Source organism: Ascaphus truei, chromosome 11 (assembly GCF_040206685.1).
Source record: "Ascaphus truei isolate aAscTru1 chromosome 11, aAscTru1.hap1, whole genome shotgun sequence".
NCBI lineage: Eukaryota > Metazoa > Chordata > Amphibia > Anura > Ascaphidae > Ascaphus > Ascaphus truei.
The window spans coordinates 8,226,831-8,298,919 of record NC_134493.1 but is presented as its reverse complement, the minus strand read 5'-3'; the positions used below and the strand labels follow the sequence as shown (position 1 = coordinate 8,298,919).

The 72,089-nt window shown below is 43.8% G+C and overlaps 1 protein-coding gene across 2 annotated transcripts; it reads right to left on the bottom strand.

Moving 5' to 3' along the window:
• Nucleotides 1-20,967: 20,967 nt before the first annotated feature.
• Nucleotides 20,968-47,984, bottom strand: LOC142463026 (olfactory receptor 1G1-like). 2 transcript variants are annotated; one of them, XM_075565234.1, is made up of 2 exons: nt 47,838-47,984; nt 20,968-24,681 (listed from the first exon to the last, which is right to left on the bottom strand). In XM_075565234.1, exons 1-2 carry the CDS (start codon nt 47,845-47,847, stop codon nt 23,693-23,695), a joined length of 999 nt encoding a protein of 332 aa, XP_075421349.1. In that variant the 5' UTR covers nt 47,848-47,984; the 3' UTR covers nt 20,968-23,692. The 2 variants fall into 2 exon arrangements, with proteins under 2 accessions (XP_075421349.1, XP_075421348.1); XM_075565233.1 differs by lacking the exon at nt 47,838-47,984 and adding an exon at nt 31,596-36,893.
• Nucleotides 47,985-72,089: the final 24,105 nt, after the last annotated feature.

Genomic DNA, 72,089 nt, shown 5'->3' with positions numbered 1-72,089 from the left:
GTGTGTCTCCGTTTCCTCCTTGATCGTCTGGTTCTCTGCGGCTTCTTGATCCTACTGCTAAAAAAGAAGAGGAAGATGGATCCAGGGGTTTAGAGTTGCTCCTAGTAGATGTAATGGAGGATCTGCTATCACTCCTGGATCTCCCCTGATTGTCCCTTATGTGATCTGATGACCCCTCAAATGAAACCGAATGTGACCTGGGATCATGGTCAGAAAAATCTGAGTCCACGCTAGATGCCTCTAGTGGTTTATTTTTGAGGATTGATTTGTTTGGCGTTTTTCTAGAACCCCCTTTATTAAAGGATCTGGAGTCCCTGGATGTGTTATTACCCCCTTTATCTTGGTATTGGGGTTTTTGCCAACAGTACACCTGACCTTTGGCGTAGTCCATGCGGTCTCTTTCAAACTTAGACTGCTTCTTGTCACTTATAGTGTCTTCAATGGACTTTATATTGGACAAGAGAGTTTTATCATTTTTAATGAACTGCTCCATTTTGGCAAAGGGCTTCAAATTGGTTCTCAAGGTGTTAATTTCTATCATCAGCAGTTCTTTTTCTTTAGTTTTTTGTTGAATTATTAATTTCATAAGTGTGACTGAACAGATATTTAAAGCATTGGTCCAATCTAGTTCAAACTGTTTATTTTGAAAGCCAAATGTAGGGGTTTTTTTTGATGTGTAAACACCGTGGGATCCTGTTACTCAAAATGTAGTTTTCTAATGATGTTATTTCCCACCAAAGTTTTATGTTTTGGACCAGCAACCGTTCAAGTTTGACAAAGTAGTGAGTTAGATCTGATGGCACCTCACAGATGACTTCCTTATTTTCATCAAATAAATGAGCGGCCTTCTTAAGCCTTTTTGTGTTGTCCCCACAAACATCAACATAAGTATCCACATCTGTGAGATCTGTATCCGTGTCAATTTCTTCCATTGTGAAAAAAAGGTTTTTTTTTTCCTAAATCAACTGTATGCAATGCTTTCCTTTATGTTAAAAAACTTTAATCCAAGAAAATATACAAAACTGTTTAAAAGATGCGTTTGGCTGAAAATAAAGCTGCCAAAAAAAGACTATACATATGCAGGAAAAATTGCCATATTCAATGCTTCATAAAGTCAATTAGAGCAGCCATCCTCTTTCAGATATAATATATCGTTTGTAAGCTTTTCCTGTACCATCCCCGGTGAGCCTCCCAGTATAATATATGTGTAAACAAGAGATAGGGGAATGGACCCCTCGGGATACCGTGGCTACCAAAACCGTGGTGGTTCTAATTATGTAAGTCCATGGCAGCAAGAGGTGGACATCCTTTGAGTTGTAAAGACATTAGGCAACCAAGATATAGCCGTGCAGACTAAGACAGGGCGGGGGGCTTTGGACCGGGGGAAATACCCGCGGGCACGTCCAGGGAAATGCCCGAAAATAAGTCCCTTTAACCGGTTGCATGATGAAGCCACTGTACAAATTCATGGGTGAAGGGTGGGTATTGGCCCAGTGTGGCTTAACCCCTTAATCACCTTTGCGGTTATTATCTGTTAAGGTGTTTAAGGGGTTAATTGATATCTGAATGTACTTGCAATGTATTGGCTTTGTATTTGCTATGTATGTTGTGGGCAAGACAAGGATGTTGCTGGCTACGGACACTTCGTATTGATGAGGTCAGTAGTACTTTATTTATTTGTATATGCTAGTTAAAGTTTTTAATAATGGGCAATTAATCTATTATCCATATCTGGGTAATAGTTATTTTGCACATTATTGTACTGTAGGTGTTGGGGGGGAGGGTGTATGTATTGAATGTATAGGCCAGGTTTATTTTTTTTACATTCAGGGTTGGTTCCGTGGTTCTGCGTGGGACCTCTGGAGACCACCTGTGGTATCTTCGGGTATCCCAAGGGTATCAGGCTGGTGGTTCCACGGGTGACACATGCGGGGATGACGATGTGTGGTCCCACTTCTGTGGGTGCACCGCCGACCCGTAGTCTGTGGGGATGACGATGTGTGGTCCCACTTCTGTGGGGGCATCGCGGACCCGTAAGTGAGCACCCGTGAGCTCCCCAGACCAGACCCCCGAGGGAACCACCCGAGGCCCCACAGACACCTGTGGGTCTGACCCGGGGCTCCCAGACATCCTTGGGCCTACCGTTGGGACCCAATTGTGGCCCACGGTGACCCAAGGAGACCACCTGGGGGCCATGGTGCTGGCGGGATCCACCAGCAGGCCTCCAGAACCTGTGTAAAAAGGGCTGCTGGTAAACTGTAGGTCTGTCCAGGTATCCCGCCAGCCCACCGGGGACACGCGTGGGGCTGCGTTATGAACCCTGTATGTAAAAGGATAAATCTTGTATTTAAGGGGGGCACAGGGGGTGGGTAATGTATTTAATAAATATAATGCTGTTTATTGTGGGTCACTGTGCTGTTTTTATTGTGGGTACTGGGGGTGGAGGTGGGGTGTTTCCCCATCGGTATGTGGGTAGGCCTCCCTTGTGGGTACTGGATGGTTAGGCCTCACGGGTGGGGGGGGGGGGGGGTTAGTGTGGGAGGGTATGTAGGCATCCCGAGTGGTGGGTGAGGGTGGGTTAACCCCTTAATGACTGTAGCGTTTAATAACCGCTATGGTGATTGAGGGGTTAGGGGACATTACTTTGTATGTTTTAATTTTTGTCTCTTTTTTTGCAGCAGCGGAGGGGCCATGTGCAGGTGGGTAGTGGGTAGTGGGTGTGGGTGTGGTTATTTACACGGGATCTCCCTCCCCACATTTACATACAGTACACTGCCCCTCCCCACATTTACATTCAGTACACTGCTCCTCCCCACATTTACATTCAGTACACTGCACTCACAGAAAACACAGGCCAGGCAGATTTAACTGACACATATATAGGGGGAGGGGGGCTTACACAGATTTTTCAAAGCAGGGAAGTTTAGCAGACACAATAGGGAGGGGGGTTTACATAGATTACAGTGAAGGCATGGAAGCTTCACACACAATAGGGGGGGGGGGGGTTACATAGATTACAGTGAAGGCAGGGAAGCTTCACACACAATAGGGGGAGGGGTTTTTACATAGATTACAGTGAAGGCAGGGAAGTTTAAAACACAAAATAGGGGGAGGTTTTTTTTACATAGATTACAGTGAAGGCAGGGAGGTTTAAAACACACATTAAAAAAATGTATGTAATGTATTTATTGTTTATTCTGCCTTAAACCTTCATTGCCTTATCGCCTATACGCTATGGTAATGAAGCAGCATTTCTGTATTTTTAATAATATTGTGCAGGAGCAGGGGGTTCCCTGAGCATTAATTTCTGGCTCAGGGAACCCCCTGCTCAATGTACAATATTATTAAAATACACAACTACTGCTGCATTACCATAGCACATAGCCGCTAAGGTAAAGAACGATTCTTTATTGATGTGTGTGTTTTATTCATACTGTAGATGTGCAGAGGGTCTCCGGAGCAGAACCGCTGTGGTTTCAGGTCCGGGGACCCCCTTCTCCCCGAGATACAGGCCCCTTTAGGGGGTGCCGGTATCCCTCTGCTTGGTTTAACAGGCCGCGGTCACGTGATCGGGGTTTAACGCAGAGGGATACCGGCACCTCATAAAGGGGTCTGTATCTCAGGGGGCAGGGGGTCCCCGGTCCTGAAACCAACGCGGTTCAGCTCCCAAGACCCCCTGCACATCTACACTAGCAATAAAAATGTATTTCAAATGTATTTATTTGTATTTATTTATTTATTTATGTATTGCGGGGATGCTGTGTGTGATTCTTTTTTATTGTGGGTAGTGGGGGTGGGTAAAGGGGGTATTAGCCCCAACGGTGGTTGTTTTGGGCTTGCGGGGGGGTCGCGGGAGTGGTTAACCCCTTCATGACCGTAGCGGTATTAACTGCTACGGTCGTGAAGGGGTTAAGTGCACCCGCAACCCCCCCCCCCCCGCAAGTCCTAAACTCACACCAAGGGCCAAATACCCCCTTCACCCACCCCCGCTACCCACAATAAAGCGGGCACGGTGGGTTAACTCCTTCATTGCCTTAGCGGCTATACGCTATGGTAATGAAGCAGCATTTCTGTATTTTTAATAATATTGAGCAGGAGCAGGGGGCCCCCTGAGTTTAGATTTCTGGCTCAGGGAACCCCCTGCTCACTGTACAATATTATTAAAAATACAGAAATGCTGCTTCTTTACCATAGCGCATAGCCGCTAAGGTAAAGAACGAGTGTTTATTTATATATGTGTTTTATTTATACTGTACATGTGCAGAGGGTCTCCGGAGCAGAAACCTTTTGGTTTCAGGTCCGGGGACCCCCTGCTCCCCGAGATACAGGCCCCTTTTGGGGGAGCCGGTATCCCTCTGCTTGGTTTAACATCCCGCGATCACGTGATCGGGACCTTTAAACGCAGAGGGATACCGGCACCTCATAAAGGGGTCTGTATTTCGGGAAGCAGGGGGTCCCCGGACCTGAAACCAGTGCGGTTCAGATCCCGAGACCCCCTGCACATCTACACTATAAATAAAAATGTATTTAAAATAATTTTTAATGTGCCGATGTTTGCGCAGAGAGAGAGCAGCGGATCTCTCTCTGCTGCAAACACATCTCGCCCCCGCCGGCCCATAGTATCATTTATGTGCATATACAGTACTGTACAGTATGTGTATGTTAGAGGTTATAGGGGTTGTTGTTATGCAGTATATATATACAGTATATATACTGCATTACAATTCATGAATTTATGCCATCTGGTGGACACGCGAAGCATTGCAGCCTATTAAATCCTGATCATTATCATTTAACAGATCAGCCGCCCGTCAGCCAGGCATGAACCGTGGCTGGGAAGGCAAACGCAACGCGCCTTGTCAGAGGTGAGGAGCGGCGCATTCCAGGTATCTGCCAGGTACAAACTGGTTATTTGCTCGAATAAAGTGTGTCGCAGCAGTATTGCTGGTGAACTCAAGCCGAAATCGAATAAGAATTTCTGCCTCAGTCAGCCTCTCCAAATATGTTTGTTCACGGTATAACCATTGGCGGGGCACCACCTCTCTCCTCTCTCTCCTCCTCTGGCCTCTCCCTCTCATTTCTCCTCTCTTCTGTCCCTCCCCTCTCTTCTCACTCCTCTCTCCCTCTCCTCTAGCCTCTCTCTCTCCCCCTCAGCATAATGTGTCTAAACTCTCTCTCAATCTCTGCATCCACCATCTCCACCACAAAGTAAGTGTGACATTTGCTTAGTTTAAGTAGGTATGTAAAGAAGCCACCTGACTTGAAATAATGACAGGTGTTAATAAAACAAATTTATTAGAAACAATATGCTCCATGTGTGTTTAGAACCAATGAATTTGAGTTGTGAAGGATGCAATAATCGTTATAACCTAATCTTTATTGAAGACCTCACGTACCTATCCGTAAACATTGGTTAGACATTGAAAATCAGATGTTTCTAATGCCATGATTGGTCACGTAGACAACAATAACACATTTGTATGGCAATTAGCGGTTAGTGATACTGTAATTGTAAGACAATCTTCGAAGCATTTTGCCCTGAAATTGACCACCCTCAAAAAAATCTAACAATTTAAACTGTTACAAAGAGTGAAGGATTGAATGAAAGGGCATCCCAATAATCGTATTGACCATAGGAATACAGCAATTGTTGATCAATGACAGAAGAAAATTTTTATTGAATAGGTTACCCATAATTGTTCAATGTTTTAATATATGTCACCTCTGTCACAAAGACTAGCTTTATAGGTAAAGGCTGCAGAACACGCTGCCGTTTTTATTTAAAGAAAAGTATTTATTTTCATTCAATATGTGCATCAATAAAATCAACACACTGACAAGTGATTACGTAAACTGCAGATCTATCTGTTGTCCTGAAATCGTTCACTTTGGTCTGTGTTACAGTATATAAATAAAGCTGCAGTTCAAGCAATATCCTACATGTGTGTTATTTGTAATAAAAAATTTCGGTACAATGAGAAAATACTGGTTGCATTAAACAAAATAAATTAACTTTTTAAACACATTTTAAATGTTTTCTGAGGAAGAAACCCACTATTTGGAGTTTCGAAATGCGTAGGAGGTCTTTTGGCATCACAGAGACACCGTAGCTGAGAAGCACAAGCTGGTGACGTCACAGGAGGAGCGGATCGGCCGAATTCGGGGAGAAAGCAGCAAGCAGGCAGCAGCTAGCAGACTACCGAACAAAGAAGGGGATCCTCTTCTGTTCACTGATGTATCTTCACCTACAGCTTGCGGTTTAACCTGTGGACAAGACCATTTAAAAAACGCTTATGTCCTAGTCACTTTTGGTGAGTACACTACCGACACACTTTATTAAAGTGTGGCCGGTACCGCAAGCCGGGAGATTTCCCGGCTTGCTAGTGGCCGCCCCTCGGCGTGCCGCGCGTCATAGACGCGCGGTCACGCGTCTTCGGGAGCGTGCGCCCCCTGCACGCGCGTCCAGGGGCTCCCCGAGGGAGCCCTGGTGTCCCGCGATCGCGGGACAGCGGCAGGGGGTTCCGGGGGACCCGGCGGACCCGGCAGCGGTAGGGAGAGCGCCCCGATCGGAGGGCGCTCTTCCGCTGCTTCGGCGCGCGCCAGGCTACTGCTGCGGCCAAGAACGGGCAAATGCTCGAATAAACTTGGCCGCAGCAGTAGATTTCCAGTTTTACACCCAAGAGGAGCAAAGTTCAAGTCATCTGGTTCTAAAGGCACAAATAGTACTTTTTTAGTATAATTCATTGCATTTTTTTTTTTTTTTTTATAACTTCAAGTTTATTGGAATATTTTCAATATAAATAGCATCGCAATACAAATAACACGAACATTCACAGTATTACAGTCATGTACGATACTGCTACATTCTCCTTCTGGAGCCACAAGCGTTCATGCGTTGCACATGATATCTCTAAAACCAGTTGGGATATTTATGTAGGTTAAACTTGGGGGAACAACACACAAAAAAAAAGTAAATTAAGGCGGGGGAGGGTGGGAAGGAAGGAAGGAAGGGGAGGGGGGGGCGCGGGCACGCTGCACTGCCACTTTCCCATAGGTGGCTGGTAGATTTACTATACACCGTTTGTTTGCCGACTTCTAGGGCCGCCCAAAGTGTTCACATGGTGTGTCCTCAACTAGGTCTCGTAGTCCGTTCCGCTTACTTTGTACGAGAATGCACTTGGAATAATTACTGCCATATCGTGGCTACCTCAACCCCCGGGATGTCTGTCTGTTCCAGCCAAGGCGTCCAGACTTTTAGATATTTTTCGCCAGTGTCATTGACCAGACTCGTCAATTTCTCCATCTGGCATATGTACCATAATCGATTCTGAATTTTTGGGATATTTGGGATCTCTGGTTGTTTCCACATAGCTGCGATCTCGCACCTCGTTGCTGTTGCAAAATGTGCAACTAGTTTATTACCTGATTTTGAAAGACCCTTCCATGGTCTGTTCAATAGGAACAGCCACGGATCAGGGGGAATTGTGAGGTCAAAAATCCTCTGGATCCAATGTCTAATTTCATCCCACAGGTGTGAGATCCGTGGGCAAAACCACAGCATGTGCAACAGGTCCGCCGATTCTCCGCACTGTTTGGGACACAGCGGGGAGTATCCTGTGACAAACCTTGATAATTTTAATGGGGTGAGGTACCACCTCATCAATACTTTATATGCATTCTCCTTCAAAGTAGTGCATATGGAGCTCTTGGCAGTAGCCTCTATTATAGCAGTCCAGTCGTCCTCCTCCAATTCCTCCCCTAATATCTGTTTCCCATCTAAGTTGGTACCTCAGTTTTTGTCGTTGCTGTGAGCTCCCAGAACCGACCACTTCTCTATAGATCTGCGATGTAAGTCCCTGTGTGTCTGTTTTCGCCAGACAGAGCTTTTCGAATGTGGTTAATGGTGGGAAAGGGGAGTTTTTGGCGAAGAACGCTCGTATCTGGAGGTAGCGAAAAAATTCGGAATGTGGGATGTTTTTTTCAGATCTAATTTGTTCGAATGATTTAACTCTGTTCGGTATACCCTCCAGATCTCTTAACCTAAGATATCCATATTTTTTCCAGGGCCCTGCGGCATTTGCCACTAGTCCCGGTGCAAAGTTAGGGTTGCCCCACAAGGGGGCCATCATAGAGCGCCTTGTGGTCAGGGTATGTTTATATTTTGTGGTCTCCCATACCGACAGTGAGTTGGCCACCGATGAGAGCGGTCGTTCAGCCCATTTAATAGCTGTTTTGGGTAACCATAGCAAATTCTCTATCTCTAGTGGGGCACAAGCCCTCTTTTCCAGATCCACCCATCTTTTCAGATCGGGGTTGGTCTGCCATTGTGTGAGTTGACACAATTGCGCCGCTTTGTAGTAAGAGACCAGGCAAGGCACCGCTAGGCCTCCTGTCCGCGTGGTTTTTTTCATAATTGTCTTATTTACTCTCGGTTTTTTCCCTCCCCAGATAAATTCGGAGATATCAGACTGAAGTGAGAGTATATCCTTCAGTCTAAGTGGCACTGGTAGAGTCTGAAACAAATATAGGATACGGGGGAGGAGATTCATCTTGACACTATGTATCCTTCCTATCCAGGAGATCTTGTAGGGCGTCCATTTTTTTAAATCTGCTTTTAGTGTCTTGATTAGTTTGGGGTAATTAGCATCATAGACGCCCCTGTAATCTTTAGTGATGTAGACCCCTAGATATTTAATATGTTTTGGTTGCCAATTGAAATTAAAGTTCAGACTCAGTAGTTTTTCAGTTTCCTTTGGGAGGCTGATATTCAGGGCCTCTGATTTGGTTTGATTTATTTTGAATCCTGATATTCTATTAAATTTATCCAACAGGTCAAATAGGTTCGGCAGGGAGGTTAGAGGCCTGGAGATTAGCAGCAGAATATCGTCTGCGTACAGGGCAATCTTATGTGATTGTGAATGCACCGTAATCCCTGAAATATCCGGGTTGTTACGGATTTGCGCAGCTAAAGGTTCCATACATAGGGTGAATAACAGGGGGGATAACGGGCACCCCTGACGTGTGCCGCTTTTAATTTGAAATAAATTAGAGGGGAAACCCTGATGTATGACCTTGGCTGCGGGGCCCGAGTATAGCGACATTATCGCCCCACTCACCCTTTCCCCAAAGCCGAATGCCCCAAGCGTCTGTTTTAAGTAGGGCCAGTCAATCCTGTCAAACGCTTTTTCCGCATCCAGACTCAACATCATAACGCTTAATTTCTGATTAGTGGCTATTTCTAGCAGATCAATGATTCGTCGGGTGTTGTCCGCAGCTTGTCTACCCATTATAAAGCCGACTTGATCTGGATGTATGAGTCTGGGCAGGGTAAGACTTAATCTATTGGCCAGTAGTTTGGCGTATATTTTAACATCTGTGTTAATTAGGGAAATTTGTCTATAACTTTTACAGTCCTGCGGATCTTTCCCAGGTTTATAGATAACTGAGATTGACGCCTGGAGCATCTGCTCCGGGAACGGGGCTCCTGCTAATACAGCATTATACATTCGGAGCAGCCATGGGGCTAGGTTCTCTGTGAACGCCTTATAATACTGCCCCGAAAACCCATCTGGCCCCGGGGCCTTTGAGGGTTTAAGGTCCGTGATGACCTGGGTAAGTTCTTCTAATGTGAAATCAGCCTCCAACCCCTCCCTGTCCTGCTCGCTCAGCCCTGTTAGGTTGGACCGTGCTAGAAAATCTTCCGTGGCCCTTGCCGTTTTGGAGTTATGTGCCACTTTCTCTCCATTATATAAATTTTCGTAGAATGATTTAAATTCCTCGACTATGCTTTTTGGGTTGGATGTGGAGGATCCGTCCTTCAGACGCACCGCCTGTATGTTATAATTAGGCTGTCTAGTGTTTAGTTTGCGCGCTAGCATGGTATCCGGCCTGTTCGCCTTTTCGTAAAATTTCCTCCATGACCAACTCAGAGACTTATCAGCCTGGGAGACCAATAGTAGGTTTAGTTCGATTTTGATGTTCTTTAACTCCAATAGGACCCTCTGATCTTGCGTCAGTTTGTGTCTTGATGTGAGGGAATTTAATTTGGATTGGAGGGCTGCTATCTTGTTATTACGCTCTCTCTTTCTAAGGGCGGCAATACCAATTAAAGTGCCCCTTATGGTTGCCTTATGGGCCTCCCAGAGGGTGAGGTCGGAGCTCACCGAACCATAATTAGTCGTGAAGAATTGATCTATCTCCTCTCCGACTGAGTCGCATATAGCTGGGATCTTAAGGAGTGACTCATTTAATTTCCAATTTGCACCGGGTCTATCAGGGCGAATTTGGTTGCACCTCAGCTCTATAGGCACATGGTCTGACCATGAAATATCATGGATCAAAGCCTGGGCGACCAAGGGAACCAGTCTACTAGAAATGAAGAAGTAGTCGATTCTGCTATAGACGTCGTGGGGGTGGGAGTAAAAAGTATAGTTTTTTTCTGTGGGGTGAAGTTCCCTCCAGATATCTACTAGCTGGGCTTTCTTGAGACCTGATTTTAGGGTGTCAATCACTTTCTTACGACCGTTTCTAGCGATTCCCGATCTATCTAGCTTGGGGTTCAAAGTAAGGTTGAAGTCTCCCGCTAGGATTATCTGACCTTTGGCTACCTGCGTCAGTTTCTGAAAAAAATCCTTGATAAATTTGTGTCCTTGCTCACCCGGGGCATACACCGAGGCTATTGTCAGTGACTGTTCTTGTATTGAACCCACTACTATTAAGTATCTGCCTTCATTGTCTCTCCTAATCGTGTCCAGTGTGAATGGAACCCTGTTGTGGAAGATAACTCCGACCCCTCTTTTTTTTTCTGCAGCGGACGCCCAATAGAATTGTGTGAATTGTCTATCTTGGAATTTGCTTACACTGTTACGGCTAAAATGTGTTTCCTGTATTAGGAGGATGTCAGCCTGTTTTGCCTTAAAATCTGTAAAGGCGACTTTTCTTTTCGTAGGGTTGTTAAATCCCTTTACGTTTATAGATATAAAATTCAGCGCCATATCGTTAGGTTGGTGTCTGGGATCTGCGTAGAGATGTTATGGTTCTGAGGCGGTCCAAATCTGGGCCTCCTATTATCGTGAGTGTGACCTGTGATAGGTATGTGCCCCTGGGTTGGCCTTGCCCTGCTCTGATGGTAGGCCCGCAGCCCCAAGGATAGGGAAGGGGGGGAGGAGAGGGGGAAGGAGAGGGGGAAGAACTGGGTAAATAAAAAGAAAAAGGGAAGAGCCTTGTCTGGGCTGATCCAGAGTCGGCTCTTATGCCCTGTTTGTCGGACCGCCGACTGGCACCCGTCAATCGGGAGTGCCAGTCTTTGTGGGCATGTCCTCTGTAGGGCGTGTTGGCTCCCATGGACTACCTCCATGAGATACCTTGTGAGGCGCCGACGAAGACCAAAGGTGTCTCGCACCGACATTGAACTTTGTGTGTGTATTGCGGCATCACATAACATTCTTTATTACAACTTCAAAAAGTAAAACAATAACTATAGACTTAGCGTAATTCAGCTTCGGCTCCACGGACGCATCCGGCGCTCGGGGGCCTCCCCGGACCGACGTCTCCCCACTCCCGAAGTTAATGCCTCTGTGGGATTCTGCGTTGGGGGCTTACGTATCCTCGCTTGCCCCATCCGTAGATCTCATGCGGAGTGGGGGCCTGTGTCTCGGTCACGGAGCGGTACACCGAGATGGGACCCCATCGAGGGTGCCCCCGAGCACCCCGATACCCCGCCAGCCGACCGCCGTGAGCGATTCCTGACCCTAAAGTAGACAAAGTGCATTAATCAATAGTCATCATGTAGAGTCAAAGTCATTAAGGTTGAACGAACAAACCTGGGTCAAACATGAACCCAACAATAACCTTTCTCTCTTGATCCTGTAATGTCTCCTATATGCAACATCCCTTCAAGATGTATATGTGTCAGCCTGGCCTTGGCAGGAGCACCCCTATGGTGGAACTTCTTTCTCTCCCTTAACTGCTCTCCTCTCAGCCTAGGGCGTATTGCTCAACTCCCCCTGCTTACTGTTAGTACAACCTGTGGGGGGGGGGGGTGGAGGGAGGGGGGTGGAGAGGGGGTGTGGGGGGGGGGGGACAGGGAGGGGGGTGGAGGGGTTAGGGGCAAAAGGTAGGATGGTGTAGAGGAGGGGAAATGATGTGGGGGTGGTGGTGAGGGGAGAGGGAGGGGAGGATAGTGGGAGGGGAAGGGATAAATGGGGGGAGGTTAAGGGGGGGGGAGGGGGGTGGCGGGGAGAGCAGATAGGGGGGGGGAGAGGAAGGAGAAGGGGGGGAAGGCGGGGGGGAGGGGGGCAGACAGGCGGGGGGGGGGAAGGCGGGGGGAGGAGGCCATGGGTAAGATGAGATAACGAGGGAGAGGCGGCAAGAGGAGGGGGGGGGCCGTGAGGGGGGGAGCGGCATGGGTGAGCATTTCCAAACCCTTCTGATGCGTCGCCAATGCAGGGCTGCCCCCTACTCTGAGGCTCGCCCCGGGTTCTCAGGGGAGCTAGCCCCTCACAGCCGCCGCCCCCCGCCTCAGCATCCAGTCCCGTTTCCCCCCCCCTCCCCTCAGGCTCAGTGTCCCTCTCTCCGCATCCGATACCCTCTGACCCGGAAGTCTCCTCAATGGGCGGAAGTGCCCGAGCGCCAGGGAGTCTTGATGATGACCTCGCGGTGTGTGCCGGTCTGGAGCTCCTCTCTCCTCCTGTTCGCGCCTTTATCCTGCTTTCCCACTCTCATCTTCACTGCCTGTCGGAGAATAAGGGATCCGGCGTCTCCCAGCTGCAGTACTCGGAGAAGACCACCAGGGGGGGACATCGCAGGAGTACCCATGGCCGGCCATTTTGACACGAGGGAGGGAGACATGAATCAGGTCCCTTTAAGAGCTCTACCAGTCCGGCGGAGCTGTGTAGAACTCGTGGTTTCACGGGGTTTCCTCCAGCGCAGCTCCCACTCTGTTCCGGGACGTCGACGGGGTCGGATCAGCCTCGGATTCCAGGTGAGGTGGATGAGAGGGGCCAGGGCTGGGGGGGCTTTGCTGTAGTCCCAGCTTCTTGAGGAAGCTGTTGCCGTCCTCGGCCCTCCGTAGGGTATTCGCCACACCGTTCTTCACCACTAGCAGGGCAAAGGGAAACAGCCATCTGTACCTGACCCCCCCGTCCTGCAGGGTTTTAGTTACTGGTCCCAGGCTACGTCGTCTTAGGAGGATAGCCGGGGATAGATCCTGAAAGATCTGAAGCTTGACACCCTCATACTCCATGGACCTGGCCTCCCTGGCCATCCGGCAAACTGCATCTTTTATTTTATAAAAATGAAAGCGTACTATGATATCCCGAGGGGGGGCTCCTGCCTGTGGTATTGAACGGAGGGCTCTATGGCACCTATCAAGGTGCAAGTCCTGGGCAGATTTATCAGGCAGTATATGCTCCAGCCACTGCTGAACAAATTCCTCAGCGTCTGTTACTGTCTCAGGCACCCCACGGATACGGACATTATTTCGTCTGTCCCGATTTTCGGTGTCCTCTTGTTTGTCTGAGAGGTCACGGATCTTATCCTGTAACTGGGCTACTGTTTTGTTTGTCTGTTGGATGGCCCTCGTGTTAGCGTCCATTTTGGTCTCTAGGGACCCGGTCCTCTCCCCCAGTCCATCGAGGTCCCTCCGCAGATTCCACAGCTCTCTGTTGAAGAACTGTTTCATCTCTGCGCAGAGCTCCCTGAAGTCTTTTCTAGTTACTGGTTCGTTGTCATTCGCTCTTGCAGCCGGCCTGGCTACCTCAGCCTCTGCCGCCATCCCTGCTGTAGGGGGATCAGGGCTGTCTCCTGCTGCAGGGTTTTTTTATTGAAATAAGTCGTGACCGAGGGGTCTTTCTGCTTTGCTTTTCCCCGTGCCGGCATCACCAGGTATTCCCCTACTTGAATTCACTGGACTGATTCGTGGGGGGTCACTTTGATTGCCGCTTTTAATAGATTATTGTGCCGATACGAGCAGAGCTAGAAACCTAAGCTTCCATCTACTCTGGCTTCGCGCATGCGCCTCATTCAATTCATTGCATTTTTAAGTGTTATCATTGCATTTTTAAGTGTTATCATTGCATTTTATTGTATTTTTATTTGTAATAAATTTTGCTTCCTTATATGTCCTAGTTGTCCCTGGATAATGCACTATTGCAGTGTGTATGCTTGTTTTTTCTCTTTTCTCTGAGGGAATCCGTCCATAAAGGAACTTTTGTCTACAACTACATCCAAACCATTCCTCAGCGCCACAGGAAGTGACTTTCCACCACTTCTAATGTACAAAGCATTATTTATTCTCTATAGAAACAATAAAAAAAACTTCCATTCCTTTCTGAATGTGGCTAAATAAACAGGTAGGGGAGGAAATGAACAAGAAGGGGAAGGCGTTTAGATTCTTTAAGTTAGAAGGGACGGAGACATTGTTTTAGAATTATAAGGAATGTAACAAAAATTGCAAATGAGCAATCAAATTAGCAAAAATGAATAATGAAAAAAAGATTGCAATAGAAAGTAAGGTCAATCATAAAAAGTTCTTTAAGTTCCTTTTGACGGACGCTCACAGAAGTACACAATTGGAGACTTTTGTAAGGTGAAATTATAACAAGGCTTTATTGTGCCTTTTCCTTAACATCAGGAAACCATCCAAACAAGGGGGAAACAAAGCTTCTATTCACTTGTGAGTATTTCTAGTGAAATACTATACAGTTCACAACTCCCTTAGATAAGCATGTCTCCCCGCCCCAAACACATAGCATGAAATGCACCGATATAAAAAGTCTTGTAATAAAAGTCTTATCTGTTAGCTGCTGTAGAGTAAGCTTCTCTGCTCTCCTGGAACCGCACCCGTTTGTGCACAGAAAATGTCAGCATCCAGGTTTAGAAGTCTTATTTGTCAGCTCCAGAGATCTGTGTTCTCTTGGTCAGTCTCTCCTGGGAGACTCAAGAACCTCTGCTCTGTCTCCAAAGTTCAGCTCACACGTGAGCTAAGGAGTCCTTTTTTCCTGTCCCAAAAGGACAGGCTTTTGTAAGCAATCAGGCAGGTGATGTTTGTTAATTGACTACTAGCAATTAACCACCACACTGCTGGATTAGAGGCACAATACCTGAACAGGGATAACTCCCCTGTTACATACCTTAATAACAAAAAATGAGAAAAGAAAATATAGGACCCTTTCAGTGTGAGATGGGTAGGCCGATTATTGGAGATAAGGAAAAAGCAGAGGTATTAAACAAATTCTTTGCCTCTGTGTTTATCAGGGAAGAATAAAATGCAATAGTAGTGCCACAGGATGAAGCCACAACCTCCATATTAATGAACAATTGGTTAACTGAGGAAGAAGTTCATAAGCGACTTGAAAAAATTAAAGTTAATAAGGCACCTGGCCCTGATGGTATACATCCAAGAGTTCTCAAGGAATTAAGCTCAGTAATATCCAAACCATTATATTTAATATTGATGGACTCAATTTCCACAGGCTCAGTACCACAAGATTGGCGTAAAGCAGATGTGGTGCCTATATTTAAAAAGGGAGCTAGATCACAACCGGGAATTACAGACCTGTAAGCCTGACTTCAATAGTGGGTAAACTACTTGAAGGTTTAATATAGGATAATATTCAGGAATACCTAATGGAAAACAAAATTATTAGTAATAGTCAGCATGGATTTATGAAGGATAGATCATGCCAAACTAACCTTATTTGTTTCTTTGAGGAGGGAAGTAGGAATTTAGACCAGGGTAATGCAGTTGATGTGGTCTACTTAGATTTTGCAAAGGCTTTTGATACGGTTTCCCACAAGAGGTTGGTGTACAAAATAAAGAAAATTGGTCTCAGTAATAATATAGCCACCTGGATTGAAAACTGGTTAAAGGACAGACAACAGAGGGTTGTCATAAATGGAACTTTTTCAGGATGGGCTAAAGTCGTGAGTGGAGTACCTCAAGGATCGGTACTGGGACACCTGCTTTTTAACTTGTTTATTAATGACTTTGAGGTTGGCATCGTGAGCAAAGTGGCCATCTTTGCTGATGATACTAAATTGTGTAAGGTAATAGAATCAGAGAAGGATGTAATTTCTCTTCAGAAGTATTTGGAGAGACTGGAAACGTGGACAGGTAAATGGCAGATGAAGTTTAATACAGATAAATGTAAGGTTATGCATTTGGGATGCAAGAATAAAAAGGCGAATTACAAATTAAATGGGGATATATTGGGGAAATCCTTGATGGAGAAGGATTTAGGAGTGCTTGTAGATAGCAGGCTTAGCAATAGTGCCCAAAGTCATGCAGTAGCTGCAAAGGCAAACAAGATCTTGCATCAAATGGGCAATGGATGGAAGGGAAGTAAACATAATTATGCCCCTTTACAAAGCTGGACAATCTAACTTATGAGGAGAGACTAGCTAAATTAGATTTATTTACATTAGAAAAGGAGGCGTCTAAGAGGGGATATGATAACTATATACACATATATTCGGGGACAATACAAGGAGCTTTCAAAAGAACTATTCATCCCAAGGGCAGTACTAAGGACTCAGGGGAATCCCTTAAGGTTGGAGGAAAGGAGATTTCACCAGCAACAAATGAAAGGGTTCTTTACAGTAAGGGCAGTTAAAGTGTGGAATTCATTACTCATGGAGACTGTGATGGCAGATACAATAGTTTTGTAAAAAAAAAGCTTGGACATCTTTTAAGATAGGAAAGGTATACAGGGATATACCAAATAAGTATACATGGGAAGGATGTTGATCCAGGGATTAATCCGATTGCCAATTCTTGGAGTCAGGAATTAATTTATTTTTCCCCTTATGAGTAAGTAAGTATAGATATATGATAAAGTATCTGTTGTCTAATTTAGCATAGGTTGAACTTGATGGACGTACGTAATTTTTCAACCTCATCCACTATGTAACTATGATAGGCTCTGGCTCTTGAGCCCTGCCCTCTCTGTAGCTAGGGGTCTCCCAGACATCCTTGGGCCTACTGTACAGTGGGGACCCAATTGTGGCCCACGGTGACCCAAGGAGACCACCTGGGGGCCATGGTGCTGGCTGGACCCACCAGCAGGCCTCCAGAACCTGTTTAAAAAGGGCTGCTGGTACCCTGTAGGTCTGTCAGGTGCCCCGCCAGCCCATCGGGGAATCGCGTGGGGCTGCGTTATGAACCCTGTTTGTAAAAGGATAAATCTTGTATTTATGGGGGGGCACAGGGGGTGGGTAATGTATTTAATAAATATAATGATGTTTATTGTGTGTCACTATTGTTTTATTGTGGGTACTGGGGGTGGGGGGGTCCCCAACGGTATGTGGTTAGGCCTCCCTTGTGGGTGAGGGGGGTTAGGCCTCACGGGGCGAGGGGTTAGTGTGGGAGGATATGTAGGCGTCCCGAGGGGTGGGTGAGGGTGGGTTAACCCCTTAATGATTGTAGCGGTTAATAACCGCTATGGTGATTAAGGGGTTAGGGGACATTACTTTGGATGTTTTAATTTTTGTGTCTGTTTTGCAGAAGCGGAGGGGCCATGGCCAGGATGGGGGGGGGTAACGGTATGTGGGTAGTGGGTGAGGGTGGTTAGACATCACAGTATGCACATTGGGTCCCCCCCCTCCCCACATTTACATAAACTGCACTCACAGCAACACAGGCAGGGAGATTTAACAGGCACATTAGGGGGAGGGGGCTTTAAACAGATTACACTCAAGGCAGGGAGATTTAACAGAAACATTAGGGGGGAGGGGGCTTTATTTGTAGTACAGTATGGTTTTGATAACCCTTCTACATTTATTTGTATATTGGTTCATCATGTGTGTGTATATACTGTATATACACTACCGACACACTTTATTAAAGTGTGGCCGGTACCGCAAGCCGGGAGATTTCCCGGCTTGCTAGTGGCCGCCCCTCCCCCGAGGGAGCCCTGGTGTCCCGCGATCGCGGGACGACGGCAGGGGGTTCCGGGGGACCCGGCGGACCCGGCAGCGGTAGGGAGAGCGCCCCGATCGGAGGGCGCTCTTCCGCTGCTTCGGCGCGCGCCCGTCACCCTCGGGCGCGCGCCAGGCTACTGCTGCGGCCAAGAACGGGCAAATGCTCGAATAAACTTGGCCGCAGCAGTATATATATATATATATATATATTTATATATATATATATATATATATATATATATATAGAGAGAGAGAGAGAGAGAGAGAGAGAGAGAGAGAGAGAGAGAGAGAGAGAGAGAGAGAGAGAGAGAGAGAGAGAGAGAGAGAGAGATTGTTGTTATATATATATATATATCCCCTGATGAAATCCGCAGAGTCGGAAGAAACGCGTAGGGATATCTGGCAGTGAGCCTACGGTGACAGGGCAGCTCCCAGCACCAGCGTGAGGAGGCAAGGACTTGCCTGAAGATTTTTTTCCGGTTCCAAGTGTGAGAAGAAAGGCTAAATGGCGGCTGCATGTGGAGATTGAGTGCTCACAAACACTAAGGATTACTCCCCTGGAGACAGCAGCTGACAGCAACATCCTTTTTGGAGCCAATACTGACACTCACACACAAAGAAGAGACCGAGGAGTCCTCAGTTGGTGCATGGGCAGGTCCCATAACATGCTTTATTTTATCAGACAAATTGTAAGTGTGCATTTGTCTTGTCCATGAGATATTAAAACTTTGTTCATCTGATTTTACACAAGGATCGGGCGCTTCTTTTCTCTTTTTCTCTCTCTCTATATATATATATATATATATATATAAAATCAAAAAATAAATAGATGATACCGTTCTGTGGCTAACGAAATGCTTTTATTTGTGCGAGCTTTCGTAGGTATATATATATATCTACAAAAACACAGAAAAAACAGGCGCACTCATAGCGTAAAATTGTATAACAATAAATTTATGGAATAAGGAATAAAAATACACACTCACAAACAGAGCTGAATAAAATGCATTTTTGAGTACAACTCAGCCCGTTCAGACGCAGGAACCCAAAAAGGAGGACTTCGGTGTGATGTCCGCGGTGTGTCTTGCCACAATAGCCCCTCTATGTCCCAGCAGGGACCGAAAGCCACGAGGGACGCCGCCTTTCCCTTGCTCCTGCGCTACACAGAGCATACACTGAATCAAATCTCGCGTGAGCTCGATGATGTCAGCGAGGTTTCAGCCGGAGAGAGTTCACAGTGTAAACAGGAACTTGAATGTCTGAATAGCTGGTAGCAAAATGCTAGCAACGCAGCAAAAGTGCAATATATGCAGATGAGTGTCAGTATAAAATATACAAACTGGACAGTAGGCTCCACAGCAATCTCTACGCGTTTCGTCTCGAACGAGACTTTAATTCCTGATACGGTCGTGAAGGGGTTAAGTGCACCCCGCTACCCCCCCGCCAGCCCAAAACAACCGCCGTTGGGGCTAATACCCCCTTCACCCACCCCCGCTACCCACAATAAAAAAAATTCACACACAGCAGCAGCACAATAAATAAATAAATCTAAATAAATAAATAAATACATGAATAGAAATAAATACATTTAAAATATATTTTTATTCATAGTGTAGATGTGTAGGGGGTCTCCGGAGATGAACCGCTTTGGTTTTAGGTCTGGGGACCCCCTGCTTCCCGAGATACAGGCCCCTTTAAGGGGTGCCGGTATCCCTCTGCTTGGTTTACATGCCGCGGTCATGTGATTGGGACCTTTAAATGCAGAGGGATACCGGCACCTCATAAAGGGGCTTGTATCTTGGAAGCAGGGGGTCCCCGGACCTGAAACCAACGCGGTTCAGCTCCGGAGACCCCCTGCACATCTACACTATGAATAAAAATGTATTTTAAATGTATTTATTTATATTCATGTATTTATTTATTTATTTCGATTTATTTATTTTTTGGGCGGCTGCTGTGTGTGAATTTTTTTTATTGTGGGTAGCGGGGGTGGGTGAAGGGGGTATTAGCCCCAACGATGGTTGTTTAGGGCTTGCGGGGGGGGGGTAGCGGGAGGGGTTAACCCCTTCATGACCATAGCGGTATTAACTGCTACGGCCGTGAAGGGGTTAAGTGCACCCGCAACCCCCCGCAAGTCCTAAACTCACACCAAGGGCCAAATACCCCCTTCACCCAACCCCCGCTACCCACAATAAAGCGGGCACGGTGGGTTAACCCCTTCATTGCCTTAGCGGCTATCAACTATGGTAATGAAGCAGCATTTCTGTATTTTTAATAATATTGTGCAGGAGCAGGGGGTCCCCTGAGTTTTGATTTGTGGCTCATGGAACCCCCTGCTCACTGTACAATATTATTAAAAATACAGTCATGCTGCATCGTTACCATAGCACATAGCCGCAAAGGTAAGGAATGAGTGTTTATTTATATATGTTTTTTATTCATACTGTAGATGTGGTTTTAGGTCCGGGGACCCCCTGCTTCCTGAGATACACGCCCCTTAGGGGGTGCCGGTATCCCTCTGCTTTGTTTACATGCCGCGGTAACGTGATCGGGACCTTTACATGTAGAGGGATCAGCTCCGGAGACCCCCTGCACATCTACACTATGAATAAAAATGTATTTTAAATAATTTTTAATGTGCCGATGTTTGCGCAGAGAGAGCAGCGGTTCTCTCTCTGCTGCAAACACATCTCGCCAGGGGACAGCCTATAGTATCATTGATGTGCATATACAGTACTGTATGTGTATGTTAGGGGTTATAGGGGTTGTTGTTATACAGTATATACTGTATATATACAGTATATACTGCATTACAATTCATGAATTTCTCGGCTTCAAAGACAACAGCTCGCAAACGCCCCCATGCGTTTTTACACGGCATTGCAGTATTGCAGCCAGCGGGAATAAAATGCTTAAATCACTGCCACGAAAATAACGCAATACACCCCGGGAGAATACGACACAAAACCTCACATCACCGGGATATTCTGAAATTAGTGGAATTAGCCAAGTAAGAATAGAGTTGGTCGCCACTGTAGATCTCTGGTTACATGGTTCTGGTGCGTATCTGCTTGCAACAGGGGGCCCTGAGTCTTCCGCGATGTCATGGGGAATAACAGGACAGGCTTCTGGGGCTGTGCCCGAATTCTTCTTAATGGTGCAGCGCCTCCATCTTGTGCAGCCCCCAGTTGTGTGGGGTGGAGTATCTGCAAAAGAGTTATGTCCCCCTCCTCCCAATATACTCCACTCTCAGGCAGGAGGTATAGATACAATCAGATGGTCTTTATTGATCCTTCCTGAATCAGCACAGTCTCTGTTACAGCACACTGCAATCAAAGGTTGTCACCTTCAGAATGTTCCTAAACACTCCTAGTCAGGGCCCTAGGAGCTCTCCGTGCTCTTCACTTACTCCTTGGTGGAGTAAGAGGAATATCTCTGGGGGCCTCAAGCGTACCAGAGCCCTGGCAGCTTGCTGGACTCAACTGTCCTCTCTCTAAAGTGGAGAGGCACTCTCTAAAACAGGAAATGGTAATTCCTTTAGTACAGATCAAGTAGTCCCACCCCTGTGCCCTTGATTGACACAAGGCATGAGCACTACCTTCTCTGACCAACTGAATTACAGTGGGTGGGGCAAACCCATATTTACTCCTGGCAACCAGCCCTTACCAGGGATTATTGCACAGGAGGAGGAAGAATAATATCCCAAACCTACCAGGGCTATATGTACAACAGTAGAAATATGACATGTTTCAGAAGGAAAACAATCCAATTTGTTTTAAGCAAATGCTTTGTGGCAGAGAACTTTGATGATACATAGAACCAGATGTGAGTATAAACAGAAAACTCCAAAACGTTACACATCGACACTGTCAGGGGCTGGTGAACAACTCTACAACTCTATATTCCCATGTATAGACTTGCAATTGTGTCCTGTTATTAGATGGGTTAATACAATGTACAGTAGAAATATATATATATATATATATATATATATATATATATATATATAATAACATTGATACATTGGCCCCTTTTAGCCTGATCATTCCACCTGACCCTCACATACATAGTTACATAGTTACATAGTAGATGAGGTTGAAAAAATACATAGGTCCATCAAGTTCAACCTATGCTAAATTTAGACAACAGATACTTTATCCTATATCTAAACTTACTTATTGATTCGGAGGAAGGCAAACAAAAAACCCCATTAAGAGGAAAAAATAATTCCTTCCTGACTCCAAGAATTGGCAATCGGATTAATCCCTGGATCAACATCCTTCCCATGTATACTTATTTGGTATATCCCTGTATACCTTTCCCATCTAAAAAGATGTCCAACCTTTTTTTGAACAAATCTATTGTATTTGCCATCACAGTCTCCATGGGTAATGAATTCCACATTTTAACTGCCCTTACTGTAAAGAACCCTTTCCTTTGTTGCTGGTGAAATCTCCTTTCCTCCAACCTTAAGGGATGGCCCGAGTCCTTTGTACTGCCCGTGGGATGAATAGTTCTTTTGAAAGCTCCTTGTATTGTCCCTGAATATATTTGTATATAGTTATCATATCCCCTCTTAGATGCCTCTTTTCCAATGTAAATAAATTTAATTTAGCTAGCCTCTCCTCATAAGTTAGAATGCCCATCTCCTTTATTAATGTGGTGGCTCTTCTCTGCACTCTCTCTAGTTCCATAATGTGTTTTCTTAGGATTGGTGCCCAAAATTGTACTCCATATTCAAGGTGTGGTCTTACTAATGCTTTGTAAAGGGGCATAATTATGTTGACTTCCCTTCCATTCATTACCCGTTTGATGCAAGATAAGATCTTGTTTGCCTTTGCAGCTACTGCATGACATTTGGGCACTATTGCTAAGCCTGCTGTCTACAAGCACTCCTAAATCCTTCTCCATCAAGGATTCCCCCAATATATCTCCATTTAATTTGTAAGTCGCCTTTTTATTCTTGCATCCCAAAGGCATAACCTTACAAACCTCATCTGCCATTTACCTGCCCACGTTTCCAGTCTCTCCAAGTCCTTCTGAAGAGAAATTACATCCTGCTCTGAGTCTATTACCTTACACAATTTAGTATCATCAGCAAAGATGGAGACTTTGCTCTCGATCCCAACCTCAAGGTCATTAATAAGCAAGTTAAAAAGCAGGGGTTCCAGTACCGATCCCTGAGGTACTCCACTCACGACTTTAGCCCAACCTGAAAAAGTTCCATTTATGACAACCCTCTGTTGTCTGTCCTTTAACCAGTTTTCAATCCAGGTGCATATATTATTACTGAGTCCAATTTTCTTTATTTTGTACACCAACCTCTTGTGTGAAACCGTATCAAAAGGATTTGCAAAATCTAAGTAGACCACATCAACTGCATTACCCTGGTCTAAATTCCTACTTCCCTCCTCAAAGAAACAAATAAGGTTAGTTTGGCAAGATCTATCCTTCATAAATCCATGCTGACTATTACTAATAATTTTGTTTTCCATTAGGTATTCCTGAATATTATCCCGTATTAAACCTTCAAGTAGTTTCCCCACTATAAAAGTCAGGCTTACAGGTCTGTAATTTCCCGGTTGTGATCTAGCTCCCTTTTTAAATATAGGCACCACATCTGCTTTACGCCAATCTTGTGGTACTGAGCCAGTGGAAATGGAGTCCTTGAATATTTAATATAGTGGTTTTGCTATTACTGAGCTTAACTCCTTGAGAACTCTTGGATGTATGCCATCGGGGCCAGAAGCCCCTTTCTCTGCTTGACATGAATTCATAAAGTATCTACAAAGTTCTGCCTAATGTCTGTTCCTATGTGAAAGTGTTTGTGCAGAGTATTTCTAAGTGCTCCTTTGAGCTCCTTGTTTCTCAGACTATAAATAAAGGGATTTAATAAAGGGTTAATAACTGTATAAATAACAGACACCAGAGTATCACCAATGCCAGGGTGACTTGGTGTGGGTCGCAAATATGTAAAAAAACAAGTCCCATAAAAGATAAAGACCACAGACAGGTGAGACGCGCAGGTGGAGAAAGCTTTGTGTTTCCCTTCCTTGGTCGGGATCCCCAGGATTGTGCGAAATATTTGTATGTATGGGATAAAAGTGAACCCTAAGGCTAATAAGCCTAAAATTAACGCTGCAAGAAATATGACCAGGATGTTTATGAAGGTGTCAGTGCACGAGAGCTGTAACAGCAACGGCAGTTCACAGAAGAAGCTTTGGATGATGTTTGGGCCACAAAAGGTTAACATGTGTGTACAAAGTGTCTGTATCAATGAGTGGGAAAATCCAAGCATCCACGCCACTGATGCCATTTGGGCACAGACATCCCAAGACATGACGTGATTGTAATGCAGAGGGTGGCAGATGGCAACGTATCTATCGTAGGACATCACTGCCAGCAGGAAGATCTCAGAAGTGGCAAAAATAAAGATGAAAAATACCTGAGCTCTACAAGCCGTTAGGGAAATTGTTCTCTTTTCAGTGAGCAAGTCAGCGAGCATCCGAGGGACAGTGACAGATGAAGAGCCGGCGTCCAAACACGCCAGGTTACCAAGGAAGAAATACATTGGGGTGTGAAGACGGACCTCATTGTGGATAAGAACAAGAATGAGAAGGTTTCCAGTCAAAGTCATTAGATAGATGGAGGAAAACAGCAGGAATAATATGTACTGAATCATTAGGAAATCAGAGAATCCAAGAAGGAAGAATTCATGTAATATTGTTTGGTTTTCCAATCTTATGTTGATCCTGTAGTCACCTGCATTGGAAAAACCAGACATAACACAATATTAAAGATGCTGAGAGGATACAAAGTAGCACAATATTAACGGTACTGAGCGGATACACAGTAACACAATATTAAAGGAGCTGAGAGGATGCACAGTAACACAATATTAAAGATGCAGAGAGAATACACAGTAGCACAATTGAACACATGAACCAATGCTGGAGAAGAGATCAGTTCTATTCAAATTTAGAAGACTAAATAATATTTTCATGCTGATTTTGGTCTTGTTCACATGTTTTAAAGGAACAATCCAAGATACTTACAGTACTGTACCTCCGAAAGGGGGATCCAGTATCTCTCTTCTTTTGAAAGCTATGTTTCACGTGGGCCAATAGGAGGCCACACTTGATTAAGTCACAGCTTCCTATTGGCCTGCAGGATGCTGGAGCATTGAAAAGCAGCCATTATGTGAACCCTGCTACCCATCCAGAGTGGCTACCATTACCCCTTCTGGAGGTAAGTATCTGTCACAAGAGAGATTCCTGGAGCGGGTAGGACCTTGGTGGCCAGAACAGCAGGGAGTAGGCAAAAAGAGTTGGGGTCACGGGTTGAGGTTGGTGGCAGGCGGCTAGCAGGAACGTCGGGATCACAGGCAGAGGTCGGAAGCAGGAAGCAATCAGGAACGTCGTGGTCACAAGCAAGTTTCGGAAACAGGAGGGCAGGAGCAGAACAGGGGAGCAGGGACTGAGACTATGGAGCAGGGACTTAGACTAGGAAACATGGACTGAGAGCAGGGAACAAACAGGGACAAGGCAGATTACCAGCAAGGGCCTTCAAACACAGAATAGGAACAGAAGCTGCGGCAGAAGCATGGGCATAAGGAGTCTGACACAAAACGAAGGCAAGGAGAAATAGGATACAGGAAACTATAAGGACAGAGGACACGAGCAACAAGAGACAGACAGACAGAGGAACCCAAGAGAAAACAGAAAAAAGCAGCACACCCGGTGGACAGAAAGGAACTGGGAGGAGAGGGAGAACTAGGAATGTATAGGTCAGGGCTATTTCCTGACATTACTCACCCCTCTCCAGGGAGTTCCTCTGGACGACCTTCCAGGATCAGCAGGATGTCCTTCATGGAAAGCAGACTCGAGATAGCCCTCCTCCGGTGGTCTTTTGATGGGTAAGGTATTTGTCCCCACCGCGACGGTGCAAGGACCAGCGACCAGCACATCGGGCGCTGCAAGGAAACTCCAGATGGGTGCGTCCAATTTAAATGCAGGAGCATGGACATCAGGAACACAGGCACCAGGAATAGGGACATCAGACTCGCAATATGAGTCAGTGGGGACATTGAGTTCACTCTCTGGGTCTCTTTTTTTGACTGCCGTTTCGTGGTATCACTTAATGAGATTTTAAGAGCAGCTATTTGAGTTTTTAGCTCTTGAAGCTGCCCTTCTGCACTTCTTTTCCCACTTAATGCAGTTACCAGTTCAACTTCTTTGTAGTTGAGTCGCGATTCCATATCTCCCAGCTTACTCAGAGCAAAGCTTAAATTTGTTCCTTTTCTTTATTTCTTACCTGCAGCTGCCGGTACTCCTCCTGGACCTTGTCCAGCTCGAACTGCAGCCGGGCTTTCTCACAGACTGTGTGGTCCAGCAATTTGCAGTCATTGGCCATTTTGACCTCATACCGCAGTGTCAGGCTGACTTGACATACGGACACCTCCTCTCTCTCTTTCTTTTTGGCGAGCTGTATCTTGAGCTCAGAGATCTGTACCTGCAGTGCTGTGAGTTGCTGGGATGTGTATTCAGCTGCCAGCTCTAGCTCTTCCATTTCTAGGCTTTGCTACAATTTCCACTCCTCGGCGAGAGACCCCTGGTTGAGTGCATCCTGCAATTCTCCTCTCAGAGACTTCATCTCTTCACTGTGATCATTCTGAGCATGCTTCCACACATCCTTCATTACGTCTTGGAGCTCTGCCAATTCCTTTGCGAGGGACTCAGCAGCTTGCCATTTCCAGGTCTCTTTCTCCTGGGTGTACTGACTGGTAGGAGTAGTGTCTCTGCTCCTCTAACTCTTGCTTCAGTTTCTGGACCGCCTCATGCTCCCTCTCATACAAGGCTACCTGGCCTCTAAGCTCCTCCACCAGCAAGGCTCTGGTTATGCTCATTGTGGCCTTCAGCTCCTCATGCTGTTCTCTGGGGACACACTGGGTACTCAAATGCTATTGCAGCATCTTTACTTTGTTAGCAGTCTGGAAACTTTCTTCCTGCAGAACTCGCTGCTTCTCCTCAGCATTCATCTGTTTCTCCTTGGCGTCCTGCAGACTGGCACTCAGTTCTTGCAGCTGACTCTGAAGCATATTTTCTGCTCTTGTGCGCTGCTCCAAGGAGACACCTTCTTGCAGCACTCTCTCTGCATTCTGCAGTGCTGCCTGCACGTCTAACTTTTCCTGGGCCAATTGTTTCTTCTCCTTTCCTAATTCATGGAGTCTTTAATCTCCTTCACTGACTCAGTAATAGAGATTCTTGCACTCTAAGGTTGCAGTTTCAAAACTGCTATTCAACCATTTGAAGATTTCTCTCAATGAACACTGTTCTGTGTTGAAGTGGAAACTCTTCTTCTTAGACACTTCCAGCTCTGTACTAAGCCTGTGAACCTCTTTCTGAGATGCCTCCAGCTCTGCGCCAACTTGAGCCATGAAACTCTGGTACTGAGCATTATCAGTGTAGGCCTTCTCCAGCTTACTTGAAAAGATCACCCTGTCACTCTCCAACTGATCCTTTTCTTTTTCCAAGTCACCCTCTGCTTTTTCCAGTGCTAATTGTATCCTTGACTTTTCTTCTATCAATAGTCTCTTCTCCTCTTCTAATTCATGGAGTCTTTAATCCTCTTCACTGACTTGAACAAAGAAGTTCTTACTCATTTTGTTTACAGTTTCAAACCTACTATTTAACTCTTCGAAGGCCTCTCTCACAGAACGTCTCTCCTCCCGAGTGGCTTCAATCTCTGTTCTCAGCTCGTGAAAATCATTTTGAGAGGCTTTAAGCTCTGTATTGAGCCTGTCAATTTCCTCAAGAGAGATCACCAGTGCTTTATTAAGGTGCTCAATGGAGCTCTGGTCTTGGGAAGCATCAGTAAATGCCTTCTGCAACTTGCTTGACATGATCACCATGTCACTCTCCAACTGATGCTTTTCTTTCTCCTTTAATGCGCTGTCACGGTAACTTATGACAAGATATAATATACACCAAATATCTGGGTTGAACTGAACGAGGCTTAGATATAATAAAATATATTTATTCCTTAAATAGGTGAACACAGCAATATAGTACAATTAACAGGCAAGAAGGTAACACTTACTTAGGGTTGGGGGATGAAGAAGTATCAGATAGCAATTCTCCAGCAATCGGATAACATTCAAGATGTAATCAGAAGAACAAGAACTGTAGGGTTGACAACAGTTTATATACCTTTGTAACCCTATTCTTAACATTGAATACAGACTATTGGTGAACAATTATCTGTATCCAATCCCTAACGTGGGAACACAGTTTAACCCATGCCCCCCCCGCTAGTTAGCCCATGCGTACTGGGACTCTGAGGGTCTCATTTCTGTAGCCCCACATCTAATCAGGGGTGCCGGCCAGTCTACCAGATGAAGTATCTGGCAGGATCTTCATTGTTTGTAGGTGTAAGATATAACACTTACAAACCACTCCAGTTTGATGCTTCTCCGCCCTCGTGTAAACAGTTAGAGTGGCAGAGTCTTTTGATCAGTACTTGGTTCCTAGACTTTGGGTCGCCCCCCTGACCATTTGCATTCCTTTGTGTGAAGGAATCTTCGCAGGTTTTTATCCCCACTTTGGAATACAGTATTAAAGTTAAAACACACACGTATTAAAATATCCGGTTCCGTTAGGTACAGCGGGTTTAAACTTCCCAGACCTTAATGCTGGAACTGGGACACTATAGGGTCCAAGTTTCAGCCCGCTGCAACCTTCAGAACCGGAGATACACAAATACCACTTAAACCGTGGCATACTTTAACACAAGATTCTCCGCTGTAAAATAAATCACAGTTTTTCACTAAATCCCCATTGAAAACAATGGGCTCCGCCGCCATAGACTTTCAACGGTAATCCGCCGCCACTGGCGGCTATGGGAGTCTGCCGCCATAAACTTTCAATGGGGCGTCGTCGCCGTTGAAGCCTATGGGGTTTCTCCGCCATAGCCGGTCAATGGGAACCGGCTGCCATTGAAGTCTATGGGAAAAACTCCCGAACCTTTATGGTGGTCCATACTCCGTCGGGTTGGTCAGAGAGGGTCAGGAATGGTTTTGCAGCCATGCCGGAGCAGTGACTACAGGCACCCCAAACCATGGCCCTCTGGACCCTCCAGAACTGGAGATATGGGCTATGATTTGTAGGGTTTCGGACTTGGCCGTTTTCTCGTGCTGCTTCTGCCGCCGCCATTGGAACCTATGGCGCGACCCGCTCTGCCAGCACGACCCTTTCCGGGGGTCCTGGATTCTGGGACCCAGTGGTGGTCGAGTGAGGGGAGGCCTAGGAACTAGGGGCAAACAGAATTTTTTTCCCACGCCACTTGACGTTGAACTTGACTAATCAGTGATGAAAGCTCTCTTTCAGACAATGTATCCGCTTTGCGGTTTTGCGGTTTGGATGGCTGCCAACTCGTTCCTGGAAAGCGCCGTCGAGGAATCTCCATTGAAGTCAATGAGCCCATTGACTTACAATGGGAAACCGCCGCTCCTCCTCTCAGATGCCATCTGCTGGTCTTTGAGGGAAACAGGTCCAGAACAGCTAGATCCGCCATTGAAATGAATGGAGCTTCAATGGCGGCCTATGGGACCCTGCAAAATGGTGCCTGAAAAGGCGGGAAAATTAAACAAAGGGCTATAATCACTATACAACTATAGTTATCCTGGATGGATCCCAGTGTGTGTGTGGTGCAGACACTGACATTATAATGAAGCATGGGAACAGGGGAACATACATTTTCATGACATAGCAAGGTGTAAACCACATTACTGGAGCGCAGTCCAGTTAACCCCTTGCCTCCCGGGTGAGGTCATGGGGTGGCCATATGGGGTGCAGCCCCTTTAATACCGGGCCACTCCCCCTCTCCCTCTACATGCACATTTAGCAATTGCTGAGGATAGACACTTTTGTAGTGCAGCCTTGGCCTCTTGCTCTTTATTTAGTTGTCCATAGAGGCAATCTAATTCCTTGCGGATTGAAGTGCCTGGGTTAGGGCTCTTGGTTAAAGGTGTCATATTTCTTTTCCACTATTCCTGGGATGATTATGTCAATTGTCTTAGGCTGCAGCATATCTCTTTCGTCTAATGAAGACTTTCCCGAGTTAAAAAGTTTCATCCTTAATTCCTTCTGCAACTTCCACAGTAACACCTCCTCACTTCTTTTTCTTTCTATTTTGAGATCTCTGAAGAATCAGTGGTACTGTGTTCACCTTTGTTGCTCAAGACTGTTTTCAAAGTGGGAGCCATAGCTTCAGACATGGGGAACCCAAAACTTCCCAAGAAAACCAGTAAAAAGGAAATGTGTCTTTAAAGCAGAAGTATTGGAATGAACAACAGAAGTTGTAGGCACAACAGCGGGACAAAAGATAAGAGAGGAGGAGGCGCATGCGCGAGGCTGGAGCGGATGGTAGCATAAAGTCAGAGCTCCATCCCCCACCTCCCTAAACACTAAAAAAACGGCAATAATCACCGAGGAAAATCGGGGAAAAAAAGGGTAATAGGGCAGTGGATACTCCCGTGATGGCACCCCTAACAGCCAAAAAGAAGAAAGAGGGTGATTTACGAAGATACCTGGGTCGCTCTACCCCACGAGGCGCTGCCGCAACAAGGCCGCCAGAATCTGCAGCGGGATCCGATTCGGAGAGGGACGAGGACCCCCCGCATGAGCCCACCCAGATGCCGGTCAGAATATGTGATTTTGATAGGTTATATCAAGACATGAAGACCATGATTTACGTGGGGCTCGAAGATATGAAGAAGGAGGTCCAGGGGCTGGGAGAGAGAACAGGGGCCCTAGAAGAAAAGATGGCGGCCGCATCCAAACAAATTAAAAAGACAGAAAAAAAAACCACACACATGCAATACCAGATTGCAGAGATATTAGACAGGCAAGAAGATGCCGACAACAGAGACCGAAGAAACAACATCAGGGTACGTGGGGTCCCAGAGTCGGTCACGGATGCTGAAGAATATATAACCAGGTGGCTAGAAACACTGCTGCCTGACATCCCTGCCACAGAAAGGGCCATGGACCGCTGCCATAGAGCCCTAAGAAGCCGCCCAGCCGCGATGGAACAACCGCGAGATATTATAGCTAGGCTGCATTATTTCAAAACCCGAGAAGCTATTTTCAAATGCACAAGAGCGGAAGGGGCATGCCGGTTCGAGGGAACCACAATACAACTATTCCAGGACTTATCACCGATCACCCTCGCACGAAGAAGAACACTACACCCGGTTACTAAAGTGCTGAGGGACCGAGCAGTGCGATACCGGTGGACCTTTCCGTTCGGCCTGATGGTCCTACGGAACGGAAAGGCCATAACAATCAAGGACCCAGCAGAAAGCGAGGAATTCTTAAACAAACTGGGGCTGAAGGAGGGCCCGATGCAAAGTCCTAGGCGAGAGGTGCGAGAGGATTCAGAATGGAGCACCGTAAGGCCTCCAAAATCCCCTGAGGCCCGATGAATCCCGCAATATCCTGAGAAAAATACCTACTTAAAGTTGAACATAGTTCCAGTTTAATAATGGGGGTTACGGTTTGCCCACCAGTTTATCTGCCAAAGAGCTAGCCACAAGACCTGCTCAAGTCATCACCCTGCGGTAAATACCAGTAAAAGGACTATCCTAGCCACCTGAAAAAGTAAAATCAAACTCCTACCTGTAGCTGAAAATGGCGATCCGAGGTGGAACGCAAGCCGCCAAGAATTGCGTCGCAGCAAGCGTCTCACCGCATGGCTTCGTTGCGGAAGTGGAGGAGTTCCTGACGCGGGAGCAGGTGAGGAGACGTCCTTCTTCGCGGGCTGGCCGAGGGAAAATGGCGGCCGCCGGAAGCACGTTGCCGGAAATGGTCCAGACGCCATCTTGGAGGAGGCAAACAGAACAGAGGGACAGAGAGCGTCACCACTCGGCGCCGGAAAGGAACAACCGGCGGAAGGCGTCCGGCGCACACAGCCCCACTAAAAAGAACATGGCGGAAGACGCAATAAACCGCAAGCAGAGCGGATAGCAACTAAGCTGGCCAGGCGAAAGCTAAGACATGAGAGGGGAGACCCACCCGGACACTCAGCGGGCAACAGGAGAGAGGGGGGAGGCTGGGACTTATCTCTACGAACTAGATAGAGGCAGGCAAGCAGCAGGGCGACCCCAGACACGGCAAGAGGGTTCGCTCAGGGCCCACAAATAGAGTACCAGAGAGTTTCAGCATAACAACAACCCTCTCACCACACACATAGCTTCCCAGGGCAACAGTTAGCTGAAACGCTGCACAGACACTGAGTCAGACAGGTAACACACAAGAGAGTCTAGCGAGCAGGGGCAAGAAGTTATTTCCTACAAGTTATTCCCTACACTGTATACATTACTCTTATAAAAAAAAAAAAAAAAAAAAATAATAAAGAGTTCGGAGTTGATCTTATAGTTATCAACTTAAGTTACACAGCATTGCCGTTACAATATTCCGCTGCACAAGCAAGGGAGGGGGGGAGGGATGCTGTCCCCCGCAAAGGCTTTGTGAATGAGTCTCCACATGGGCATGGGTGAGGAGACCCAGGAGGGGCCCATGAAAGTCCCATTTAGGCCAGCCACGAAGGACGGGAGAGGGGGAAGGAGGGCCATCCCGAACTCCGTCCAGGCTGTACGCCTGAAGAGGGCAACGATGGAGAATGGGGGGGCTAGTTCCCGCCCATTCCCCGGACAGTTATTATGTGCTGAAATAAATGTTGAAATATGTTTGTATATGTTTCCCCAGTGTGCTCCCCTCTGTACTCCCATCCCAAGGCTCCAGCACGCTGCCAGACGGACCCAACCACAGGATCACCCGGCATCCTCATCACGGACACCAGAGGCTCAGATGGTCGCTAACATAGGAGAGAAGGTTTGGAACCGCAATCATGAATAAAGGGATTACTATCATATCACATAATGTCAAAGGCTTTAACAACCCAGGGAAACGCAGATTAGCTATGACGGACTATAAAAAATCAGACCCTGACATCATCCTCCTGCAGGAAACTCACTTTTCTAAATCTAGTTCACCAAAATTTATAGATTATAGGTTTAAGAACTGGTTCTCAGCCTCAGCCACACAAAAAAAGAGAGGGGTAGCCATCCTGGTGCATGACCATTTGCCCTTGACGATTAAGACCATTAAAAGAGACTACAACGGCCGATTTCTCATTGTAAGCGGTGAAATAAGAGGTCAACCAATCACGCTGGCAAACGTCTATGCTCCGAGCGAAGGTACGGAAGCTTTTCTTGAGAGATTCTTCGCCATACTTCAGAGGTTAGCACAGGGCTGTGTAATACTAGGGGGCGACTTCAACCAAACACTAGATCCTATACTGGATAGATGCACCCCAAGCGGGAAAAATAGCTCCAAGATAAGACAAGCGTGGAATAGAGGGCTGCGCACCAATAATCTACTTGACATTTGGCGAGAACAACATAGACAAGAGAAAGGGTTTACATTCTACTCCCACCCCCATGACCGCTACAGTCGGATAGACTACCTGTTTGTATCCAGTAGAATGGTTCCACAGATCTCCCACTCGGGCATCCACGATATTTCGTGGTCAGATCATGCACCGATTGAGCTGCGGTGCACTGATTTTATTCTGGACAGACCAGGAGCGAACTGGAAGCTCAACGAAGTATTGCTAAAAATCCCCGCAATTGCACAAAACGTAGGGGATAAAATCAGGGAATATTTTCAGGAGAACTTAGGAAGTGTGACATCGCAGGCTACCTTATGGGAGGCCCATAAGGCGACTCTGAGAGGAGAGCTCATGAGGATTGCAAGCAGGCGAAAGAGGGAGAAGGACAAAAAAAATCAATCAGTTGCAAGCAGAATTGGCAGTCCTCTCGACTCGACATAAAAAGAATAAAGACGCAATGACCCTTAAGGAGTTGCTAGACACTAAAACTAAACTGAATATTTTGTTAACCTCCCGTGCTGAGAAAGAGCTGACATGGACTAAGCGGAAATATTTTGAGAAAGCAAACAGGCCAGATACCCTACTTGCCAACAAACTAAGAGACAAAAACCAAATCTCCCAAATTCAGACAATTCGAACAGAACAAGGGGATCTGACCTCTGACCCAAAAAAAATAGTCAATGAATTTAAAAAATATTATGAGACCCTATACGATGGGGCTAAGGTGGCACATACGCCAACCACAAAAGCACGGCTAAAGACGTTCTTGGCCGAGGCACAACTGCCTACAGTAACCAGAGAGGAGAGGGACGCACTACAGGCTGATTTTACTATCGAGGAACTCATGGAGGTAATGAAGTCATTGAAAGCAGCCAAAGCCCCAGGCCCAGACGGCTTTTCCAATCTCTATTATAAAAAATTCCGTAAAATATTAGCTCCTCATTTACTAAAACTTTGTAATTCCTTCTTGGATGGTGCCCCCATCCCGGGCTCGATGCTCCAGGCGTCTATCTCAGTAATCCACAAACAGGGAAAAGACCCAGCGGACTGTAAAAGCTACAGGCCCATCTCGTTAATAAACTCTGACACAAAAATCTTCTCGAAACTGTTAGCTAATCGCCTTAACCAGGTGTTGTCCAAGTTGGTCCATCCCGATCAAGTGGGGTTCATATGTGGTCGACAAGCAGCTGATAACACCAGACGGATTATTGACTTAATTGATCTGGCACAGAAAAAACGTATCCCGTCTATGGTGCTTAGTTTGGATGCTGAAAAAGCGTTCGACAGAATTGACTGGCCCTACTTGAGGGAGACGCTTGGGGCGTTCGGGCTGGGAGGGAGAATGATAGAGGCAATTCTCGCTCTATATCAGGGACCGACGGCGAAGGTCAGACACCAGGGCTTCCCCTCGGAAGAATTCCAGATAAAGAGCGGCACCAGACAGGGCTGTCCTCTGTCACCCCTCCTTTTTGCGCTCTGTATTGAACCCCTAGCGGCGCACATCCGTCTCAGTCCAAATATAACAGGCATCCAAATCAGTGACCAGCTACATAAGGTGGCCCTGTATGCTGATGACGTGATACTCACACTATCACAGCCCCTCACCTCTCTGCCGAACGTTTTCCAAATTTTAAGGGAATTCAACACGATATCGGGGTTTAAAATTAATCAGGCAAAATCAGAAGCCCTAAATATCAATTTACCTAAAGCCACTGAGAAATTGATCACGGTAAATTTTGAATTCAAATGGCAAACCTCCTGCATAAAGTATCTAGGAATAAATATCACAAACCAATCAGACACCCTATATAAAGCGAATTACCCCAGACTGATTCGGACACTGAAGGACGATCTCCGGAAATGGGCAGGGTACAACATATCCTGGATTGGTAGGATTCAATCTCTAAAAATGAATCTCCTTCCCAGAATTCTGTACCTATTTCAGACTCTTCCGGTCCCTATAATCAGGGAAGAGATCCTTCGGTTACAGTCCGCAATGGTGAAATTTATCTGGGGTAATAAAACCCCCCGCATCAAAACTAGCATACTAATTAGGCCCACTACAAAAGGAGGGCTAGCGGTACCTTGCCTGTTGTCGTACTATAGAGCGGCCCAATTAACTCAAATCATCCAGTGGCACACCCATCCCATACGAAGGCGATGGGTGGAACTGGAGGCGGCCTGCTGTGCCCCGGTGGTACTGCGGGACCTGATCTGGCTCCCAAATTCAGTCCGCAGAGACTTCATAAATCCGCTCCCCGCAGTTGTCAGCTCTTTGGCAGTATGGGACAAAAGCAAATATAAGCATGTTTTGATGAGAAAACACTCCTTGATGACCCCAATTTTGGGAAACCCTGATTTCGCTCCGGGCCTGCAGAGGAAAGATTTTATTATATGGACACAGAAGGGCTACACTCGCCTTCGACACCTGGAGGGTAGGATATCTATCAAACCGTTTGAACAAATTAAGTCGGAAAAATCGATGCCAAATTCAGAATTCTTTAGATACCTCCAGCTAAGAGCTTTCTATGATAAATTCCCAAACCGCGCTAAACGCACCAATTTTGAACAGCTCTGTTCTACTGGAACAGGAACCCAGGGACTTATCTCTACAATGTATAAAGCGGTAGTCTGTCCGACTCCTGACGCTGACGTGACGTTAAAATATAGGAACAGATGGGAGAGAGACCTAGGAGACATATTAGAGGACACAGACTGGGATCAAATCAGCCTGGCGGCAGCTAAGAGCTCGATTTGCATGACATTAAAGGAGAACGCGTATAAAGTCCTGATGAGGTGGTATCTGACCCCAACACGATTGTCAAAGTTTGTTAAAGGTTACCCCCCATTGTGCCCTAAACAATGTGGGGAGCAGGCAAACTTGCTACACATGCTGTGGGGCTGCACCAAAGTACTCCCAATCTGGGAGGAACTCAGAAATTGGCTTCAGAGAATTCTCGACTGCACGATCCCTTTGGACCCCTGGTTGTTTCTGCTGGCCAGAGACACTCCGGGGCTAAACAGGTCGAAGCACAAATTAATTGCACATTTTGCAACTGCCCTGAGGTGCGAACTCGCAGCATTATGGAAGCAACCGGATCTACCAAATATCCCAAAAATCAGAAACCGAATTTGGCACGTTTGCCGGATGGAACAGTTAACGAGTCTAGTTAACGACACCGGCACAAACTTTCTCAAAGTATGGTCACCATGGCTAGACCTGAACGATATCCCAGAGGTCAGCGCCTCCAACATACTGCTTTAATAGATGCGGACGCGTTCTCCTTGGATGAAGTGTAGTGAACAGAAGGCCTTAGATTCTTGACAAGATTAGGGGTTCACTAGACTAGGCAAAGAAAAAGATAAGCATAGGTCAAAACACAACAGAAGAGATCAGAAGTCTACATAATGACTACTGTTACTGCGAGCCCTTTGGGACCAAAAGCCTACTAAACCCAAGAAATCCAGACCTCAACGAGAACCATAGCCTCTATGATAAGTCCAGAGGAGTCGAAATCGTGCTGTGGCAGCCTCCTCCCCCCCTCCTTCCCCCCCCCCCTCCCTACCTCCTCCCAGGTGTAGTCTGTCTGTAGGTCTTGTTGGTCTGTTTGTAACCCCAGTCTGTCTTTTGTGAATTTACTTATAAAAAGAGTTGTTATGGATACCTTTGTATACGATAATGGGTTGGAAGAAAATGTGATTATTGTACCATGCACTCAATAAAAAAATTTTTTGGTTGAAAAAAAAAAAAGATAAGAGAGATGACTTTTAGATTTGAGACCTTAGCATAAGTCACAGAGATAACATAAACTGCAAGGAACACCATAGACAGAGAAACTTGCAGATAAATCTGAAACTTTAGAAATCAGGCATAGGAATATCATAGACCGCAGGAAACTACTACAGAGAAACTTGCAGTTAGGTCTGAAACTTTTAAAATCCAGCATAGGAATATCATAGACAGCAGGAAAATCATGGCATAAGCAACAAAATAGTGGGAGTATTTTAGTCTTTTGAAATGTAACCTGAGAACCAGCCGTGGTATACCCAAGCAAAGAAATCAAAAGTAAGTCTGAAAACCTGCAGTGGCCCATCCAGAAATGCAGAGAGAGATAAACCTTGTCCAGGAAATGAAAGTCAGAGTCTGAAATGGCGACAACAGCTACTGCAAGGGTTAACCTAGATACTGCAAATAAACACCTCAAAGAAAGGTGCACTGGTCTCTGCAGCAACAGTTCTAGCCTCAACAAAATGTTTTTCTTTATGAACGCAATAAATCTTGCAGAACACTTTGCAGCAACAAAAAAAACCTTCAAGATCCCAACAGGGATTTCCAAAACACAAACAAAAGTACTTATCTTCAACCAAGCTGATGTGGTCTGCTGAAGCAGGCAGGAAGGAAAGGGATCTGTTCCAGTGAGGTCCAGAAGTGGAATTTGTTTTCTGTCACAAGGGAGACTCCTGAACAAACAGGGACAGGTCAGATTACCAGCAAGGCCCTTTAAAAAAGTTACAAGACTCCAAACACAGAACAGGTACAGGAACAGGAACAGAAGCTGCGGCAGAATCATGGGCATAAGGAGTCTGACACAAAACAAAGGCAAGGGGAAACAGGAAACTATAAGAACAGGAGCAACAAGAGACAGACAGACAGAGGAACCCCAGAGCAGACAGAAAACCGCAGCACACCCGGTGGACAGAAAGGAACTAGGATGAGAAGGAGAACAAGGAACATATATTTCCTGACAGTATCTCCAGAAGCAGGGGGTTCCCGGAGCTGAAATTAAAGTGGTTCAGCAAAGTAGAATTTCTTCCGCCAGGGAGAAGATGGCCGTGCACTGCATACACTAAAGTGCCAAGGAGAGACTAATGCCACTGGGTCACTTAAAAATGATCTTTTATTGGAATCTGCAATCCATAGAACTCCGCCGCAAGTACCTCGAGGAGGACGCTCTGACGCGTTTCGTGCCTGGGGCACTTTGTCAAAAAGTAGCGTTCTCCTTGAATGTGCCGGCATTTGTAGTGATTGGCTGCGCGCGATGCTCTGCCGCCACGCGTCGCCCCATGGATCTCCCGCGATACGTGATCACGGGAGTCTGTCGGTGACGCAATAGAGGAGGTAACTCCTGCAGTCTCACAACAACAAAGTACCAAGACACATATAACAGACTAGGTAAAAAATGTTTATTCACATACAATCAGACAAATTAAATCAAGCTATACATAGTACATAAATAATTATATATATATACAATGTAATCAGCCAATCACGATAAAAAAATGCCATCTCCTACAAATGAAGAGTTGTATGTTAAGTGACTGGTAGAAAGACAAACATCCAAAACATAGAAGTAAATTATAAAAAGGTATATAACAAATAAATGTATATATCATTGAAAGCTAATGGAAGTACTTAATAATCATAGCCTTGACTCCTATTATTATTTGATTAATAATAATATCTTTAATCTACTATAAATAATTAATACTAGTATATGTAATTTACAATCAAAACTGGACCATAGTGACTTAAGTCAATGTAGTGAGAGTAAAGCAAAGTAAATTTTGATGTAGTTATGTATCCAGCTATAAAACAATGGTAGTTTGTGAGCAGAGGCTTAATACATTGATATCGCTCTGTTACTGTACATGTAACCAAAGAACGGAGCGATCATTCCAAGGCTTGTGTAGTGTTAAATGTTAAATCCTGGTTTGTAATAACCTGAATACACACTAGAGGTCGCTATAATAGAGCAAATGATATAATGATGAATATCATCATAGTATGATGAATAGCTGTTACCATGTAATACAATAAACCCCAAATTTAAATTTCTTAGGAACACAGATGTTAATATGAAACCAACAATACTTTTATACAAATGATCCGAAAAATCTGAATGAGACATAAGAAAGGAACCTGAATCGCACATTTTTTAACTCTTTGTTTTTTGTTTGTAAAAAAACCTTTTAATCGAGGTGAGAAAGGAACCTAAATTGCACATGATTAGAGAATGATATCCAATTAAATATATACCTGTAACGTGTAGCTCACCACAAACAAAGCGCGACCACGTGCTGATGTAGGGAATTGGTTAACGCCGACCCACAGCCACGCAGGCGCGCCTAGGATGTAGAGTTGTCGTTCAAGCCAGGTCAGGGTTATAGATTGGAGAATGGTTAAGGTACTTGCCAGGTTCAGGAGTGGAGAGTTTCGTATCGTCGTAATTCGTAGCCAAGTTCAGGATTGGAGAGCATCGGATAGTCGGGGTACGTAGCCAGGTTCAGCTTAGGAGACTGTTGGATCATTGGAGTACTTAGCCAAGGTCAGGACTTGAGAATGGTCATACAAGCCGGATCAGGAGTGGAAAGAAGCGGAGTCCAAGGTGCTAGCAGGGTTCAGGCAACAAGAGGTTAATCAGCATACAAGGCAAGGCAAGGATTCAGGAACAAGGATGTGGCAAGGCACGGCGTCAGAATGACTATGCTCAGCAAGGAATGGTAGCAGACTGAGGGTATAAATAGGAGTAGCCTCCAATAAGTAAGGGCGGAACCAGGAAGTAAGAACCGATTGGCTGCTGGTGCACACAGGTGTGCCCTGTGATGCAGCCTAATCGAGGATGAGGGGGGGAACTGCTCGCGTGCAGTCCCTCGCGTGTCACAGAGGCCAGGGGGTGGGTTTTAGAGCGTGCGTCACTCCAACGCCGATTCTTGGGACTAGAGGGGGCGTGACCCGTCACGCGCTGACCCGCGCATCACGGAGGTCAGAGGGCGGAGCTGAGAATGTGCGTCATCCTGAAGGCAGTCCTGACTTTCCTCAAAGCGGAGGCGAGTTTGACTCATGCGTCAGCAGGGTGGCTGGCCGAATGCACACGTCGCGTGACAGAGATGGGGGCGGGATCCGAATCTGTGGGAGGGTGATCATAGTGCGCAAGGTCCGCGCACGCGTACTGGGACCACAAAACCGTGCATCCTGGATATCCATCACGGAAGGTTTGTTGGGATGAGGAGACAGTCTGCGACTGCCAGGATAGCGAATTGTCACACTACCAAAGAGATTTTAACTCTTAAAGAGTTCATGTACCACACTGTAATAGGAAAACCCTTAAGGCGTATAGTTGATCACAAGATGAGAATAAGAAAGGAACCTGACTCACACAATGTTCTAAAATATAAGATAACCTAAGTAATGTAGCTGGGAAATAGACCAAGAAAGATCAATTTAGTCGAAGGTCTATGGAACAAATGCTGAAAGAGACATATAGATCAGACGATAGTAGTCATCTTAGATTACATTAATATTAATCGGCAAAAACTGTTTTATTTCACACTCCGTATTCATTCCAGATCGAACTAATGTATTGAGGGTGAATATCCAGAACATCTCACGTTTGTTGATACTGTTCTGTCTATTCCCCTCTCTAATGGACAATGGAATTTATTCCAAACCACTGAATTGAAAGTTGTCGACACTTCCATGTGGACAACTGGAAAAATATCTGGAAACGGGCAGATTTTGATCTTTCTTTTTTATAGACCTCAGATGTTCCATAATTCTTATTTGTAATGGTCTGATAGTCCGCCCAACATAGTTTTTTCTGCATCCACAATAGAGAGTGTAGACAACATAGTCAGTTTTACAAGTTATACATTTGTTAATTGTATGTTTATCTTTTGTCACTCTAGAAGATATAGACTTAATTAGTTTGGCATGTCTGCAGACATTACAAAAACCACATTTGTAGAATCCTTTAGGTGGTAGAAAACCTTTAGTAGATTTCTTAGGAGTTGTAAATAAACTTGGTGATAAGTAAGTGGAGAGAGTGTTAGCTCTCCTGAAGGTAAATTTAGGAGGACTACTTACAGTACAAAGGGTTTTAAGGCTGTGTCTAGTTTCAAGTGAAAAAAATATATATCAATGTGGCGCTCAAAAGTTATATCCCTATATAAACAAGTGTATAAATAATAAAAATAAAGTGATACTAATACAAACACATGCGAATGCAGCTTAACCCAGTGGGGGGTCGTTCTCTCGATCCCGTGGACGTGGAAGGGGTGAAGATCATCGGGAAGCGCAAGATCATGTAAAACAGAAGAAATTTTCTGATGGTGCAGTATTGTGATATTAATAAATAAATATTTATAGTGCTGTGTGATATGTACTCACAAGTATATGGTGAGTAATGTTCCCATAAATGTATCTTTCAGGGACAGCCCGTCTGCCCGTGGTGTAGATGGGTCTGTGTACGTGGATGGATGCTGAGGACCTTAGGTGAATAATAAGGAAACGAACATAGTGCAGACTGTACAAAATTCTATTAAAATTGTAAGTGAAAGTACAATACACTCACAATGTGTTAAAAGAATTCAAGCGTTTTGATCACATATCGGATCTCAGTGCAAGGTAGCTGTATCAGTCCCCCCTCCGCCTCGGCGTGCGTTTCACTGATGCGTCTCACCCAAACCGGAAACCGGAAGTGACGTCATGTGTGTCTAGTTTCAAGACATGCCAATGTTTTTGTACTATAGATTTAATGTCATTTGAATGACGACTGTATTTGGTGATACACAAAGGGTTAACAGTAAAATTTTTCCTTAGTTCCCTTTTTTGACGTACTCTTTAATAAATCTGACCATGGTGTATAGAACGCATTTTCAAATGCTAGTTGTATTTCATCGCTTTTATAGCCTCTCTCTCTGAACCTGTGTGCCAATTCCTTGGACTGCTCAATAAATATCTCAGTATTCGAACAGATTCTCTTTATTCTCAAAAACTGAGCTTTTGGAATTCCTTTTATCCTTGGTATTAGATGGCTACCCGTAGCCCTCAAGAGAGTATTTCTTGAGTTCTCCTTCTGAAATTTATTGCTTTGTATAGAGTTGTCTATATCAATGAATAACAGCACGTCCAAGTATTTTATGTGTTTAAAATGTGCAGTATAAGTAAAATGTAAATTGTAAATGTTAGTATTCAGGGACTCCACGAATCTCCCCAAAGATTCCATGCCACCATCCCAAATTATAATGTGGTCATCAATGTACCTCCTGTAAAACTTAATATTATGTTTGTAAGGATTGGTGTCAAGGAAAATATGTGTGCGCTCCCAATAGCCCATGAAAAGGTTGGCATAAGAGGGAGCGAAAGATGTGCCCATTACACTGCCTCGTCGTTGTAAATAATATTGATTATTGAATAAAAAATAATTGTGAGTTAATAAAAATAAAATGGATTCTGTGATAAATGTGTTTTGTGTTGGTGAGATATAGAAAGTGTCCAAAAAATACTGAATGGCAGAAATGCCGTGCTGGTGATTGATAATGGTGTAAAGTGATGTGACGTCAAGAGAAACCCAAATATATGTGCGAGACCAAATAAAGTCGTGAAGGGTGTTGAGGATATCCGTGGAGTCCATAAGATAAGAAGGCAATTGACCAACCAAAGGTTGCAAAAAACAATCTACATATCTTGATAAACCATCTCCCAAAATCCAATGCTCGATATAATCGGCCTGCCAGGAGGGCAGGTCAGAGACTTATGGATCTTTGGGAGATGGTGTTTTAATCGGGCTGCCATAATTTTTTCTCTTCTATTTCCATTGCAACTTTATATGTATTGGAGACCTAGCCTGTCTAGATTAATCTCTAAGGCTAAGGCCCCGCTGCCTCAGACCACGCGCCCGCACTGCAGACAGGCGGCACGTGGAGAGGCACTTGACAGCTATCTGTGGTCTGTAGGGAGCTGGGGCGGGGGGCGTGGCCAAAATGGGTTGGGTGGGCGTGGCAATAACGTCAGGGGGCGGGGCCATTACACTGTCTCTGCCAGGGGTTCCCTCCCCCACCTCCCCCTTTGCATCTGCAGACACTATAGGGGTTAATCTGCTGTGCCCCTCTTCTTCATCCAGCGCCTTCCTTCCCCTTAATTTAGCGGGGGGGAGGGTCTTCCCTCTGGTCTATGTCTCGGCTCACACAGTATGAGGAGAGCTTCCCTCTGTCTCAGCTAAAACAGTATGAGGAGAGAGTCTGTGGGAGGGAGCAGGGGGGTTCCCTTGGTGCTGCAGAGTTCATTTGGAAGACAAATCGCTGCTTCCCCCGCTCCCCGAAGCCTCCCCTCCTCATCTCCTCATTGGCTCACTGCCACACCACGTGATGCGTTGCAGCTCGGGATTATAATTCTCTTGCATCCCCTGGTGGCTGACACGTCACAGCGTGTAGTGAGCCCTGCAGGGAAGAGGGACTGGGACTGGCTCGGGAGGATACAAGCAGATGGTGAGTAGCGCGCACGCGGTCATGCGTGCCGCCAGGCGCAGCAGGACCAAAGCCTAAAACCCCGGTTACGAAAAGAATTACAACACAAGCTATGCAAAATTGTAAGTGCATGAATTCAAATGTATGAACTTCAATGGTTAATTAACCTCTATTGATACATTGCTATCTTCTCTTATTTATTTTTTTGGACTAAAATGAATATACTCGAGACAACGCGCCGGAGGACATCTTTTCTTCTTAATTAAAAGATTTAATCAATGAACAGAAACATGTGGTTTCGATATTTGACCAAATCAAACCAAGTTTTGGCCTTCCTAACACACCTATTCTCATATCTACAGGCAAGACATTATGTAAATGAGCTCATTCAGAAACAGGGAGACTTCTGGGAAAAAGATACCTGGCTTTTAATATAACAAAGGCATTAAAATACAAACAAAACATGATGTATAATGTGATTCTGATGGCTAATAAAGAAAAGATATGAGGAATACATACAGAGTCTAGTAGAGAGATTTCCCAGAGCTGACATTACAAAAACTTTTCAAACATCAAAATGCTCATTTAAAGTCTCTAAGTGGGGAAATATTACAGGAGACGCAGATACTGTAACCATTCTAAAGAGAGATTCCATGTCTCCGGAGCAAAGGATATACGCCTGCAAAGAGGAACATGGACATTGCCCAAAGTGCAATGAGGAAAAGGCATTGTGTATGAGAATGTGGGAAAATAGCAACATTTGTAACAAGGTGACACAATATTCCCGTAATATCCTAAAAATACATGTGAACACACTACAGAAGGTTTGTATTCAAAGGGCCCCTCTGTGGGCTGTTTCAGTTCCCTTCACAGCCCCCTCCTTGAGCCTTGGAGGGTTCACCACCCACATGTTCCTGCTTCCTCCTCCAGCCCAACACTACATACTTAGGTACTGTAACTCCCCTCAGCCAATACCTCTTTCCCTCACCCCCTTACCCCATACCTCACCCCCATGCCCCATACCTTCCTCCCACCCCCATTACCCCATACTTTTTTTTCCTCCTCACCCAGGCCAATACCCCCCTTAACCCATAATTATTCTCCCCCCTTACCCTATATTTCCCCCTTCACCCTATATTTATTTTCCCCTCCCCCTTACCCTAAACCTATTTCCACCTTACACTATACCCCCTTACTCTATACCTATTTCTCCCCCTTACCCTGTACCTATTCCCCCTTACCCTATGCCTATTCCCCCCTTACCCTGTAACTATTCCCTCCACTCCCTTACCCTATACCTATTTCTCCCCCTCCCCTTACCTTATACCTAATTTCCCCCCTTACCTATACCTATTTTCCCCCTTACCCTATACCTATTTTCCCCCTTACCCTGTACCTATTCCCCCTTACCTTACACCTATTCCCCCCTTACTCTATACCTATTTCCCTTACCCTATATCTATTCCCCCATACCTTTTCTCTGCCTTTCATCCCCATACCTATTTTTCACCATTACCCCATACCTCCACCCCCCTTACCCCATACCTAGGTACTGTAACTCCCCTCAGCCAATACCTCTTTCCCTCACCCCCTTACCCCATACCTCACCCCCATTACCCCATACCTTTTTTCCCTTGTCACCAAGGCTAATACCTCCACCCAATACCCCATAATTTTTATTCCCCCACTTGGCCTATATTCTCCCTTACCCTATACCTATTTTCCCCTCTCCCTTAACCTATACCTATTTCTCCCCTTACTTTATACCTATTTCTCTCCCCCTTACCCTACACCTAATTCTCCTGTGCCTTACCCTGTACTTATTCCCCCTTACCTATACCTATTTCCCCCCCTTACCCATTTCTCCCCTTCCTTACCCTGTACCTATCCCCCCCTTATCCTGTACCTATTTCCCTCCCTCTTACCTATCCTTATCCTTCCCCCCCATACTTATTTTCCCACCCTTATCCCATACCTTTTTGCGTGCTAAAAGTCCTGCGGTTTTCAAGAAAAATATCTAAAAAAAGGATCAATCTAATAAACATATCGGTGTCATTTACTTCTTTAGAAATATGTAATCACTCTTCAAGTAAAAGTAAGGAGGTGTAGAGGGTGTATATGAGAGGGAGGACAGGGTATATGAGGGGTAGAGGGTGTATATGAGAGGAGAAGAAGGTATATGAGGGGGCGAGGGTGTGAGGAAATAGGAGGGGGGAGATACATGGGGGATGTGGGTGTGAGAAGAGGGAGAGAAATACAGGGGTGAGAGGAAGGGGGGGAAGAGTAAGAAGGGTGACAGTAAGGCTGCTGACATGGAGGCTCAGTGGAAACTCTAGTCCTGGGCCCCATGAAAGCTGTCGGCGGCACTGGCAATGAGAGACTGGATAAAAACATCAGCGCCGAGGACAGAAGAGATACGAAGAGAACTGGTAACTCTGATACAATGTGACAAAGAAAGAAATAATTGTTTTGGCACTTACTTAGTGCATAGTGTCCATATATGTGAAAAAAAACTTATATAAAACTATATTAGAGTGACTTAAATAAATAATAAAGTGAACTGTGATCAATTAGTGAATAGAAATAGTGACTTATAAGTCTACAATAAAATCTTCTACACCACCAAGTGTGCAGTGCTAATTGAAAAGCTGCTCAGAAAACCCTTAAAAACGACTGTTCTCTAGTCTGTTGGATCCAAATGTTCTTGAAAAGTTCAGGGGAGCGCCAGTGTTCACATCGACATCATGAAAGAAACAATAGAAGTGACATAGTGGAGTACAATTTCAACCAGATTAATTGTTGTTTAAGTGAAAAATACAGTAGTTCCACTCACACTTTCCTCCTTTTCAATAAAGCAGCACAGAGACACTTCTCTCTCTGAATAGAGCAATGGATCAGGAACTCTGCATATGAAACCCCTTTGATAGTGAATCCTTCCCATCCGTGGTTGGTGTACCCAGGAAAATGCTAATTGCGCAGTATGTCTTGAATTGTATTAAAAATAGAACAATAAAAACATATGGATGTGATCCATTGCTCTATTCAGAGAGAGAAGTATCTCTGTGCTGCTTTATTTAAAAGGAGGAAAGTGTGAGTGGAACTATTTTTCACTTAAACAACAATTAATCTGGTTGAAATTGTACTACACTATGTCGTTTCTATTGTTTCTTTCATGACGTCGATGTGAACACTGGCGCTCCCCTGAACATTTGAAGAACAATGTGACAAAAACAGATCCGCAATCAGATTTTAGAAAGAGGCACTAAGAAAAGTCTCAGAAAATGGTAAACAGACACAGATTTCTCACCTTATTAGCTTCTCCTGAAACGGGTAACACAAATGTACAAGCCACAAAAACTGTGATATATCTGAACAGGAATAAGGGAAATACATGGCAGGGAGAATGGGACAGAACAATGCAGCATGGAATAACACAGTGCCATGTAATGTGGGGATTAGGGACGGGAACGTGTGTGTTACATTGTAGGAGTTAAATGTAGAAAATATCCTGGCATTGCACAATTTTGTATTGTATAAGTTTTCTATGAACAAAATGACAAACAATGTTTGAAGGTTTATATTACTGTATCTGTGTGTATGTAACATTAAGGAAAAACACACACGGATGAAGAAAATAAATATATATATACCATCTGTTATCACTGGTTTGCCTCATATCATTTTAATAAAAATAATATTATACTGTGCTCTAATGTAACATTGAGCCATACTACTTTAAATATTGATAAAGGTGCTCAATCATACTGTATAAAGCCCCAAAGTAATGTGTTACAATAAAGGGAGAGAGTAGAATAGCAGAGTAAAATATATTGTCATTGGCTAATTAAAGAAAAAACATATCAAGACTTTACACATTTTAAATTTGAGATTCTTCCCCTGCAGGATGTACTGTAAGTGCGAGACAAAGAGATGGACGAAAACAGAAAAATAGGTATCACATCCTGATAGATCATTACAAATATAATACAATAAGTCTCCCGTGGTTATCTCTTGTGATATAAAGAAGATCAGACACTGACAGGAGCCCTTCCCCCATTACAGAACCCTGATGATATGTTGCTCTGGGATCTTAGAGCCTCTTCTTGTTTTCTTACATTTATTACAGGAAACAGCAATAAGACTTTGCAACTCCTCTCCCTACTGAACGGTACATATATGTATTGGCTGCATAAATATAATCAGTACTGCGTATCATTACTCACCAGAGAGCATCCTGTGCTGGGAAGGGAGCTGTTCCTTTGCTGGATGAGGATGTTATGTTTGCTGCTATAGTCTCTACAAGACCTTTCTTAGGAATTAGACATGGCCATATGTGCATCTCTTACCTGTATGTGATCACATGCTGTGTGACTCAGTGTATGATGCACAGTGTGTCTCCCACTCACACACAGCCTTATATACCTCACCATTGCCACCTCTCACCTGTCTGGGGAACTAATTAAAGTTAGTAATTTCTGGTCAGTCTCATGGGAAGGAAGAAAACATTTCTTACATGTTATCTTGGGGGATCTCACATCTGAGGAACTCTTCATTACTTTATTAGAACCCTTTTCTGGGGTTATCTTCCCCATGTCTACACATCCTTTTTGCAGAAGAAATGCCCAGAGCTAAGGGTTTCTACATTGGAAACCTGGTTTTTACCTTTCTGAGAAAGTGTAACGTATGTCAGGGGTAGGCGTCACTCTGACGTCACACATTCTGCGTCATACAATGCGTACACCGCAGACCCTGGTAACTGGCTGCTTCTCAGGGGGCCTCACACAGCCCTTCTGCCTCCGCATTCCCGCAGTGTCAGAACTGAGACTCTCAGCTGTGTTAGGACGTTGCCCAGGCACAGATCAGCATCAGCTGTCAGACTTCCCTCTCCCTGCCCCTCTCGTACCTTCCCCGAATTGTAGGGTTATGTATGCAGGGTTTATAATTACGTATCCAGTCGGCATATGACATCCGTACCCCCCTTCTATGGGATACTGTACTGTGGTAGTTATGCACACACAGCGGGTACTATATAGAGTAATCACAGGATACTCTGCATTTAGTAGTCTGCATACAAGGTGGATTAAGCTGTGTTGTAGTGTACACATTTGAAGAATTAGCATTATCAACTACACTGTTACCCTCCATGTGCAGCAGTGCTTTACATGACACTGCAGCTGTCTTCTCCTTTCTCTCCCGTGCTGGGGGTCAGATAAGCGAGCAACATTTAGCCACACTAAGGCTGAGTCCCTGGTAGCCACAGCTGCGCTCGCGACGACGTGCACCGCCGCACACAATGCATAGCCCTGTATGGTGCAGGCCCCAGTGGGCGTGTTGGCGTGTGTGCACGAGCGCCATTGCCAAAAAATAAGATTGTCATTTTTTTGCGCATCGCCCGAGCATCGGCCACGTCACGGCGGCGGTTCAGCCAATGAGGGCAAACTAGCCGCGTGATGTCATGGTCGCGACCCCGCTGTGCACCCGCCATGCCTTCCTGTCGCAAGTTGCCTGGAGTCCATCAGTGCAGGTAATGAGCGCCGCCAGGCACCCCGGTGAGCACACACAACACACGCACTGAGGCCTTAGCCTTAGGTAGCTTCACTACCACCAGACGTCCTGTCTGCACCTTGTTTGCATACTGACCCCTTACCTGTGATATCATCCCAGCTGCCCAGTTACTAGTTGTTCACTAGCTTCTGCCCAGTTACTAGCTGCCCAGTTACTAGTTGTTCACAGCTATACATTTTCTCTGACTTTTACTCCCACGCTTATGACCACTAACAGAGAGTAAACTATATCATGTAGATTTTTAATTCCACGGCACTATTTACTGGGAACTGTCCCCAATTTATTTTATCGTTGATTTTCATGAAACACTTTGGTTTTATGCTTGTTCATATAATCATGTACCATCCGATATTCTCCTATCCTGAACCTGGCTACGTACACCAACTATCCGATACTCTCCAATCCTGAACCTGGCTACGCACTACGACGATCCACAACTCTCCGCTCCTGAACAAATAACAATAACAAAGTGAGCAAAAAAATATTTTCTTAAAAATGTACATAAACGTGATAATGAATGATGATACACCAAATAACCCAAATATGTGAAAGGTAAGTGATGATACTGATAAACCTATGTTACCAATCAATAAGAGAGCATCTGCTGCTGTACATAGGGTAGCCCAGGACCCTGGGTATCTAGAGACAACAAAACAAAACACAGCGCACAACGCTCATCGTAAATTTATAAAAAACAGTGTTTATAGAATAAAGAATTCAAGGTTCTGCGTACATCAGAAATAAGGTAAACAGGCACATATAGCTACAAAGTAGCTGTTACCGCTCAATGCGACCAGAAACTGCAAAAGGATGATGTCATCAGAGATCTTGCTTCATATCATGCAGCTATGGCAAAGGTGGAGTAGCAGCCGGTGTACAGCTGATCCGGTGTTCAGGCAGTCTCTTAAAACAGTACCAAAGTCCAAATTGATGCAGGAAGCACTCGATGGAGTCAGAGGGTAACAGACTCAACCCCGTGTAACAGCATGTGTCGTCTGACTCACAGCACCTCACTGTGCGCCGTCGGAAAATGATGACATCACGGCGCTTGCGTCAATCTGAGTCCTTGAGTGATCCAGGACTGCACAGGTGTGCAGTTTGTCACCCCCCAGGGATCAAATTAACTTGGGATAATTTGCATTGTAGATGGAACTATAATCCTTTGTGATCCTCTGCACAGGTCTGCAAGGCAAGGAGATTGAAAAGAGGCATCGCGTCTGTGGGGGTGCAACGCACTTCTGGATCAAAGTTTACTGCACATGACACATACCGAGCAACGATGAGTACTGCCGACACACATACCAGAGCATTCACAAGCTTCGCTCCCAGCTAAAACAATCCAACCACCAAGTCCCAACCCTCATCTCTACCTTTAAACACTGGAACCATTTTTTCCAAATAACATGACCTGGTTTTTGTTTACCAGGATTCCATTATATTACAAAAGAGTGTTGACCATATATGCTATTCAGGAAAAAACAAAATAAATATTACTAAACAATCTATACCTGAAATGTCCTGAAAGTAAACAAAGAGCTATTAGAAATCTTTACTCAGGGGAGAGGAATAGTGGGAATATTAGTAAAAACACACAAATAGCTGTACATTACCCTCACAATACATAAAGAGATATATACAGTTAAAAACCCTTATGTGGTATTAACCACACTTATATTACCAAAATTATTGCAAACAAATAAGAATTATTTAGCATGATTTTGGTAATATAAGTGTGGTTAATACCACATAAGGGTTTTTAACTGTATATATCTCTTTATGTATTGTGAGGGTAATGTACAGCTATTTGTGTGTTTTTTATACATTGTTCCACTATAGTGTTGATAGTGGTTTTTAATCTTCTTCATGTTATTATGTGGGTCATTGTTTCTTTAACTATTGCAATACAAATCATTATAAGATACATTAATGAAATATGCATTATAGCGGTGACCCAGTATGTTCCATGTTTTTACTAATATACTCACTATTCCTCTCCCCCGAGTAAAGATTTCTAATAGCTCTTTGTTTACTTTCAGGACTCTCCGTCCTAATAGGCACGTGATTGGCTGGACAGCCGTCGCGTCATAACTGGGAGGATACATTACCTACCTTGCAATCACACAGTGAAGTTCAGCTGGCTGTGTCTTAGGCTTACGTGCCCCTCGCTAGTAAGAGGGGTTTAACGCCTCCCAAGCTTCCGATTGGCATTAGCAACGTAGCGTCATGGGATAGGACAGGGAATTGTGGGTATTTAAGTATGCGATCGTTTTGTGATACTTTCTCTTTGATAAAGCGAGGGATACCACGTGAAACGCGTTAGAGGGTCCTTTTGGCTGTTTTTATTATGCCCTAAATACATTTTTGCACCTAGCTTTGCAGTTTGCAGTTTGTGGTTTCAATCTATCTTCAGCAGCAGCAGATGCACCACCGTTTTTCCTGCACTTTCTCCATTTACTTCTCGGTAGGAGCACGCCTAACAGGACCAGGATATCCCCAAGGTCAGCAGTGAGTAATTCATTAACTTCATTTATGTGATCAGTCCTGCACATTGCCCAGACTACCACACAAGTTTTACCTATCTAGGCTAGTGGTAAGTGTATGGGAGTGTGTTTAATGTTGGACTATTTGGATTCCTGGGTCTCATGCAATGAAGATGTTTATATATTATGAATAAGGCAATTGTCTGCTCCTGGTTAGCATCACAAGTGGGAGTTTCCCCTCCCCTTTCCTTTTACATAATTAAAATAATAAAACCTGTAAAGAAGAAAAGGTTTTTAAAAAGTTCATGTGTTGAGGTCCGGATTTCTGCCTGTGAACTTTTCTTCCTCATTGGTTAGTGTCGGGTTTTATTATGACCCAAAAACACCAACTGAGAATTGCTGTGTCTTTAGGCCTTCCCTCCTGTGTTGAGGTTTAACTCGAAGTGACTGTGGGTGCACTTGCGTAGCATGGATCCAAGAAAAATACTTTGGAATGGGCCTCTCTACTTTAGATGAAAAGCGCTTTTACATAGAATGTGCTTGAGCCAGTCAAATTTATTTAGATAATGTTGCTTCATCTAATTGGAAGGACTGCACCTGGACATGAGACACTCAAACAATTGCATTAGTTACATACAATAGACGCTGATTAAACCGTCTGTTATGGCATATTTATACAACATTAAATCTACAAGGTACCAGGGGTGACCATTGGTCTACCCATGAGAAAAATGTCTTTCAGATAGACAAGACAGCAATGATACCCCTCCTTTTGTTCACATCTTATTGACCATATCTCACAAAGGATAACAGTATTTAAAACATTACTTTAGTGGCCTAAATATAGTTGCCTGATCTATAGCAGAATAAACCTGAAAACCTTTAAGTATACAATTTACATTAAAAACCTCAAAACCTAATTCTGCTATAGTCTTCTGACAGAAACCTTTCAAATACACAATATATATTCCTACATACACATACTACCTTCATTTACTTCACCTTCATATTCATCAAGAATATTTGTTTTTATAAACGTTTTAAAGATGACCTTTTAATAATATGGAGGGGTACAACAGAAGAGCTTTTAAAATTTTATGATTATTTGAACAAAAATCATATCAATCTACATTTTACCCTTGAACATAATCCGACATCGATTAATTTTTTAGATTTAGTTTTATTTAATGAAGGGAAAAAGATTCTGACAAAAACTTTTTTTTAAAAAGTTGATTCAAATAGTTACCTTGACCAAAAAAGCAACCATTCTAGGTCTTGGATTAATAATATTCCCCATGGTCAACTCTTGAGAGTCCGTAGAAACAAAGGGTTACAAAAAAGATAAATTGGATGTTGCTTTAGCAAGAGTAAGGGGGCAAAATCGACAATCACTAATTGAAGGAAAAAGTGAAGAAATAAGTAAAGGGAAAACTGACCAGATTGATGGAAACAATTGTTTATTCATCACAAAGTTTAATGGGGCCTCTAATGAAATAAGAAAGATTTTAGCGAAACATTGGGGAATTATCCAAAATGACCCAATTTTAGGAAAAACCCTAAAAAATAAACCAGAGATTGTTTTTAAACGTGCGAAAAACCTCAAAAACGTTTTAGCTCCAACAGTTTTGAGAAAGTGTGGAAACACTCTAACAAAAGATCCATATCCAGAAAATATGTGATTACCGACATGCCCGAGAGGATGTTACAAATGTGGACGCCTTAATTGTTTGACCTGTAAACATATTGTTAACAAAAGTACTGAATTTACGTCTACCGCTACAGGAGAAGTATTTAAAATTAAACAATTCATTAATTGTAATACCAAATATGTTATTTATTTACTTACCTGCCCATGTGGCCTTTTTTACATAGGAAGAACAAAAAGAAGTTTAAAAGAACGTTTTACAGAACACAGAAGAAATATTTTAAAAGGTTTTGTAGGCCATGAAGTTTCTAGACATTTCCTTACAAAACATAATATGTGTATTGACGGACTCTCTATTACGGGTATTAGATTGAGAAAACAAACATGAGAGGAGACAGACTTTAAAGGCTCAGAAAACAGGAGACCTTTTGGATTTTTAAATTACAAACATTGAGTCCAAGGGGTTTCAATGAGGAGCTGGATCTTTTAGCATTTCAATAGTAGATGTGAGAATGTTATTTATTGACAGATTTAGATCTGCAATTTTTTCCATTAAATGTTTAAACAAAGAGATTGTTTTAGTATGTTTAATGTATTTATATATATATATGTATTTACCCTTTTAAAAGTTATTCATTTTATTGTATTATATCATTGTGTATTTTAATTGCTTGTGTGTTTTTTTGTGACATGAACCATTCTTTATACTGTGAGTAGGAGTTCATTTATTCCCTTGTTTTTATTGTTTGAGTGAATACACATGTAATGATGATTTTTTAATTGGTGCAGCTATCACTGGGGGTATATATACTCTATGATCTCTACTCTATGGTATCCCTGATGAAGCCACTTTGATGGTGAAACGCGTAGGAGGAGGAGCCAGGGGTCTGTGCTCCCTTTTGTCCCATTGACTGGTCTCATCTGGCACTGCTGTGTGCCCTGGAGGAAGCGGCGGTGACGTTGTTGTTGGCGTGTCTGTCTGTGTCTGGCGATCTATGCTGGGGAGGAGGATTCAACAGTCCCTGCTGTAGCCGGGAAGGGTTAGTGCGTCACGTCCGGCCGTGTGGAAACCCGGTGTGGCTGGATTCAGTTGGTCTCGTACACCTGAGACTTGGAGGAGCTGGCTGGGGAGGAATCTATGGGGAGGAATCTACGTGCCGTTCCAAAACAACGATCGAAGGTTGGGTGAGCTCATCCAGTAGTGGCTTATTAACGGCCCATATACATTCCCCCCCCCCCCTTATCTGTTTCCACCCCCCAACGATCTGTGCATCTATCTGGGGCCGTCACCCTGGTCCTAGGAAATTTCCAACCTTGCACTAAAATTCAATTTTGCAATCCTGCACCTGCTTTACTCACCTTTGTTTATCCTTTTGACTCTCTGCTTGCAGCAGCCAGCTACGATCACCGCTCACCAGTGATTCCAATCACATGGACATTATTTTCAATATTGTTTTTTAATATAACAATTGTTGTATATTATTTATTTTGTGGTTTTTATATCCACATAAAGTTGTCAATTTTCCATTAACCCGTTTTTACTGCGCTTCCTATTTTTTTCCTTTCTCTTGGGTAGTTTTGGATCCAGGGACACCGGGAGTTTATACGGACAAATAATATCACGTACTTACCCGATGGCACTGAATTCCCACTTTCTGACACCAGATGTAAAATTCTCGCTTTCCGCCATACGGTTGCGACCCACTCCCTTGTTCCAAGAGCCTCCCAGGCGGACACCCTACAATATGTTGTGTGCTGTTTCAGGAAACTCAGACGTCTGGAGAGAAGCAAGTAATGAGACACATGCAAGATCTTTCTTAGTCGCTTCTCTGCTTTATTATGGAACACAGCTACTTTATATAGCTAGTTCAGGGTGTAGTCTTTGGAATACATACAGTATGTCCTTTTAACACAGGACTTCAAACAATACATGGCATTTGATTAGATAGCAGTTACTTGTAGTTACTGGGTTAATTTGCTTTCATCCTTGGCCTTAAGGGGAGTTTCCTGCCTATCGTTAAAGATAATAAAAAAATGTGTTTACATTCATTTACATAGCAGCCACAAGCTATTCTTTGCAGAAAAACAATGGTCATTGACAATTACTTTCGATTCCTGATTATATATCTGTGACACACCTTTTATACCAAAATGCCTGTTTAGAATAAAATGGTGGACCTACTGTTATATTTATTAACACTACCCCTTCTGGTAACTGTCGTTGTAAATTATTACTACAAACTACTATTCCAGCAGAAACTACATGCTGCAAAATTCATTATTTTTATATGTGCATATAAAAATGGATTACATACAAAATGGAGACCTACCATTTATATATACATTAAAATCACAGCTCTCAACAGATAGTATATGGGTTTCCATAAATATAATAAATATAATGATTTGTCTGGAACAACAGTTCCTGGGCTGTGAAGGCAAGTATAGCGCTGGATCTGTATGGGATATGGAGATAGACACATACAGGGTATATAGCAGCTGGATCTATGAATGAGAGCTGGTAAGGGCATGCATAAAAGAGGAATTATATAGTGTTATCCCTGTGTCCCAATCCAGAGTAAAGTTCTCCATCCAGCGTAGCTGTAGCCCCTTTGTTGTGTGAGGCACTGCATGCAATGTGCCATCCTCCTCTTTAAGTTGGGCTCCCAAGTGCCGGAGCAATAGTTTAATGAGCAACCAGCTCTGATCCGTTCGGGAACGCTCTTTCAGCTGATCAGATCATATGATTCCACGTGTAGATGTCAGCGTCTTCTCGTGGTTCTCAGCAGGGATCCCTCCGGTGCGCCTTCAATGCAACTGCGCGTCAATCCAATCAACAAGGGAACACGAGCAGGAAAGGGATTGGGATGAGACAGCCGGGTCCAGGAAAAGCACCATCAACTCACCAGGTAAGTGAAAAAATTAAAATCTTTTATTGATCTACATTAAAAAACAAAAAACAAACAGAAAAGGACAAAACAACCTCCCACGCGTTTCGGGCTATACAGCCCTTTCTCAAAGAGTATGGTTAGGGCTAAGCAGTGAGCACATTAATATAGCCCCTCCTGTGTATTCAAGTGCACCTGACGGAGATTAGATGTTTGCAATTGATTGCGCTGTCATCTGCTGCAGTATATCACACTGATCCTGTAATGTATCCTGATCCTGTAATGTATTAACCATTCCACCAAAATGGAGTTAGCAATCAGAGCACGTCATTCATATAGATATAATTGACATTATATCTGGTTGACAGGGGTTAATATATCTAATGAAAGGATCGGCAGGATACAGTACATCCCCCCATAGTGTACTATAGTTGTTGATTTTGTACAAGGCAATAAAGAATTGTATAAGGTAAAAAAAAACAAATTATATATTAGTTGATGTATCGCAGTAAAAGAACCATGGGTGGATTTTATATCGGCATGATCTTAGGACCCACCTAGCAACTGCATAGAATCATATTGGATAGGACACCGCATCAGAGGAAGCACTGAGTTCAATCCAGAAGGTTGGAGTGTTCCCAGAGTGAAGATCCAAAAGGACTCCCTCTGATGCAAAGTCATCTTCAGAGGAAGTCACCGTAGAGCGATGAAACGCGTCAGGAAAAAGAGCAGCATCACTATGTCATCACAACAGGACGTATGGATCGTGGCCGGATCGTGTCCTGAGCTGCTGGAGGCTGAGAGAGCTTGTCATTACTGCAGCAGCTCTCTACATCTGAGTCATGTGATCAGTGTCTCTGCCGCCTATCCCAAGCTGATCCTGGGATCTACAACGGGTTGCAGATACACAGCCTGGACAACTACTGAGGATTTACTGAGTTGGCGGTGACATTTGTTCACTAATGCTTGATTTTATATTCCCTTTGTGAGTGAGCTTGTTTCCTCCCTCCCTATTTCTCCATTAAATGTTATTACTTTTTTACGCTATGGGCTGTGCGCTTATATATATATATATATATATATATATAAAGAAAGAAAAAAGGCGCAATCCTGTGTAGCAATAAAAAACAGGAACATTTATTAATTAAGTAAGGAAGGCTTGGTTACTGGACAGATATAAACAAACACAATGATGCCAATAGACACAATAAACACAATATATGACAATAAAAAACAAGAGTACTCTTGAGATTAAAAAAGGGGGAAATATAACCAAAAAATGTCCAATGGCGCAAATATAGGAGGCAGTGAAATATAGGAGGAATAATCACTTGATGGGTCGCAAATGACTAGAGCAACAAATGAGGAAATGTGATAGGCCCGTCATATGATAGAATGTGGATGCAAACGTGGAAATATCAGGAGGATAAATGACATCTGTAGATGGAAGTGGGGGGTAGGCATATAGCATAGGCAAGGGGTTAAGGAACGGTCTCACCAAAAGATGTATCCACGATGACCACAAGGGTCTCCGCATCCCTCCGTCAGCTACACCAACGAAATCACACTGGAGATGAACATGTTTATTTATTTATTTATTTATAAAATATTTTACCAGGAAGTAATACATTGAGAGTTACCTCTCGTTTTCAAGTATGTCCTGGGAACAGAGTTAAGACAAATAATACATGTTTACAAATACAGATACATAATGAGCAGGGTATACATTATATACAAGACATTGCATGCACAGTTAAAGATAATTTATATTATGAGCGTATGAAACAGTTACAGACCAGATTAAAATGTGTGACAGCCTTAGATTTGAAAGAACTTAGACTGGTGGTGGATGTAAGAGTCTCTGGTAAGTTGTTCCAGTTTTGGGGTGCACGGTAAGAGAAGGAGGAGCGGCCGGATACTTTGTTCCTTAAAGTGATGCTGATCCGGGTAACACTGGAGACGCTGTTCCACTTCCACTTCCTGGATTACCCCCTCGCACAAGACAGATGTATTCGTTCAAGTTGAGTATTCACTTGTGTCTCTGCTTGATGTCAGGCTCAGACTCAGCCAGACAGACAGACAAATGCAGCCTTCCACTTTGTTCCGCCAATTTAACTAAGATTGTTGCTCTCCACTCCTTAACATGCGATTAAGCACTCCTTTCACAGTTGGCTGTCGGACGTGGATGACGTGAACCTACGCGTTTCGTCAGCTGTTGCGCCGACTTCTTCAATGGTGTATTCTAGGGGATAGGTGATTAACCTTTATAGGGCTGATTTAACTCTAATAGGTTGATTAGTGGGAAGACAAATATCATATCTCTTAAAGAGAAATACATGCAGAAAATGACCATCGATTAAACAAAAATAGGGCCAAAGTATGACACAAAAATCTAAAGTGATTGGAATAGGGCTATAATATAAAATTTAATAAGGCAAATAAAATAAAAATAATAATAAGAAGAAAAAAGATAATATTGAATGTTACATACTACATACCAATAAGCATAAATTAAATGAATATAAAATAACTGTAACATATATATATATATATATATATATATATATATATATATATATCAAAAAATAAATAGATGATACCGTTCTGTGGCTAACGAAATGCTTTTATTTGTGCGAGCTTTCGAGATACACTGATCTCTTCTTCCGGCGATGTTACAATAAATAAGCAAAAGGTATACTTAAAAACAGTGTCTATTGGAATGTTATCTGTGCTGTTCCTTCCCCCGGTGTGGATGTGTTTTATAGCTGGAGGTGTCAAAAGGTTACTGAAAGCAAGTGAAGAAAGAGTGTGTATGTGTATCAGTGTGAATAAAAATGAATGGAGAGCCCACAGTATATACAGTGCTTTACACAGGGTGTGAGTGGAGTGGGAGTGGATATAAATGGTGTGGGTGGGTGTGGAAATGTGAGAGTTTGTAGCACAACTAAAAGTGTGTGTGGATCCTTAGTGGTCCCTATTGGTGTATAGGGATGGAAAAACAAGGAGTATTAGTATGTGTGAGAGACAGCTGTGTGTGCATACATATACAGCAGCGGCAGCTCTTATTCGAGCAAATGCCGCTGGCTGTATGAGGCTGGGAAGCGGGTAGCCGCGGCGCGTGGCGGCGCACTGTGACGTCACAGTCACATGCGCGCCCGGCTTCCCCGTCTTCCCCGGCTTCCCCAGGCTTCCCCGACACCCCTGGACATCAAATTAAGGTAAGCGGGGGTACGGGGAAGCAGAGGGGCAGAGCAGAAGGGGTACAGGGGTCCGGAAGGGTGTGCAAATTGCGCGCGATGAGGAGGGGGGGTGAGTGGGGGAACGCGGCGGCGCGCGTGCATTACTGGCGGCAGCTGGGGCAGATCCCGGCATGCCGCCGGTATTTGTTGCAATAAGATATGTCGGTACTGTAGCACAGTATGTACAGACATGGCCTTTAGCGCTCATGGGACGAGAGTTCACTAGTGTCAGTAAGGACTCATAAAATTTCGATCTCTGTTTAGGCCACTGCTAAGTGTCCCGAACTGTTGCATAAATTTGTATTCATGCAACCGTCTCTCTTTCGGGGTTTTAAGATTACCTTTGAGTATGGCAACCCTCAGATCCTTCATCTTATGGCCAGAGTCAGAGAAATGTTCGCCAACAGGACTGTCTCTTGTACCGCGTGTGATGCTGTGGCGATGCAGGTTCATTCTCTTGTTTAGCCCCTGCCCTGTCTCACCTATGTAATAGCAGCCCCCTGGGCATTTCATGCACATGATGAGGTACACGACATTGCTGGAAGAACAGGTGAACCTTCCTCTGATTTTGTATTCCCGATTCCTGTGTGGTATTTGTATTGTGTCCGCTGTGTAGAGCATTGCGCAGGTTTTGCATCTTGGGTCCTGGCATGGTTTTGTCCCGCATTCAGTTGTACTGCTGAATACTTTACTCCTCCCCATAGTATTCTTGAGATTATGGGGTTGTCTGTATGATAATAAGGGTGCTTCAGGGAAGACCTGTTGCAGTCTTGTATCTTCCTGGAGGATGGGTTGTAGTTTCCTAGCGATCTTGCGTAGGGCTCCTACAGTAGGTGTGTGTTATATGTGACCACCAAAGGTACCCTGTCGCTTATCTCCTTCTGTTTGTATTCAAGGAGATCACTTCTTGGTATTCTGGTGGCTTTGTGAATTTGCTGGTCTTCAATTCTGTGGTTATATCCACGGTTTATAAAGTCTGATCTCAAGGCTTTAATCCGCTGGTTTCTGTCTGCTGTGTCGGAGCATATCCGGTTGTATCGTATGGCTTGACTGTAGATGGTTGCATGTTTGGTGTGTGTCGGGTGGAAGCTGTTGTCCCTCAAATAGCTGGCTCTGTCTGTAGGTTTGCGGTATACAGAGGTCTGTAGTTGGTTGTTCTTTATAGAAATGGTGGTGTCTAGGAAATGTACTTCATCCGGGGAATGGGTGAGTTTGAGGTTGATGGTCGGGTGGAAAGTATTGAAGTTGTCATAGAACTGTAGGAGGTCCTGTTCGTCAGAGGTCCAAATCAGGAGGATGTCATCGATGTAGCAAAGGTATGTAAGGGGTTTCAAGTGACAGGTGGACAGAAAGTCACTTTCCAGTTTTGCGCAGAACAGATTGGCATACTGTGGCGCCATCCGAGTACCCATAGCGGTCCCGGTTGTCTGAAGGTATGTGTCATTTCCAAATGTGAAGTAGTTATGGGTCAGAATAAATTCGATGCATTTAGTCACTGTCTCTGTGAGTGGCTCCTGCGGTCCCAGAAAGTATCTGCCGGCTGAAATCCCATCCTCGTGGGGGATGTTGGTATAAAGTGACTCTACATCCATGGTTGCTAGTAGTGTTCCTGTTGGGAGGGGGCCAATTGCATTCAGTTTGTTTAGCAGGTCGGTGGTATCCTGGATATACCTGGGTGTGTTCCTGACAAGTGGTTTTAGAATGCCCTCCACCCAGCCAGAAATATTCTCGGTAAGTGTGCCAGATCCAGAGATAATAGGGCACCCAGGGTTGCCCTCTTTGTGAATTTTAGGGAGCATGTAGAATGTGCCAGGTTTTGGGTTAGCTGGTATCAGGTCCAGAATTTGTTCTCTTGTGCGGATCGGGAGTGTTTTAATGATCCTGTTGAGTTCTCGCATGTATTTTTTAGTTGGATCCTCCTGCAGTTGGGTGTAATACTTTGAATCAGAGAGTTGCCTGTGTGCTTCCCGCAGGTAGTCTGTGGTGTTCATTATGATCACTGCTCCTCCCTTGTCTGCAGGTTTGATTGTTATGTTGTGGTTGGCCTTTAGCGATTCTATGGCTCTCCTCTCCATCAGTGTCAGATTATATGTTTGTTTCCTTACTTTGTCCAGGATGGTGGTTTTGGCGCTGTGTCTGAAGCTTTCAATGTACCGGTCCAATGTGGGGTTGCGCCCAGTTTGTGGGATCCAGTTTGATTTTTGCTTCTCCCTGCTCATGTGCAGCGGCTCTCCTTCTGCAGTGTTGGCATAATCTTGGTTGTGTCTGTTGTGGAAGAACTCCTTAAGACGCAGCCTTCTGAAGAATTCTTCCAGGTCACTACACAGTTCAATCTTGTCCATAGGCTTGGTAGGGCAGAATGTGAGACCCTTTGATAATACTGAGGACTCTGCTTGATTAGGTGTGTAATCTGAGAGGTTAACAGTGCAGTCCTGTTCTTGGTGACTGTCAATATTTGTATTATTAGTTGTTGTGCTGGCTGCTGCAGAGTATCTCATTCTGAGCCTCAGTCTGTGCAGTTTCTTTTCCTTATTGCTAATAAGACCCTTCAGGAGTTTTTCATGGAATATTTGGAGTCCTCTCCATGTGTCTATGTGTATTTCTCCTGTCTCCAGGATGCTGTCTTGTGTGCTTTTTATTTCTCATTGCTAATAAAGTACATTTTTTCATTTTTCATTAGATATTGTTTGAGTGCACCTTTTTGACCCTTCTTTTTTCTTTTCATGTTTCATATATATATATATATATTCATGTAGAGGTATCAGTACCGTGTTAGCCGAGCTTTAATAATCAAAAAATAAATAGATGATACCGTTCTGTGGCTAACGAAATGCTTTTATTTGTGCGAGCTTTCGAGATACACTGATCTCTTCTTCTGGCGATGTTACAATGAATAAGCAAAAGGTATACTTAAAAACAATGTCTATTGGAATGTTATCTGTGCTGTTCCTTCCCCCGGTGTAGATGTGTTTTACAGCTGGAGGTGTCAAAAGGTTACTGAAAGCAAGTGAAGAAAGAGTGTGTATGTGTATCAGTGTGAATAAAAATGAATGGAGAGCCCACAGTATATACAGTGCTTTACACAAGGTGTGTGTGGAGTGGGAGTGGATATAAATGGTGTGGGTGGGTGTGGAAATGTGAGAGTTTGTAGCACAACTAAAAGTGTGTGTGGGTCCTTAGTGGTCCCTATTGGTGAATAGGGATGGAAAAACAAGGAGTATTAGTATGTGTGAGAGACAGCTGTGTGTGCATACATATAGCACAGTATGTACAGACATGGCCTTTAGCGCTCATGGGACGAGAGTTCACTAGTGTCAGTAATGACTCATAAAATTTCGATCTCTGTTTAGGCCACTGCTAAGTGTCCCGAACTGTTGCATACATTTTTATTCATGCAACCGTCTCTCTTTCGGAGTTTTAAGATTACCTTTGAGTATGGCAACCCTCAGATCGTTCATCTTATGGCCAGAGTCAGAGAAATGTTCGCCAACAGGACTGTCTCTTGTACTGCGTGTGATGCTGTGGCGATGCAAGTTCATTCTCTTGTTTAGCCCCTGCCCTGTCTCACCTATGAAGTAGCAGCCCCCTGGGCATTTCATGCACATGATGAGGTACACGACATTGCTGGAAGAACAGGTGAACCTTCCTCTGATTTTGTATTCCCGATTCCTGTGTGGTATTTGTATTGTGTCCGCTGTGTAGAGCATTGCGCAGGTTTTGCATCTTGGGTCCTGGCATGGTTTTGTCCCGCATTCAGTTGTACTGCTGAATACTTTACTCCTCCCCATAGTATTCTTGAGATTATGGGGTTGTTTGTATGATAATAAGGGTGCTTCAGGGAAGACCTGTTGCAGTCTTGTATCATCTATTTATTTTTTGATTATTGAAGCTCGGCTAACACGGTACTGATACCTCTACATGAATATATATATATATATATATATATATATATATATATATATATATATATTGATAAAGCTCTGTGAAATAACAACACAAGTCTGAGGTTATATTTTGCAGAATGACAAATAAGTTTATTGCTTGTGCGGTGCACACGCAATAAACTTATTTGTCATTCTGCTAAATATGACCTCAGACTTGTGTTGTTATTTCACAGAGCTTTATCAGATGGCGCACCGAATAGAAACCCAAAAAACACCGGAAGCTGAGCACCTGGAAAAACCACTCCTCGGTCACTCAAATCTGAGCGCTCATAAGAATCAAGGTAAAAGGCACCTTTTAAGGAAAGCCTGAGTTTAAAAAGTTGTTTTGAGTGATGTGTAGAGAGATGTGTTTTGAAGGGTGTCTCAATCTGTGTTGACGGGTTAACCTAGCAGTGTCAAATAAGTTTATTTGTCTGTTCCTGTATCCATTTTAAAGTGTTATAGATGTTAAGTTTTATTGGGATTAAGGTGAGAGTCCCGGTAAAAGTTTTGGTGTTTTGGTGATGAAGGTGAGTATTTGTATGCGTAAGGGATTGTTTTTCAGACTGTCCTGGGTTGTGATAAATATTTTTGTTGTCTGAGCAGGAAGGGTCCCTGATTGTACATTTGCTCTGTCTTGTCAGTAACATACCAAATGAGGTTATTTATGGATATCTGTTTAGAAGGTCTTATCTGTATCCATGTTATAGAAGTATAAGGTTTATCAGGGCTGGGTTGGACCCGCTGAAATAATTCAAGTGTTTTCTTGGGTATAGAGAATTAGGAATTACCCAGTATACCGAGGCTGCTAACAGGTAGTGCACACACTTTTTGGCAACTTGATTGAAGAGAGACCCAGCAATGATTAATGAAACAATAAGCCTCCGGTATTGAGAACAGGGAGTTGGGTAATAGTAAGCCGGATAGAGGTACAGGGGGACACCTCCCTAGGGGGCGCCCCCAAGTAAATCACAGCCCGGCACTAACCACCTCAATAATCTCCCTGAAATACCGCGTGGAGGTTAGGAGTACTCACGAAAAAGCCGTCCCTGTTGGTGCAGGGAATTCTGCAGCGGCTTCCTCCTCTAGTGTAGCTGGCGTCAGCGTGCTCCTCCGGAAATGATGACACAGGAAGAAGGGGGTAGGATGGTCCGTGGTTCACAGCAACTTCAGCAGCCAACGCATGGATGTCTAAAAAAACTTTATTGATCGCTAGCAGCAAACATCAGGCAACCACTCTAACATGTTTCGTCCAGGCTATGGACTTTTTCAAAGAGTGCTGATAGTGTATGGCAGCCAAATAGATATAGGGAGTGGTGAGTGTATGCCACCAATAGGAACAGGGAACGTATTTAAACCTCACCTGTGGTAAATTAATCATTAAAGTGGATAACTATCTCCACAACAATCCCCATAGCAATGGCTGCACAACAAGGTATTTACAACATACACATGAGAAATCTTAAAAACAAAACAGAACATATAATGGATAAATTTAAAAACACAACTACTGATGTTTTAAGTTACCAGCATCATTATTATTATATAAAGCTATATCAATTAATGGAAGTATACAGATGTATAATAAAGGATTTCATATATCTAGTACTTATAAAGCATTTTCAGTATCAAGATTCACCTTAAAGGGATATAAACATTTTATCAATTTATTCACATAATTCATATCCATGGATACAGTGGCAACCGCATGACAGACGGTAACATCATATGTCACCTCCCAGATCACAATGTAATTGGGTGAACACTGTGAACCCACCCCAAAATTTAGCCATTACCCCATCAGAAAGTGTTTCAGTTCCCACTCCTGATTGATGCCGGCCGGATGGAGTGTGTTCAGAGTGTACACCCAATACATTTCCTGTTTATTTAATACCCCCTCTCTATGGCCTCCTCTAGCGTTACAAGGGATATGTTCAATTGCCATATAGGAAAAGTTAGCTATTCCCCCTTTAGGGCATCTGGAGAAGTGTCTGGGGACTGGATGAGATACATCATTCTTTTTAATAAGCCTGACATGCTCGGCAATGCGGGTCTTGACTGGCCGAATGGTTCGTCCCACATACAATTTTTTGCAACCACATCTCAAAAGATAAATGGTATAGGATGTATTACAATTCAAAAATTCTTTAATAAAATATTTTTTTCCATTGATGTCAGTTTGGACAAATTTTGTACTATGAACATATTTACACATGGAACAATTTCCACATGCAAAAAAGCCTTTAGGAATGCTACCAATTCTTTTAAGATCAGTTTTAGTTTGAAAGTGACTTGGCGAGAGGTGCGATGCTAGTGTCTTAGCCCTACGGAATGAAAATTTTGGTCCCTTCAAGGTAAACTCAGCAATATCCTTATCAAGGGACAGGGTGTGCCAATGTTTATGCACAATGTCGCATATAAGCTTGGATTGGCGACTATAAGTGGTGATGAATAATGGACTCATATCACTATACTTGCTCTTAGATTGTATGTACCCTTTATGATGTTTGTCTTTTTTCTTTTGATCAAGGATTCCAGGGCGATCCAAAGTCATAGCGTACTCGTATGCTGTCTGGATATCTGTATATTTGTAACCCCTGGCTTGGAATCTCTCAAATAATGCTTGTGACTGCAAAGAGAAATTCTCATCATCAGAACATATCCGTCTCAACCTTACAAATTGGGCTCTCGGAATACTTTTGATTAAAGATTGTGGATGACAACTTTTGGCTGACAGTAGTGTGTTCCGGGAGTTTGGCTTGCGAAATATGTCAGTTTGGATTAGCATGTCATGGTCTATGTAAAGGAGCAGGTCCAGATAGTTAATGCAATTTATATTTTGTTCATAAGTGAATTTAATATTAACATTATTGATATTAAGTGTATTTATAAATGCTACAAGTGATGATTCATCGCCGTCCCATATAATAATGAGATCGTCGATGAATCTTTTATAGTAAATAATTTGTGAGCGATATGAATTATTACTGTGATATATGTATTGTGCTTCCCATAACCCCATGAATAAGTTTGCATATGATGGTGCAAAACTTGTGCCCATTGCAGTGCCTAATAATTGTAAATAAAAACGTGAATCAAATAAGAAATAATTGTGAGTTAATAAAAATTTAATAGATTCTAATAGAAAAGTGCAAAGTGAAGTGGACAGATGTGATAATTGTAAAAAGTGCGTGATAGCTAATAACCCGTGATCGTGATTAATGATGGAATACAGAGAGATCACGTCAAGGGTGACCCATCTGTATTCCTTTTTCCAGACCAGATCCTTTACATCTACCATGAGGTCCGTGGAATCCTTAATGAATGACGGTAATGCCAGTACCAATGGTTTGAGATAAGAGTCCACATACCGCGATAACCCATCTCCCAAAGATCCAATACCTGCCACTATAGGACGACCAGGAGGGTCGACCAGTGACTTATGGATCTTTGGGAGATGGTGGAATACCGGAATCACGGGATGTGGACTTCTCAAAAATTCAATCTCATGTTTGTCTAATGTACAAAGTATCTTTCCAAATTCAATAATTTCATCTAGTTGACTAATAAAGTCCTGTGTTGGATCCTTTTTAAGAAGTTTATACTGATCCGGATTCCCTAGCTGCCGTAATGCCTCCTGTTTGTATTGTAGGGTGGATAGAACCACAAGGGCTCCACCTTTATCAGCATTTCTAAACATGATGTCTTTGTTATGCTTCAAAGTGTCTAGTTCATGAATCTCTGTGTATGTCAGGTTATTGGCATGCATAGATGAGCAGGAGAAACCTTTAGATAAAATTTGAAGGTCTCTTTCTACCAACCTTTCAAATGCCGTAATGAAAGGCCCCCTATTGGCATTGGGGCAGAAGATAGACTTCTTTTTAAATCCTGAGGAGTGGGTGCCAAAGAAAGGTTGGGAGAAAGCATTGATTTCTTCACCTTGCTGCTCAAGTAATGCGTCCAAGTCTGATAATACACAGGTTTCCTGAAAGGTATCAAGAGAAATATTAGTTAATACATCGTTAGTAACAATATTAGGTAGTACATCATCAGTATTGGGTAATACAACATCATTATCAGAGTCAGACAAGTTATTGGTTTGAAAATGTCCTCTTGATATAAAAAACTTTTTTAAGGATAATTTGCGGGTGAACCTTTGGAGGTCAATCACTGTCTGAAACAAGTGGAAGTCCTGAACCGGGGCAAAACCCAGTCCCTTATTTAGTAGAGATAATTGTGCATGGGAGAGTTCCACTCCTGAGAGATTAATGATGTTATTATCACACTCATCTATGTGTACTTCTTTCTTTTTGGTCTCCCGCGAGTTTCCACGTTTTCTCCGCGATCGTCTGGTTCGCGGCGTGATCGTGTTCCTGTGGATAAAAAAGAAGACGAAGAGGGAGCCTGTTCCTGATTTTTTGATCTGGCCCCATTAGATGTGATAGATGACCTGCTGTCGCTCCTAGATCTCCCATGGTTATCCCGTATACTCTCAGTAGAACCTTCAAAAGATACAGAGTGAGATCTCAATTCACACTCTGAGTAGTCTGACTCTGCACCTGAGTTGTCAGCTGATCTTCCCTTTAAGATAGACTTATTAGGGTTGCTTTTAGACCATCCTTTGGATTGAGGTTTAAACCCCCTTGCTGTATTAGATCCCACATTCTCTCTTGTTTGAGGTTTCTGCCAACAATAAATTTGTCCTTTTATGTAATCTACACGGTCTCGTTCGAACTTGCTGTGTTTTTTGTCACTTATTGTGTCCTCTATGGTCTCAATATTAGTCAGCAGGGTTTTGTCGTTTTTTATAAATTGATCCATTTTAGTAAATGGCTTCAAGTTATTCCTCAAAAGGTTTATTTCCAACATTAATTGCTCCTTTTCTTTTGACTTCTGCTGACTTATAGTCGCCAATCCAAGCTTATATGCGACATTGTGCATAAACATTGGCACACCCTGTCCCTTGATAAGGATATTGCTGAGTTTACCTTGAAGGGACCAAAATTTTCATTCCGTAGGGCTAAGACACTAGCATCGCACCTCTCGCCAAGTCACTTTCAAACTAAAACTGATCTTAAAAGAATTGGTAGTATTCCTAAAGGCTTTTTTGCATGTGGAAATTGTTCCATGTGTAAATATGTTCATAGTACAAAATTTGTCCAAACTGACATCAATGGAAAAAAATATTTTATTAAAGAATTTTTGAATTGTAATACATCCTATACCATTTATCTTTTGAGATGTGGTTGCAAAAAATTGTATGTGGGACGAACCATTCGGCCAGTCAAGACCCGCATTGCCGAGCATGTCAGGCTTATTAAAAAGAATGATGTATCTCATCCAGTCCCCAGACACTTCTCCAGATGCCCTAAAGGGGGAATAGCTAACTTTTCCTATATGGCAATTGAACATATCCCTTGTAACGCTAGAGGAGGCCATAGAGAGGGGGTATTAAATAAACAGGAAATGTATTGGGTGTACACTCTGAACACACTCCATCCGGCCGGCATCAATCAGGAGTGGGAACTGAAACACTTTCTGATGGGGTAATGGCTAAGTTTTGGGGTGGGTTCACAGTGTTCACCCAATTACATTGTGATCTGGGAGGTGACATATGATGTTACCGTCTGTCATGCGGTTGCCACTGTATCCATGGATATGAATTATGTGAATAAATTGATAAAATGTTTATATCCCTTTAAGGTGAATCTTGATACTGAAAATGCTTTATAAGTACTAGATATATGAAATCCTTTATTATACATCTGTATACTTCCATTAATTGATATAGCTTTATATAATAATAATGATGCTGGTAACTTAAAACATCAGTAGTTGTGTTTTTAAATTTATCCATTATATGTTCTGTTTTGTTTTTAAGATTTCTCATGTGTATGTTGTAAATACCTTGTTGTGCAGCCATTGCTATGGGGATTGTTGTGGAGATAGTTATCCACTTTAATGATTAATTTACCACAGGTGAGGTTTAAATACGTTCCCTGTTCCTATTGGTGGCATACACTCACCACTCCCTATATCTATTTGGCTGCCATACACTATCAGCACTCTTTGAAAAAGTCCATAGCCTGGACGAAACATGTTAGAGTGGTTGCCTGATGTTTGCTGCTAGCGATCAATAAAGTTTTTTTAGACATCCATGCGTTGGCTGCTGAAGTTGCTGTGAACCACGGACCATCCTACCCCCTTCTTCCTGTGTCATCATTTCCGGAGGAGCACGCTGACGCCAGCTACACTAGAGGAGGAAGCCGCTGCAGAATTCCCTGCACCAACAGGGACGGCTTTTTCGTGAGTACTCCTAACCTCCACGCGGTATTTCAGGGAGATTATTGAGGTGGTTAGTGCCGGGCTGTGATTTACTTGGGGGCGCCCCCTAGGGAGGTGTCCCCCTGTACCTCTATCCGGCTTACTATTACCCAACTCCCTGTTCTCAATACCGGAGGCTTATTGTTTCATTAATCATTGCTGGGTCTCTCTTCAATCAAGTTGCCAAAAAGTGTGTGCACTACCTGTTAGCAGCCTCGGTATACTGGGTAATTCCTAATTCTCTAGCAATTCATTCCTACCTGATGGCTCACGGGCAAGTGAATAAGTGAATAAGTAAATTGTATATGCTTATTTGGACTATCCTGGAAAATTCCAAAATATAAAGGACATTATTTACTCAAGAATTTAAGGATTACTGTTTTTTGCACTTAGGCTTCAGCCAACGCATGAGAGTTTTTAACAAGATATTAATAAATAATTTTTTATTTTTTCAATACTATTATATTGGTTTGTTGCCATGGAAGATATTGATGTTGAATTAGAGGATACAAATGTGGATACATATGTCAATGCATGCGGGGACAATGCCAAACGTTCAAAAAAAGCTGCCCACTTGTTTAATGAAAGTACTGAGGTTATATGTGAGGAGCCTTCAGACCTCACACATTATTTTGTAAAGCTAGAAAGACTGTTGGTGTTGAATATACGCCTATGGTGGGACATCACCTCATTGAACAACTATATTAGATGTAAAAGAATACCACGAGGTTTGCGAATAAAAAAGACACCAACATTTGGCTTTACCAATATGCAATTTGAGCAGGACTGGACTGATACTTTAAACCAATGTTCCCTAAAGCTAATGGAACTAATCATTCAGCAGAAGTCAAAAGAAAAGGAGCAATTAATGTTGGAAATAAACCTTTTGAGGAATAACTTGAAGCCATTTACTAAAATGGATCAATTTATAAAAAACGACAAAACCCTGCTGACTAATATTGAGACCATAGAGGACACAATAAGTGACAAAAAACACAGCAAGTTCGAACGAGACCGTGTAGATTACATAAAAGGACAAATTTATTGTTGGCAGAAACCTCAAACAAGAGAGAATGTGGGATCTAATACAGCAAGGGGGTTTAAACCTCAATCCAAAGGATGGTCTAAAAGCAACCCTAATAAGTCTATCTTAAAGGGAAGATCAGCTGACAACTCAGGTGCAGAGTCAGACTACTCAGAGTGTGAATTGAGATCTCACTCTGTATCTTTTGAAGGTTCTACTGAGAGTATACGGGATAACCATGGGAGATCTAGGAGCGACAGCAGGTCATCTATCACATCTAATGGGGCCAGATCAAAAAATCAGGAACAGGCTCCCTCTTCGTCTTCTTTTTTATCCACAGGAACACGATCACGCCGCGAACCAGACGATCGCGGAGAAAACGTGGAAACTCGCGGGAGACCAAAAAGAAAGAAGTACACATAGATGAGTGTGATAATAACATCATTAATCTCTCAGGAGTGGAACTCTCCCATGCACAATTATCTCTACTAAATAAGGGACTGGGTTTTGCCCCGGTTCAGGACTTCCACTTGTTTCAGACAGTGATTGACCTCCAAAGGTTCACCCGCAAATTATCCTTAAAAAAGTTTTTTATATCAAGAGGACATTTTCAAACCAATAACTTGTCTGACTCTGATAATGATGTTGTATTACCCAATACTGATGATGTACTACCTAATATTGTTACTAACGATGTATTAACTAATATTTCTCTTGATACCTTTCAGGAAACCTGTGTATTATCAGACTTGGACGCATTACTTGAGCAGCAAGGTGAAGAAATCAATGCTTTCTCCCAACCTTTCTTTGGCACCCACTCCTCAGGATTTAAAAAGAAGTCTATCTTCTGCCCCAATGCCAATAGGGGGCCTTTCATTACGGCATTTGAAAGGTTGGTAGAAAGAGACCTTCAAATTTTATCTAAAGGTTTCTCCTGCTCATCTATGCATGCCAATAACCTGACATACACAGAGATTCATGAACTAGACACTTTGAAGCATAACAAAGACATCATGTTTAGAAATGCTGATAAAGGTGGAGCCCTTGTGGTTCTATCCACCCTACAATACAAACAGGAGGCATTACGGCAGCTAGGGAATCCGGATCAGTATAAACTTCTTAAAAAGGATCCAACACAGGACTTTATTAGTCAACTAGATGAAATTATTGAATTTGGAAAGATACTTTGTACATTAGACAAACATGAGATTGAATTTTTGAGAAGTCCACATCCCGTGATTCCGGTATTCCACCATCTCCCAAAGATCCATAAGTCACTGGTCGACCCTCCTGGTCGTCCTATAGTGGCAGGTATTGGATCTTTGGGAGATGGGTTATCGCGGTATGTGGACTCTTATCTCAAACCATTGGTACTGGCATTACCGTC

Bases quoted from the DNA above. Each gene is read 5' to 3' on its own strand.
- LOC142463026 (XM_075565233.1), bottom strand. From the start codon at position 31,797: ATGGCGTCTGGACCATTTCCGGCAACGTGCTTCCGGCGGCCGCCATTT. The intron at 24,682-31,595 runs GTAGGAGTTTGA...TTTCCAATGCAG, and splicing joins ATCGCCATTTTCAGCTACAG to GTGACTACAGGATCAACATA.